The sequence below is a fragment of the Pleuronectes platessa genome, chromosome 15 (genome assembly GCF_947347685.1).
Source record: "Pleuronectes platessa chromosome 15, fPlePla1.1, whole genome shotgun sequence".
Classification (NCBI taxonomy): Eukaryota; Metazoa; Chordata; class Actinopteri; order Pleuronectiformes; family Pleuronectidae; genus Pleuronectes; species Pleuronectes platessa.
Genome location: NC_070640.1, coordinates 21,080,655 through 21,152,743, shown reverse-complemented (window position 1 = coordinate 21,152,743; position 72,089 = coordinate 21,080,655). Strand labels below are relative to the sequence as shown.

The 72,089-nt window shown below is 40.1% G+C and overlaps 4 protein-coding genes and 1 pseudogene across 5 annotated transcripts in view; 4 read left to right on the top strand and 1 right to left on the bottom strand.

The window, feature by feature from the left end:
• gdpd5a (glycerophosphodiester phosphodiesterase domain containing 5a) overlaps nt 1-12,710 on the bottom strand; it is a 24,054-nt gene extending 11,344 nt beyond the window's left edge. For both annotated transcript variants that reach the window (XM_053442285.1, XM_053442286.1), the window contains exons 1-2: nt 12,369-12,710; nt 4,447-4,621 (exon numbers count right to left, since the gene is read on the bottom strand). In XM_053442285.1, the coding sequence (XP_053298260.1) occupies nt 4,447-4,563 (117 nt within the window). In that variant the 5' untranslated portion in view covers nt 4,564-4,621; nt 12,369-12,710. The remainder of the gene's footprint in view (nt 1-4,446; nt 4,622-12,368) is intronic.
• Nucleotides 12,711-21,998: 9,288 nt separating this feature from the next.
• serpinh1a (serpin peptidase inhibitor, clade H (heat shock protein 47), member 1a) lies at nt 21,999-28,803 on the top strand. Its single transcript, XM_053442151.1, has 5 exons — nt 21,999-22,191; nt 23,599-24,205; nt 24,285-24,383; nt 27,228-27,460; nt 27,557-28,803. Exons 1-5 carry the CDS (start codon nt 22,174-22,176, stop codon nt 27,857-27,859), a joined length of 1,260 nt encoding a protein of 419 aa, XP_053298126.1. The 5' UTR covers nt 21,999-22,173; the 3' UTR covers nt 27,860-28,803.
• Nucleotides 28,804-31,069: 2,266 nt separating this feature from the next.
• acer3 (alkaline ceramidase 3) lies at nt 31,070-43,112 on the top strand. Its single transcript, XM_053441473.1, has 11 exons — nt 31,070-31,246; nt 34,608-34,718; nt 34,872-34,924; nt 35,457-35,509; nt 35,785-35,866; nt 35,953-35,988; nt 38,463-38,521; nt 38,637-38,738; nt 39,320-39,424; nt 40,172-40,217; nt 40,310-43,112. The coding sequence occupies exons 1-11, from the start codon at nt 31,144-31,146 to the stop codon at nt 40,361-40,363; spliced, it is 804 nt and encodes a 267-aa protein (XP_053297448.1). The 5' UTR covers nt 31,070-31,143; the 3' UTR covers nt 40,364-43,112.
• Nucleotides 43,113-57,916: 14,804 nt separating this feature from the next.
• Nucleotides 57,917-60,873, top strand: LOC128456887 (collagenase 3). The gene is made up of 10 exons (XM_053441294.1): nt 57,917-58,077; nt 58,188-58,435; nt 58,525-58,673; nt 58,961-59,089; nt 59,191-59,352; nt 59,447-59,576; nt 59,674-59,807; nt 59,928-60,087; nt 60,176-60,279; nt 60,402-60,873. The coding sequence occupies exons 1-10, from the start codon at nt 57,979-57,981 to the stop codon at nt 60,509-60,511; spliced, it is 1,425 nt and encodes a 474-aa protein (XP_053297269.1). The 5' UTR covers nt 57,917-57,978; the 3' UTR covers nt 60,512-60,873.
• Nucleotides 60,874-68,056: 7,183 nt separating this feature from the next.
• Nucleotides 68,057-70,612, top strand: LOC128456886 (collagenase 3-like; annotated as a pseudogene).
• The last annotated feature ends 1,477 nt before the right edge of the window (nt 70,613-72,089 follow it).

The following is a 72,089-nucleotide window of genomic DNA, read 5'->3' as shown; positions in this document are numbered from 1 at the left end:
TTATTTAGAGTCTAATAAGAATATCGGGGCTTGTGGACACTTGGATGACTGAACAGGAGCAGCATGGAGGCATGCAATGTTTGTTTTCTGTTTTTCTACGTCTGAAGAGAAGCCCCTTATATCTTCAGTTGTATTGGATTTGGCTGCTACCCGGCTGCTACACTGTTTACCAATAAAACTCCAGAAGGGTTTTATGGACTCAAACACCTCACCCACCCCTCCATCGGCATAAGGGTGAATAGATAATTAGTGAACTATTCCTTTAAAAAGGAGTCAATTTCCTAACAAAGTCATAACATATTTCAAAAAGATGAATTATTTTATTTAACCCCTTAGTGTAGGGCATTCTGTCTTGAAATATGGGGCAAAGGTATGGAAGAGAACTGTCAAGAACTCTTCCCTTCAGTAGTTAACAGGATTAGCTGCTAGTGCCATGCGAGGGGAGGTGTAGAATGTGATAGGCAAGTCAACAGATCCAATGAACGCTGATCAGCTTTGCACAACACTGTGCCTGGACTAACCTCTAGCACCGGCTTATAGAAGAGGCTGGGGGGGATCATTAGATGGGTGTGCAAGTGAAGAGCAAATGGCCGCACTGACCAAGCTGTGGTCTAAAGCTTGTGATGGATGCAAACGTATCATAGAATACGATTTAATTGAATGAGTGATACAGTCAGTAAAATAAGAGAGGGTATGACAAGTTTCAGAGGCAGTTTTTAATTGGTTTAGCACTTGGCCGTCAGGTGACTGCTACATGACTGTAGGGCACTGTGCCAGAGTCACGTTGTCAATTTAGCTAATGCAAACAAACAGTGGTGTGAATATCGTCAGTACAGTCTTCACAGATGTTACCACGACGGCCTTTCTGTACAAGTCCATGTTATTAAAAATAAATCAAACCAGTTCCCATAGTGCTGTACTTCAAAATATGATTCCTCCCCTGGTCAGTATTTCTATCCTGGTATCTTCTCCTGCTCCGGTGGGGTTGAACTGGAGAAAGAGTATCTTTACCATGTGATGGCGTGAGTATGTATGTGAATTAACAATTTTTTAAAACTCTGTTGTCTGTTCCTCGTGTCTCCATTGGAGTTCTTGTTTGGTAGATAAGGATTCCAGTGTCAGAGGGAGGGCCACCAGCAGGGTCACAGGAAGGCTGTGACTAACAGGTGAAGTAATCCCTAGCTGAGGAAATCTCCTTGGTGAAGAAAATGGTGACGAAAAGAAGCTTTGTCCTCAGTAACTACTGTCAAAGTTCAGTTTAGCATGACAGTAAGTAAGATCAATGCTCAGCTGCTCCTCTGGGAGAGTCCTCCCTGCATCCACCAGCACAGTAACCCTATGAGTGACTATGGAACCAACAGACAGGGAATGTTGGTGTTACTTAAAATGAGGAGACTGGCATAACAACTGATGTGCTCACTCTTTTTTAACTATTGTCATGATGTCATACATTTCATTCATTCATTCATCCGCATCACATTTCCATCCTTTAGCAGGCAACTGTCCCTGTGCTGAATCCTTTATTTTCAGAGGTGATGCGTGATTTCTGACACTTTCTCCTGAGAGTTACAAGGTCCCTCCGTCTTTCCAGCCTGGCCTGTGTTCGACAAAGTCAATGTCAGCAATCACACATTTGTCTGTGTTCAGGATTAAAACACAGACAAATTAACAAATGAACATTAATGCAGAATATATAATGTGGATAGTGGACATACACTGTCATTTTTCTTTTTAATTTGCAGTGGTTGAACAAAGTGTAACGGAAGTCGAGAATTCAACCAATGATTATACTGGTGGTTCACGAAAGTGTACCAATTACCTGAATCTTATGCAGGCATGTTGCATATTATATGTTGAATCATTAAAATCTAATTATTAATGGATTTTTGTAAAAAATATAAAAAAAATAGACTGTTTATTACAATCAGTACAACAAATACCTCATCCATGATTATTTTCCATTAACCATCCCCTGGGAAATCAGTGACAATTTCAAAGACCAATGTTAAAGAAAGTGATCTGGATCCACAGCAAATATTTTGGGTTCTTCCCTGACCCATAACGCATCCTGCAGCCAAATTCCGTAGTAATCCACCCCATAGCTTTTGTGTAATCTTGTTTACAAACAAACAAACATACAGTGCATATCTAATAAAGCCTTTTAAAACCTGCTGTGGACTTTTGACCACATCTGGGCTATTTAACTCTTTATCTGCTAAATGCTACACTATTTACCAGCCAGCCGCCACATTGTGTGTCGGCTGCTCGTCAGCTAGTGTACAGTCATCAGACTTGTTATCCTGAACAATGGCTCACGCCTGCTACAGCACAAGGAAGGCTGCTGGAAGGCAATGAGAGTGAATCACCACATTAAAGTTGCAAGTTCTACAACCATAACAAGGGACCTCATCACATCAAACACATGCATTTTATTCAGTGTTGATATTAAATATTGTTTACTTCAGCTTTAAATAGCCATACACACCAATGTATACCATCAATTCTCCTGAAGTAAAGCAATACTGCTATGGACCATAAAGCCAAAGTGCAGAATTACCACTACACAAAGAAGCAGAGGTTCTGAAATAAAATTTTCTAAAGGAACATTGAGCCTGAAACACAGTTCAGTAGAACCACTGAGGCCTAAATTCAGCCTGGATTAAAACAATGACTGTCTGTGATCAAAATCATTCACACATCACAGCACAGTGCTGCTGCAGCAGTGTCAACTGACAGGAATGGTGAATGGCCTTCCCCCTTTAAGTATCTGTCTCCTATTAAATACTGAGCTCATGACACTATGTAAATAGATTGGATAGAGAGATTTGATAGCCGGACAGACAGACATACAGATAGACGGACAGATGGATAGACGGACAGACGGACAGACGGATAGATTAATGTGCGTTTGTATTTTTTCCTCTTGGTCAGCACATTCACAGTGCTCGATTCACACATTTTGTAAATGGGGTCATTTATGGCCGAGCCACTGGCTCTTAATGATAAATGGTCCAGCAGCAGGAGCTGCGTCTGTCTACTCAGTGTGTATCCAACACAGCTGGGTGTCTGGATCTGCTTTACACATCCAAACACTGCTCTGATTCTGCTGCTCGCTTTATTGTAAGGATCGCTTTGCAAAGTTACTAGGGCCTGGTCAAGAAGCCCCTTGAGAATGTAAGAGAGAAAAAATTTGGATGATATAAAACATCTTTAATAGATTTGTTGCATATTACAACTAGATTATATTTGAATGCTTAAACCAAACAATACACGTCAATCCTGCACAACATTGTCCCGAACTCTTGAGTACAGACTTTTCAATGAACAGTCTTTAATTTTCAATAAGTTCTTAAAGGGTAAGTGGCGTTACAGTGGCCTATGAGCACTACGACATGTACCATGTAGACAGTGAAATCGCTTCTTTGAAGTCTTCATGACATTCATTAAATTCCTCAGAAATATGTAAAAACACAGCAACATCAAAATAACGTGGTCAAAGGAATGGCACTCAATGCAATGCATATAGCTAACAGCCCAACAGTCTCCTTATGAAACCACATTTAGAATCACTAAATCAGATTTTTATTTAGATCTGCACCAAATTCCAGACACTCAGAATATCAGTCCCCTAAACATGTCTAATTTGTATGATCAAGATTCAGGAATTATTCTCTGCGAAAAATCAATAAAAATGGTTGAAGAATGCAAATCTCTAGAGTTAAACAAAGTGTCAAGAGATGTCTGGATCTGAACAAAGATTGAATTGATATTTCCTGATCCATCCATCCATCCACCAAACTGTGTGGTAATCTGTTAAGTAGTTTTTGTGTAATCTTGTTAACAAAAAAAAAAAATAAAACAGCAGACCTGTGTGAAAACATTAAGTCCTCGAATGAGGTATCCATGAAGATCTTTTTTTTGATTTATGGGACCAAGAGAATGATCTCAAAGGAAAATGCAATATGCAAAATAGGAGCCTGTAATGCCCCAATCAAAACGAGTGTAAGCACAGTGAGCTGCACGTGTGTTTGCTGCAGTGTAGTTTTCTGTTGCCTTTCACAAAGCATGACGTATTCTTTTGGCCCTCAGAACCACAAAATGGAAAACAGTTCATTTATCCCTGAGGTGTGGTCAGGTTTCAGTGCAGCCTCCGCAGGACTGTGCAGTCTCATTATCACGCTCTACACAATATACAGAACAGTGAGCCAATGGACACACACACACTTTACTCAATCAAGTCTTTCTTTATGTAAACGCTTGTCTATAGCATCTATAGATATTCCGACATTATCATATTCAACATATACATTTTAAAAAAGTATTGTTTCGGTACTAAAAGGTATGCAACATGTACAAATAACACTAAAAGTACAGTATAGTAATATTTAGTTCAGTTTATTAATGAAACAGATTTTTTCGGATTGTTTTCACGAGGCGTTATCTTACCCTGGAGCTGTCGTCTTGGGAACGCTGGTAGCGTTTCCAGCGGCAACCATAGATCCCAGTGACAAAGGACACAAAGACCTGCTTCTCATAGACCTGTAAGGGTTGGTGTTTCACCATGCTCCTTCAGCCTCAACGCACCCCCAGTCCGTTAACATCCCACACAGGACCGGGAATCCTGCAGAAAGAATGAAGAGGTGTTACTGTGCTGTACGGAAAACAAGCTCAGGGTCTGTACATACAATTACATTTTTCATCAACATGTTGCAGCACGTCATTTTGCTGAGATATACTTCAACACTATAGCCCTGATCCTTGCATAGACTGACAACACCTGTGAAAGCAAGTCAACAACGTATTAGTGAGTAATGTCTGGGACACATAATATTATGGTGTATTCTTCACAGACACTAGTCAGCCCATTGCCTTCGGAGGATTTATACCTATGGAAAAGTGGCAAATAGGCAGGGTGGGTAGCAACACGTTATATCTACTCTGTTACATGTACTTCAGTAGTTATTTCAATAAATTGAAACAGGCAGCGTGTCAGCTCCTTGTCTGCAATGTGAGGTTTCTGGTATGATCGCTGTATATCCTTTATACAAATGCGGCTATCTACGCAATAAATGCCAGGAAACTATACACTATCTTCCAATAACACTCAAAATCTTGTTAGAACAGCTGAAACGCTGTAGTACTTTTACTTTGAAAGGGGTACAGGAAGTGTTGCACATATTTTGGTTTGTGAAACATTTAACAGATAAACATTATAACTTTGGAGAAAGATCATTCTCATCTTTTCTGCTGTGTACGCGGAGAAATTAGGCGAAACCTCGATTCAAAGATGGAAGATGGATGTTTTTAAAACAGGTGGAAGAAGCAGGGTGAAGTGTTTATTACTGATTGGCTGGTGAATATTTCCTGCCTTAAGTTATGTTACACATTTTCAATTGTAAAGATTGACTTTATTCAGTGGAGTTTGATGTTTTTTAATGACTGCATCTAAGCCATTCCAGCACAGATTGATAGTTTATATGTAAATTGTCTTTTATCCCGTTCTTTATATGGCACTGTAACAACACCATGTGTGTTTATTCGTGCCCTTCAACTGTTTATCTTTTGAAGTTTGGAAGATGTATATCATATGGCATAGAATTCCTTTGCTTAATTTATTGGAATATTACTGTAATTTTTGAACGTCGTTGTTAGGACGACCACACTTACGGCTGGACCGTACAGCAAAAGAAGACCAAGGCAGGATAGTTTGCGTGTCACAGACGGGTTTATTGTGGTCTCTCAGGCAACATGGCACACGTCCTCCAACTCATGCAGCACCCACACGGAAAACAACTCTCCCACTGATAACAAAATGGCCACTTATATAGGGTGCCTAGTTAAGGAGGGAGAAACTATTCCCCATGCTGACATGCTCTCCTTTTGACAACACTTTTATTTTATCATTATACCCACCATTCTCCTATATACACAACCCCACACACATTAATTTACAAACACCCCCTCATCCCCAATTCCAGCACATTACAATAATCACATACACTAATCTTCCCACACCCACACTAATCACCACTTGGATGCCCCCGGAACTATAAATATGGTGCTTGTTTCCTGGGGAGGCCTTTTGCCCGAACACCCTGGAGACAAAAGAGACTGGTGAGTACCATTACACACAGAACACACTTTACCCTTCCCACTATACTATCACACACTATTGCACAACATATGATATTAGTCACATCTCATCTTAGCGTTCAGTTACCACAAAAGCACATTAACTCTCATGTCCCTCTTTTGCAGGTGGAACCATGTGGCCATCACAGAACCTACCAGCACAGATTTAAAAAGGACAATACATGTATCACCCATCAATAAAGATGAACTGTCTTTAAGTGTGCATATATGCCATGTGCAAACTCTGCAAATCCAATAAAGTGCAACTGCTTACAAACGCCTGTGCAATTATTAAAGTGCATGTACCTGGTAAAAGTGCATGGTGCAATATTCCCCCAACCCCATCTCAAGCTCCAGGGAACGAAGTCCTCTTCGTTACAGTCGTTTCCTCTGAGGATCCAGTGAAGGTTCTTTCTTGATGTCTGAAAGCAGACAGTGTATTTTGGCCTTTGCCTAGTTTTGAACATGTCACTTTGACTACATTGTTATTACCTCTTATCCTGTTTGAAAGCAATACATTCTAATGACGTTATTCAGTACTTGCTTAGTTACTATACACACCACTGCAAATAGGCATTGGTAGTCAGGTATATGTTATGACTGAAGATTGTCAATAAAAATACTCAGATCAGATGGATACTTCATGTTACTCGTGCCTCAGAGAAAAGCTTGTTGCCGTGGTGGCAGGTAAAAATTATCTTTTTACTGGTTCCTATATTATTCAAAATAGATATTTTTCACTTTTCATTTAACTTTTCTAAATCTGTGTATTATGTAGACATAATTCTGAAATCATTTTAGTTAACGTAAGCTACAGAAATGTGTTTGTTGTTTATACGTCTAAAGAGAAATTCAGAGCATTGCTCGTTTGATGGTGTTACTTTATGAATGTGAGTCTATTAGGGGGTTGGTTCTTTCATCCAGACTGAAAAATCCCAACAATCCCTAAAAGGATTTTGTCATGAAATCATGCACAGACACCTGTGATCCACAGAGGATGAATGTATTATTTTCCTGAGTCTGACTTTTCAGATTGATGCCTAACTTTTTTTTCAAAATAAAAATAAGTGAATTATTTACATTATCAAAACGTAAAGAAATGACCCATTCAAACTAGAATAGCATTTAGAGGAGCACAAACCTGCAACAGTCCCCTTAAATTCAATCAATCTGCACCAAATTGTATCCACTCATAGACAGTCTAGATTTTAATCATCTAGATCCATGAATTATTCTCTGGGATATTGATAAATGTTGGTTTAAAACGCATTATCTCGCAGTATTAAAGAGAGTGAAAAAAAAAGAAGAAAAAAGATTCTGCCCCGGGATCTGCACCAAAATTCCATTGGTTCTTTTTTTTGTTTGTTTGTGCTTATCTGTCCAGTAAATTCTGTGTAATCTGGCTAACTATCAGCAAAAGAAAAATTATAACATAACCTCCTTGGTGGAGAGGAACTATAGAATGGCACTCAGTGCATACCACCACAAAGTCTCAACAGGCTCCTTAAATTCTATCAAGCCACACCCGATTGCTCACACTGATAAATCTCAGTCCTGCTTGATTTTGTCATCAAGATCCGTGAATTATTACCTTGGAAATAGGTGAAAATGTAAAACAAACGCCAAAATCTCACAATGTTAAGGTTAGTGATAACAATTTCTGGATTTGTCACTTTGCCCTGATCTGCTCCAAAATCAAATAGCTCTTTCTTGGCCCATGTCGCATTCTTCCCCCAACCAACCGATTCTGTGTGCTTGCAGAGTAAATATGCTCCTTTGGGGTATGGTTTCACATATTGGTGCAATATCTTTTGCCATATCCATCCCTTCACAAGCTTTGGTGGATGAATAATCCTTTTGACAAATAAATCAATAGACAAATGTGAAAATATAACCTTCTTGTGGAAGGAAATAAAGTTGAATGTTTCACGTTTCAGGCTCAATACTGACTTGGAGTAAACAGGCAGACTAATGGACAGCAGATCACCTCTCATATTAGCCGAACCAAAGTCCAAATTGGACCTGGAAAGGGAGCATGAGGTCACTCTGGTTGATATTAATGCTGGCATAGTCTTGGAAAGGCCTCTGAGGGGAAGCTACAAGTGTCACCTCTCGCACTCAACTGTCCCCCTGCAGGCAGCAATTTATACCACATGACAATAAAAGGTGGATAAAGCTACATCTTTGATGCAGCAGCCATAGCGACTATCACTGCCACTGTGTCCAAAAAACAAGGTCTCCTACAAATCAAGGAGAGCACTATGTTAGTAGAGAAGAGGTGCAATTTTAAAAGCTCACCCTGATCATTTCTATCCAATATGGTCTGGTGGGGTTCTTGTCATAGAACCCCACCAAGATATTTCAAGATACTTTAGATCTGATATAATCAATCCAATAAAGGTTATTTGCTGAAGAAAAGATGGATCAAATAATTAAAAATTATCAGTTCAGGTGCACAAGGGCGTTCTGAGCCACATTAAAGGGCCTATATCCTCCGACCGGATGCGATTTCATAATGAACTTAACTATCAACACAAAAGGGCACATGGAGAGAGGGCATACCTTTTCGCTGAGGCTTCAACAAATATCGCTATGTTAAGGAAGTAAAAATAAAACTTTGGTCCGCCCCTAAATCAAGTCCACTCCAAAAGTTAGTAAACATCCAACAGACGGCTAGCCTGACAATATGTGCTCCAACCAATATTCTCCTCTAAGGATGGTAAGCATTGACATCTTGTTAGGAAAACTTGCTTTGGGCTCAACCTGGCCAGGAAGTGAACTTTTCTCCAGCAAATCTTCAAAAGAAAATCAATCATATAGTTTTGTTTCATTGTTGATTTAAAAAAGAACTAGAAGATGTAGAAAGAGAACCCGTTTGCAACCTTATTGGTTCAAGAGTGTCAGATGTTACAGGACTTATATTATGTATTGTAATATCCATCATGTGTCCTGTTCGGGGGTTTCTCAAGGGATAAGTCAGTGTTTGTTTAGGATTCAAACCTAATCTATACAACAGTGTTCAAAAGGAGGAAGCTCGCAGGTCTTCATCCTTTCACTGTTGACTGGTTATTACATGGAAACTCCCAGGCCTGAGGGAGCCCTCTGCTGCATTCAGAGGAGTTGGCGGATTCCCAGTATTCACATCCTGACCCTATCCTCAAACAAGGGCCAACTGGAGCTGAAATCACAGGGGCCTGATTCCAGCCAGGTTGGTCTATTGTCTCTGTGGCTTTTTCTAACATGGTGTTATTGTCACAGGGCCAGTGATAACTCCACATTAAAAGCGTATATACTCAAAGGATAGAAATATGAAAAAGCCCACTTTCCATATTTGGTTTGTCTTGTCCAGCAACCATGAACTGGACTAGAAAGAATTAATAGAGGTTGCTAATTTATGTGGATAAAAGTAATCCAGGTGCAGAAAGTTGTTGAATAATGTACAAATATTAACATGTTTTTTTTAATTAAGCAAAGCTCTATGGCTATTGAGGGCAATACCGTCAAGAACGGTAGTCGCTTGTGTCCAGGCGAACATGGAAACAGTACTGGAAGGAACAAGTTTTCCTGGAACGCTATTCAAGACGAATCTGTCATCATCAGGTACCATCCCTCTGAAGGAGTGTCATCAACACACAATATTGACAGTATAACCACTGTGAGCAAAAGCACGCACACAATTCTGAGGCTATTGCGCATAAAAGCTGTTAACGTCAATAAATGCCAGTGTTGATGAAACTACATTTACCTGATATTTACACATCTTTTGTTTTGCTGCAGTATATGTGTTGTGAGATGTGAAGTGTTGGCTGATTTGTCAATGTGCCCACTGCCACGCCAACTGTGGCTTGGTCTCTAAAAACCTAAATAGAAGCACTACTGTCTGTATTCATCTTTGATGTAAATTCCATTGGTTTGTTTACAAACTGTGTACATGGTAAATTGTCTGTATTATAGAGCTTTCACAATACAGATTTATTTGCCATTTACTCATTCACGCAAAGTCCAGCACTTTCTTAATCAAAAAACAATCACACACACTGGTATCAAACCGCTCTCACTCCTGAGCCCCAGCCCTCCCAGTATCTCTTCACTGCTCATTTTACATCTGTTCCTGGTGCGTTTACAACGTTTACAAGCCCCTCATAACATGGTGAAGAATGGAGCTCTCAAACGGTCACTTGAATTCACCTGTGCTCTGCCTACACATATGACACAGCTCTCTGTTGTGGGTTTCCATTGACCTCTCCCTGGGCTGGCTTCAGGCCAGTTTCCTCTCATGAACCTGTTGCTGTTTACCTCAGAGGACTTTACTACTCTCCAACTTCCCTGCCAACTTCCAGCAGTAACCTGGTTAGGAACTGTCACGGAGCCGATTAGGCTCCAGACGCCTCGCCGTGTCAAAGTTGTCAGTGGAGTTAGAATCCTGCGCTCATTGAATAATAATACAATAATCCATTAAGTCTCACCCAACCAACTGCCACAGAGCCTCTGCCATATGCGGCTATTATTAGCCTTTTATCTCGGTCACTGTCGCCTCTTTCCAGGCTCCCATCCTTCAATCCTTCATGAAATTTACATTTGCATGCATTAATAATATCCTTAATCTTTCAATGGATTAAGCCAAAAATAGAGTTTCCATTAGTGCCACGGGCTCATTATCCACCCTGAGTGAGGAGGTATGAGGGGGCACAGACTGGAAACAAAGCCGCCGACGCAGCCAATGAGCTTTGGTCATCAGCCATGTGTCCACGGGGCGGCCAGAAGACATGATTCTCCTGTTAGTGAAAGTGAGAGCTGTTCTTAGGTCCTGCACATCATCAGCCAAGCAACAGCAGTCAGCAGAGAGGCCGTCTCTGACTCATTAAAGAGGACTGATGTCAGACAGATAACGCTGCAGGACGACCCTGGTACAAGGAGAGATGACAGGCGACTGGTGGTCAGACACTGCATGTCTGCTACTAATCACATTTGTTGAGGACAAAAGGAGAGAGCTATGTAATTAAAGCTTGATTCATTTGCCTTGCAAAGATGATGATGTCACCACCTATGTTGCTCAAATATATTTACCTTTTTCAAAGTTAAAAACAGGTAAATTAATCAGCTTTTAGATACTTCCATCATGTATAAAGTCTGTATAAGTTGGATTTTTTTTATATTTGAATATAACATTTAGTGAAGGGTCGACTAAATCCATCCATCCATCCCACATCTAGCCCTTATCCTTCTGAGGGTTTTGACAGGAGCTGGAGCCGATGACAACTGAATTACATGTAGTACACAAGGGCAACTAAAAAGTGTATTAACCGCGTGATTTACTCCCTCACTTCAGTTTACCATGGTCACCATCAGCGAAATGTTGAATACATGATGGGAAATGGAGTCATAACAATCATGTTGAACGTGGATTTACGATCATAGTTGTGGTGCTGCTCCCTTCATCTCCGTCAGACATTTCCTTCATACAATTGAAATCAATCGCGACCTCTTCTTCCATCGGCATAGTGGTCATTAGATGATTTGTGAATTTAAATTTGTTGTTGAACTATCCCTTTAAATTAAAAATAATGAAAATAACTTTAAATAATTTATTAACCAACTAAATATTGAATAAGCTGGTGAATATTAACTGCAGTCTTTTCCCTGAAAACACCTACTAAACCTATTTTCTAATGCACATGAAGGCCTCTTCCTGCTTCTATAACTTGTTACACTATATACAGACATGTGTATTCCTGCTTTGTATGTTTCTATTCTATAAGTACACATAACAGGATAACACAATGATTCTGCTCAGTGAAGTATATAATTTTGGGGTTATTCTCGTGCACAGCTCATCATTGGCCTGACGTCTATAGAGCAAATCACACAACAATCCGCTCTGCAGCAAGTGTCACTGAGGCTGCTCAGGAGACAAGTGTAGTTTCTCTTCCTTCATGCGACACATGCAGTTTGTTGGGGGGGGGGGGGGGGGGGGGGGGACTCATGTCCAATTCTCTTCTGGATTGTCTCTATGAACTAAACACCCATCTGCCATGAGACAGACACAGTGCTGCTGACCGCTCGGTGGTGCAATGAACCTTGATGAATATGTGTGTCTGAGTTAAAACAGCCAGTGAGCAGACAGCAACTCCAAACTTCACCGGAGTGATGGCCCCGCACCGCCGGCAGCCGAGTGACAGCTCCGTGGATTAGAGTTTCGATGGAGATAATCCTGTAAAGTGCGCACAGACACTCACCTCCACCACAGACTGCTGCTCTCTCTCTCTCCTGTCTCACAGCGCCGAGCTCGCAGGTTATTCTCTTATTTCCACGGTCGTTGACATCACGTCGCTTCTTCAATGCAGGACCGACACTGATGACAAGTCTGTAAAGTTCGGTCCAGCGGCGCGTCGGGACGCATCGGCCGAGGGAGCCGCTACTCGGACCAGAGAGGGCAAGTTGTTTTAAAAGTGGAGTGGTGTTAGGACAGAGGAGTGGACGGTGTCTCTCAGAGGAAGCCGGACCTTCAGAGCTGCGGGAGACGAGTAAAAAGTGTAATCCGTCACACAGGGGGTGGGAGGAGCTGAGGGACACGCTGCAAAAAGTCCGCAGTTTGGAACCGAACCCTCTGCAGCGAGCGTGTGTTTCACACCGGTGTTTCTTACAGTGTGCACACTGACTGTCAGGTAAATCAACCTGAGCAGCACGAAGTCAAATGATACCAACTCTTAACAAGTGCCAGTTCACTGGGACTGATGCTCCTTACATTTTAGTTGGGTTTTTCAATGTGAAATGTCCCAATAAACAAATTTGAAGGTTCACTTTTACAACTTTAGAAGTTCAACCTTAAAGGTTCAATGTTTAAGGTTTAGGTGAAATTGATATAGTGGCAGAAATTTAATGTTAAAAGGTTCAATGTGTAGAATTTAGAAACATCTAGTGGTGAAGTTGCATATTGCAACTGAATTGCAACCCCTCACATCATACTCCCCTTTCAACATGGATGAGAACCTATATGGTAGCCTTCAATAGTCATAAAAACTCAAAAGGTGTTTAGTTTGTCCATATTTGAAGAAAAAAAGTTGTCCACCATATGGGAGGACCCGCCCCCTATATAAATTCAAAATATTTTGATATAAATGGCCCATTCTAGGGTAAATAAAAACAACAATTTGTACAATTTAGATGAAACACACTAGTGAACACATCAGAAGGATTATTTTATATTCAATTTCTGCCTATATGTCCCTTTCACCTAAACCTTACACACTGAACCATTAAGGACATTTGGAGCGGGTCCTCTCTACACAGGCCGCCATGTTTTTTTGACAGTATAGTCCAGACTGGACAAACTAAGCACCTTTTCAGTTTTATTATTACTGAAGGTTTCCACAGGTTCTCTCTCATGTTTGTAAGGGGAGGGTGAGGTCAGGGGCATTCAGCTCAAACATGCAACTTCACCACTAGATGTCACCACCTTCTACACACTGAACCTTTAAACACGTTGTTTGATTCTGTGTCATCCACTTTTATTTTTCCGTATGCAATGGGTTTTTTGTTCGCGATTCTTTCACCTAAATTGCCTCCTAAATGTACCATTTACCACACAACTTAAATCTGTATTCATGTCACTTAATGTATTATTATTAGGAAAAAAAGAGTATTAAGCTGGTGAATATCTTCAACACTCTTTAAAACCCCTTAAAACCGTTACCTGTAGGCCCCTGCTTCTATAGGTGATGGTTATTTCTATTCTCACTATGCTTTAAATCTGCTCTTATACCCAATGTCTTTGAATATATGTTTTGTTGGTTTGCTTTTTTGCTTTAAAAAAAAAAAGTTTTACTACAACTACTGGAGGAGAAATGTTGTGGGTGAGAGCTGTGGTTATTAATGTGAGTGTGCCATGTCAGCATTGGTATTACACACACAAAACAGATGATATGATATGATATTATTTATTGACAATAAATAAAGAGACAAAATGTAAATAGTATGTTATTATATAGAATAATATATTATATATTTATAATATTTATGATATCATATTATATGATATCATATTATATTATGTTCCATTATCGTCTGGACACTATAATTCAGTTTTTTTTCTTCTTTTTTGGTCTCTGACTGTGAAGTGTTTTTCCTTTTTTCTTAGCATGTTTCAGGAACATATTTGAAATAAGATATCAGTTACTGACAGGTCTGTAAGATATCTTGTAAAATGATTAAAGCAGGCTATGGTAAAATTACCCAAACATAACTGTCATGATGTACATTTGGCAGCATGGATATACTTTTTTCAGGAGGATAAAACATCTGAACCAGATGTGATAGGTGTAGTGAGGGTGTGGAGAAAGAAGTTATCTGCAGTCATCTGTAGCTCTTCCTGTTTGCTGTCTCCAGACCTGCTAGTTACAGCCTTAAATTAACTGATAGATGTGTGTCGACAGAGTGTGGGCTTTAGCAGAGTAGATTAGACACTGAGGACAAACTTTAGAGAAATGTCTTCATGCTCAGTGTGTTATAAGACGTTCTGAGAAGGTTAAGTTGAGCATGCTGCAGGCTCCAAGTGTGGGTGGAGATGTCAGGAAGGAGAGCTCAAAGGGGGATAAAAGAAAATACAGTAATTTAATTAAACCTCCCAGTGGGGTGGGTGGGTGAGAGGCCCGAAGTTGCCAAGGAGGACGGGTTGGTATTAGCTCTATCTCATAGGAAATTGTGTTTTTTTCAGGAATTTACAGAGCAGGTGCACAGGGTGGGTGTTAAGGTCTGGAAAGGGAGGCTGTAGTATCACACTGTGAGGGAGGGTTTCCACAGGGCAGACATGAGCTTGAGCAGCGACAGGAAAAGAATGCATCACAAATATTATGTTATCTTAACGCATATTTGTGATTTTACAGAAGTGTGAACTCAACAAATAATAACATCTCAACCATGTGCAAAGCCAGCTCTCTGAAAAGATCAATTATTCCCAGTCTCTTTGTTCACTCATACAAAGTTGAATTTCATTATGCCAGGGTAAGAAAATCTTCCATTTAATAAGATAAAGATTAAACAATTTTACATTGTCCTTGTTGCCATTACATTAATATAAATTGCTCTCAGCAGAGAGAAGCATGGGGTTGTCTCCACATGCTCTATATTCTCTCCACGTTAAAGCTGCTAGACTAGAAAAGCTCATTGTAGTAACGATTAAAACTCAGTTCTATATCACAGCAGGCCATGTATTGCCATCAACTGGTAAAGAGGCAGAGCAGAGTAGCGTTTGCTAAGAGAGCTATTCCAGGCCCAGCAGCCAGAGATTAACCCTTGGCATAGGATAATTACGTCAGATCCCTTTAATCCTAAACAATTGAGCCGTGCAGTGACGGTCCTACAACGACAAGTTCCCTTACAGATAGAATCTGTTGGACCTGTGATGCTGTCTTTGACTAAAAGTGAGGACCTGTTTGAGTGAAATGTGGATACTGAATCAGAAAAGTACTTTGGTAAAACCTAATATTTGGCAGTGGAATTCCAAATAAGACTTTCTATAGTAAGACATTATAGTTCAACTTATCAGAGTCGAATTAACTTAATTTATTCCATTGATTTAGTCAAAAGTATGAGTTACACATTCCCCAAAAAATAAAAAATAAAAGTGAATGCAAAACGCTTCCGTATTCTTCTGTTGATTCCTTTTTTTTAATCTTGCCATTGAAATAGGCCATCACTTCTCAAAATAACTAATGCTGTATCTAGACCCACATACATAAATCGATTTTGTCCTGTATTGTTAAATATTAGAATATCAAATTTAATCAAAAGGCTGTCATGTGGGGTGGAACTTCTAGCTCTAGGTCCAACCATCCTCCTTTGATGTGCGCCGCAGGATGATGTGCGCGGCGGGATGATGTGTGCCGCACTATGATGTGCGGTACTGATGTGCTGTCATTTGCTGGCACCTCGGCACACAAAACACTCCTCACTGTCTGTCTGAAGGAGTTTCTACTATGTCTGCTCTATGGTATTTCTCAGTGGTGGAGGAGCATTTTATATAAGTACAAGTACAAATAAAGATACCAAAACTAATGTAAATGTAAAACTATTTTTATTTTTTTCAAGGAGTAAACCTTTTTTGAGTAAAAGTACGTACTTGCAAGTAATTTCTTTCATTTTAATATATTTTAAGTATTACTTGACTATATGCTACATCTGTATGGCTGAGTCTCAGGTGCACTTTGCTTTGGTTGAAGGATACAGATTCTTATGTTATCTGCCCAAGCTGACTAGATCAGTTGAACAGATCCTCTCTCTTCATGATAATCACTGCTCTATACAGTGGATCCCCCCCTAGTCCGTTCCATTTGGGAGACCCAGAGGTGAACTGTCCCCCGCGCCCCCTCCCCTTCCCCTTTCTCACACAGCATCAAGCAGGGGCGCTGCAGTTGCAGGGGCGCCAATTTGCCAATTCCACACACATTGATATGATAGATAATAGAAAACCGCTTCGCGGGCCAGATGATTTTTTTTTTTTTTTTTAAGTGCTCGTGCCGCCACCCACGTGACATGAGAAGTTGCCGCCCCGGGCGGCTGCCCGGTTCGCCCGTGCCCAAAACCGCCACTGGTCAAGTATGTTAACGACGATTGTTGTGGCAATAAGAGAAACACCCTCAGAAGTGAAGGACAATGTTTCTCCAGCTAACACTTTGACGGCCACTAGTGGTCATGATCATTACTACAGAGTTCCTATTTATTCCACCAGAGGGCTTCTGTACCCACTGTGCTGTTGGCATCCTTGCTCTTGCAATCCAAACATAGAGTTCTTTAAAGATGTAATCTGATCTGAATCGGTGTCTGAATAACAGAGGGCAACACACACCTGTCATGTTGTTTCTCTGTATAGCTGAGTCTCAGGTGCACTTTGCTTTGGTTGAAGGATACAGATTCTTATGTTATCTGCCCAAGCTGACTAGATCAGTGGAACAGATCCTCTCTCTTTATTAAAAACTGATTGAAAGGCGAAACAAAACAATTTCCCATACGAGCAGTGTGTTTTTTTTTTCAGTTGAATGAAATGCAATAGTCCAACTACTCAGTGAAACATTTATAAAAGCCTGGATTCAAATCAACAAGTGCAACCTGGGATAAATTAGAAATTCTGATAACCCCTGTTTTAGAGTGAAATTATTATGAATTTGGAAATGAAAAAAAAACAGACTCTCACTAACAAGTGAACTTCGCTTATGTTCGCTTTTGCTTATTAGGTGAGTTTACACATTTTTTTATTAATCTGTCACATGTCTGACACATTCAGGTGCCTCATCCATAAATATGACCTAAATGGCAGATTTACTCTTCAAGTCTTTAAACCAGTGACCCCTCTTCACATCCTGGTTACTACTTTATTTTATATAATCAGCTTATCCATGATGGAATGGTGTTATAGGAACATCCTTTCTGCCTTGAATTAGAAAGCTCAAAGTATGTGTAGAAACAACAACATGCTACAGTACAGCTTCAATGAAGGCAGTTCTTTGAATTATGATAAAATACTCTACATACAAGTATGGATGTTTACTTTTTTGTGCACACCCCGGCAGCTGCACAGAAATAATAACAAGCCATAGACAACAGGAGGAGCTTTACAACGGATGTGCATCCGCTTCTCCTGTAACTTCCCTCTGTCTGATCCACTCACAGACACAGAGCGACTCGAGGCAGGGGGAGGATCCACACAAAACCAGGAAGAAGAAAAGGAAGCATTCATGGGAAAAATGAAACCAGAGCATTCAGTTCCCACACTCCCCACACATATCAAATTCATACTGGCCTGAACTGCTGCTGTTGAATTGTTGCCACCATACACATTTCAGTGGCTACTTTTAACCCACTTAGTCGTTTTGATGCTCTTTGAAATAAAAAATAAAAAAGTGTAAGCCAGTTTGTCTTTGCTGCTCACTGTTGTTGTAGAAAGCTGCAGTCTCAGATTGGCAGCAGATGATACAATTGTTGTTAACCAGGAGGGGTCAGATAGGCCCTATCTGATCTTGTTTGCCTCACATGCCTCTCTACATAGTTCATGGTGGCACTGGTTTCAGACCTAATGCGATGTAACCGTATAAACGACCTGTGTGTCCTCATATTCAAGTTGCTGCCGAGTTCCCTGTATTTGTGTCAGGACACGACATGTAGTCAAACCCCTTTCCCGAGAGAATGGCTCCTGCCGCTTATGTAACACAGAGGTATCAGACATGTAGCCGGAGGTCACGTCTCTGTCTTGTTGTTACACAGAGTGACGGGTGTGATGGGACGTCCAGGTGTACATTCCACTGGTGGTAGAGCTCTGCAGCAACACAATGTGGATGAATTCCCTACAGAGGTCTCCTGTTTAAAGGATCAGTCAGCTGATTTAAATGTAAAGGTCCTTTAACCCATCATGGAGAGTATGGCTGAGTTATACAGTGTGTTCTTTTTTTAAAACTTTTAATATATTTCAATAAGACAAAACACACATAGGGATGTGTACATAATCATACCTGTTTCAGTTGATATTTCATTCATATCAGTCTCAGCTCAGTAATGAACCAATAACGAGGAAAAGGGATATTCTTTAAAGAGATAGCTTAAGTAATCAACCGAGGGAAAAGGAAGGATGCTGATGGAGTGTTTCTGTTGGTGTGTGTGTGTGAAGCACAGGAAAATAACCCTGATGATGTCATCCTGGTTATTTTTTAGTTAGACTTGAGACTTCAGTTACATGTCGAAAAAACAAACCTCATGGTGAATATATTGTTTCTCTTTATTATTAGGACAAGGTGACATCGACAACGTAAATTGTATTTAAATAGATTTTTTTCGGCCTTGATGACCACTCAAAGCTCTTTACAGTGCAGTTTTCCCATTCAGCTATTCACACACACATTCATAGAGTGCCATGTGCAGCACTTTTCTCTATCGTCCATCACTCATTCACTGGTAGCACAGCCGTCAGGGGCTATTTAGGGTTCAGTATCCGTCGACCTTCTGTTCTACCTCATGAGCCACAGCCACTGTGTTATAAAATTGTTTTTGAATGAGAATATGTATCTGTGGCAAGTGGCAACTGACCATGCCACCAGGGTCTCACCACAGCAGCCAGAGACGAAAACTGTTGCTTTTCAGCATACTTTATTCAGACCATACACTTGTGAGCGAACATAAATTCTATGAACTTAAAGGGTCTAGCTTTGCAGCTCAGTCCTTCCCATTGTGCCAGTGTCTCTCCTTCCGTGTGTGTCTCTGCGTCCTTCGACCTCTGCATGTCTCTGCCTGGAGTGTCTGTCCTCGGCCACCTCTGTGCCCACAGTATCTCTGTTGGCTCAGGATGTGGAATAACTGTAAAGATTAACTGTCAAGCACATAATCAGGAAGAGAAGAGAAATCACATAATCAAATGTTATCATCAAAGCATAGAAAAAAATCAATGTCACATCACTGAGCTCTTTGACTACTGTCAGGATTTCAATATTTTAGCTATATTCTCTGTCTGACTCAACTCTAAATGAATAAAGATAGAAGCAGTTTGAGCCAGATAAATGGCCTTCACACAAATGATTAATAATAAACTTTTCCTTCCTACTGTTTAATCTTGAAATTAGAATGTGTGAGCGCCAGAATGTGTTTCGTTGTTTTGGTTTAACTGTTTTGAATGTCTGTACAAACAGAACATTGTTTTGATATAGATAGATAGATAGATAGAAAGATTACTTTATTCATCCCCAAAGGGAAATTAAGTCGTCATAGCAGCCGGTACATTTGAATACAATAAAATACAATACAATAGAATAAAATAAAAAAATATTGAGGTAGAAAGAATAAAAAACAGAAACACAAGATAAATAGGTAGATAAGGTGCAGTGGCAGATGATGGTAATAGTACTGATGATATGATGGTAATGTTATTGTTAGACAGTATATAAAAAAAAATAGTACAGTATATATAGTATATAATATAACATAATATATATTTATATATGACAGTAATTATACCAATATAATAGCAGTATATAGTAATAATGCCAGCAACAGTATATATAATAATAAAAGTAAATATAATAATAATAATATGTACACATGTATAAATATGTGTATATAGACTTATATATACAAAGAATATACAAAGAGTATGATATAATATATGATATATAGTACGGTATAAATATAAGTATTTGACGATACAATAGATAATATAATATACTATGAGTGTAAGAATATGTAGACAGAGTGTGCAAAAGACAGTACTATTGTATAAAATGATATATAGTATCAATAAGCAAGAACACAATAATCTTTTCTCCAATTGTCAACACCATTGGCCCACATGCCATCAGCTGTGTCAAGGCCTTGGGAGTGGCTCCTTGTCACTTCCTTATTCCAATACCAAGAGGATGGCCTACGCCTGCGCACTTTCGAGGAGGAAGAACCAAGATCTACTGTTATAAAATAGACAGGCGCCGGCTGTTTGATGCGTTCTGATGGGTCTCGTGTTCTGATGCGACTTGTTGGATGCCCGTTGCTTTCCTGATTGTTACCTTTCATTGCTTTCTAAATAAATACTTGATTGAACAAACCGAGTTCGGCTCATCTTCTCATATTTAAGATAAACCAACACGCCTGACACTACTGAGTGGGGAATGAGGCTACAGCAGTAACTTACACAGCTCCAATGACCTTTACAGCATCCAAGATGTTGCTAACATGAATAAAATCAAATAAAATAGAGGTGAGGTTCTTTAACTTTAACTTTAAGATGAACCCCTCATCTACGTCTTGAGCAGCAGAGGTGTAATTACAGGGTGGGGGAGGGGAGAACAAAGGCAGTTAAAGCACTTTTAGACGACAAAATAAATCAGTAATCACACACCTGTTAAGCGTGTTCGTTTATCCTAAATATGAGAAGATGAGCCAAACTCGGTTTGTTCAATCAAGTATTTATTTAGAAAGCAATGAAAGGTAACAACCAGCAAAGCAATGGGCATCCAACAAGTCGCATCAGAACACGAGACCCATCAGAACGCATCAAACAGCCGGCGCCTGTCTATTTTATAACAGTAGATCTTGGTTCTTCCTCCTCGAAAGTGCGCAGGCGTAGCCCCTCCTTCTTGGCTTTGGAATAAGGAAGTGACAAGTTTCAAAATGTTCATCTCTTGACCAGCTTTGACACAGCTGATGGCATGTGGGCCAACGGTGTTGACAATTGGAGAGAAGATTATTGTGTTTTTGCTATATCAAAACAATGTTCTGTTTGTACAGACATTCAAAACAATTTAACCAAAACAACGAAACAGCATTGTGACGCAGACACATTCTAATTTTCAAGATTAAACACTTGGAAGGAAAGGGTTATTATTAATCATTTGCGTGAAGGCCTTATCTGGCTCAAACTACTTCTATCTTTATTCATTTAGAGTTGAGTTAGACACAGACTATAGCTAAAATATTGAAATCCTAACACACCCGAGGTTATCCATTTACCATTTACCATTTATCTAAAATACCAAAATGTTTAGCAACTATATCATAGCATAACCCCTTTGCACTTTGCTTTGCATAACCGTTCAATGCAGCAATTAAAGCCACAAAAGCCAGACTTTAATGGCATGTTTTCTAGATCAGTACACAACAATACGATAGATACAATATATGTAAATACAAAATACCAATCCTACCACTACATATTCACCTTCAAGTTGACTTTTATTGGAGAAAACACTAAACAGAAAGCTTTCATGTATCAGCATGTAAGGAGGGGGTGCGTTTATAATGGGTCACTGGTTTTAAGTGTCTGGGCTCCAACTGAGCAACAGATTCCGGCTTTAGGACCTGGAGGGGAGAATTCCTCTCCCACGGCCCCGGGATACTATGGGCGGGACTGGAAATAAGATTCCAGGGCAGAGATTTTCATGCACTGAATAACCAGGCATAACAATCCCTGCACAAAATTCTGTTCTCTGCCATCAGATACATCAAACTTCACATAGAGCGAATCAGTGCTGGTGGATCTGTTGGTGAGCAGCTTGGAGGAGAACTGCTGAACTAATGACAGAACCTAATAAGGTAAGATAAAAAGATTTAGGAGTTGGGGGCAGGGAGAGAGAATCCTGAGTTCATCTGGTGGGAAATGCCCAGGCATGTGCAAAGAGGCCACAGTCAGATCTGTGATGTGGAGCTAAAGATTCCATATTGGGCTGAAGCAGTGTGGGTCAGTAAGGTGGTTGGAGAAGTTAGAAAAGGAAGAAAAAAGTAGAAGAAAGTGTAAAAGAATGTAACAGAAAATCCGAGACATATTCGATGAGACTTTAATTCAATTGAATCCAAAGCCCTTCATTTTTCTCTCAAGTGTCTGTTGAAGTCATGTGAGTTTGCAGAGTTAGCTGCAACTTTACCCAAATAAATGAACATTATTATTGATAGATATACACGTACAAACTCATGTAATAGGAAATGTATGGAAGCAGGAGATGAACCATTGATGTGTTATTGCATCAGTTGAATGGTCCTAACCCGAGGAGAATGATCAATGGAAGCTCCTGTAGAGCAGGAATGAAAACTGAGAAAAGCTAATTTAACAATTTTAGTCAATGGGTCATGAGTGTAGTCTCCAAATGTCAATTTTAGTGTTACTTTACAGTTTTCATCACTGTTCTAACCCTGCTGGCAACAACAAAGAAAAGACCACAGTAAAAAATATTGTAAAAGAAACTATATAATGAGGTATAACTAAAAGAATTCTGCTGCATGAAGTCCTGTATCACTCCATCTCTCTGTGTTGTCTTTGTGGCTTAGAGAGCCTGTAAAAACACGTCTGGGAAGCTGCTGGAAGGTCTGATGTATGGAAAAATTCTATGTTAGGTGGACTGTTGTTTCCCTATTGTATCTCAATAAGAGACTGTTTCTTAGCCAGTCAGTGTTTTATAGAGCAAAAATATCTACTAATATCTACAATTGTAAGTATAACTTGCCATGAGCTCCTCTTCTTGAAGCCTCATACGTGGCCTGTGTGTGTGGGTCAGCATGCAGTCGGTTCCTCCTCACCGCAAGGACGTGATCAGAATCAACCACACACACACTTCTTTAGGGGAATGTGTCAAGTCTTAAATATTTACATATAAACTTTAAAAGCTCGGATCTATCTGGCCAGTGTTTTGGCTACATGTAAGCTGCCGACGTGGGCGTTATGTAAGTCTTGCCTTGAGGTTTTCTGGGAGAAACCCTCTGTAGTTTGAATTGTGTGGTCAACCTAGATCACTCCTCCTGCTTAAAACTGCAGGGTAAATACTGAATTTAACATAACATGTGTTTATTTGGGTTAAATAAAGACGCTAAGGTTTCAAGTATATGTCAATAAGCCAACTGAAACAACAAATATCAACAAAGAAGATGTCATCTCCGTTCTTGGATGAGTAACAGTGTGTGAGTGGCAGCATATCACTTCATGGCTTCTCCTGTGTTTTCTCTCATCAGTGTTACATCATGTGGCTGATAAATATGGCAACCCTGCTCTGCCTGGCCTCTTCAGCTGCAGCTGCCACCGCCCCAAAGGCAAACAAGGTCCTCAGCAACCATGCCACCATCCTGGCTGACAACAGCGCCACCCTGGCCTTCAGTCTCTACCAAAACATGGCCAAGGAGAAAAACATGGAAAACATCCTGATCTCCCCCGTAGTGGTAGCCTCCTCTCTGGGCCTGGTTGCTCTCGGTGGAAAGGCCGCCACCGCCTCGCAGGTAAAAACTGTTCTGAATGCAGCTAAAGTTAAAGATGAACAGCTGCACACCGGCCTGGCAGAGCTGCTGACCGAGGTCAGTGACCCCAAGACCCGAAATGTCACCTGGAAGATCAGCAACCGTCTGTACGGACCCAACTCTGTCAAATTTGTGGATGAGTTTGTCAAGAGCAGCAAGAAACACTACAACTGTGACCACTCCAAGATAAACTTCAAAGATAAGAAGAGTGCTGTGAACTCCATCAACGAGTGGGCAGCCAAGTCTACCGACGGCAAACTGCCTGAGGTCACCAAGGATTTGGAGAAGACTGATGGAGCGATGATCATCAATGCCATGGTTTTCAAACGTGAGTCTGCATTCAATCTGTATATTTTGAGTGAAATATTCCTTTAAATGAGCTCAAATTAATTTTCTTATTCCCACAGCTCACTGGGACCAGCAGTTCCATCATAAGATGGTGGACAACCGTGGATTCATGGTGTCCCGCAGCCTCACGGTTTCAGTACAGATGATGCACCGCACAGGTGGGTGGAGACAATCCGGAATATATTCACAGACTCATTAAAGACACATAAATGCACAAAGGGAGAGTTCAGCATGTGAAGAAACGCAGTTGTGTGCTTTCTGCTTGGGAGGAAATAGACTGAAACCCCTCTCAACAGTCAGTAGCTGACTCAGCATCTTGACTGGGATCAGGTTTAAACAGGAAACCTGGCTCAAAGGTAATTAAATCAGCGTACTAGTACATTAAAGGCTTCTGATAACAAGTCATATCTTCTTCATTTAATTAATAGAAAAGCTCAAAAGAAAAAAAAACAGCTCTTATCTTTACAGTGGTTAGTGTACCAAACTATTCTTGGCTCTGAGCGGTAACTTCTGGCATGTGTCCATCATCACTCCCTGTTACTATATAGTAAACTACATTCACTCTTTACTGAGGTTTTATTTTTAATGTGCATCAAATTAATGTGCAAGCCATTGTAAAAATGGAACTTCGGCATTCTGTTCTGAAAACCACATTTTCAATAATTACAAAAACAGACCCACACCACTCCGTAGTGTGTTGTGAGATTCACGTGTCTAGATCATTAGCTTTAAGGAATTTTTAATGATCACCATTACACATCAACGCAGGGAGCAATACAAGCATTCTAAAAATATTCCTGTAAGAACAATGAAAAAAGGTCTTGGCCTGCAGGCTGCTTCCTGTTACATTCTTGCAGTGCTGTGCAGTTCAGGTTTGTCATCAGCGATGACATAAAATGATCATGAGTAAGTGTGTCTGAATTTAATGCTCACAACAGAGAGACTTATTATTTACTATTATTCACTAAGTTTCTATTATTTATCCATTAGTGTGTGACTAACCAACACAACCACATTTTTATGGAGCCAGAACAGTCTCAAAAGGATTAAATGCACACAGAAATGAATACGTGCGCAAAAAAGATCCACAAATACATTTTCAATGCACACACAAATATGTTTCATTCCATATATAAGTAAAAAAAATTCACATGTAAAATATAAGATTCATAAACATATTTCCGATGCACACACAAATAGAAAAAAAATTCACAAATATATGCATGTAAAAGTATTTGCAATCTTCATCAAATACATATTTGGAGCTTGTTACATTCATATATAAACTGTTGGACCTGCATTTACAAAGTGCTTTTAATTTGTAAACCTCGCTGCATTTGTGTGTGAGACTTTTGAGACTTTTGAGACTCCCCTGACGCGACTCTGTTTCACGAATGCATTTTTTCTAAGAGGGGATCGTCTGTAGCCAATCAGATGTCTCACTCCTGTACAGCCAATCACGTGAGTGCCATTACACGACGTCATTAAAACGCCCGCAGGCAGCCTGGAGGTTTTTAGCCCGCCAGCCAATAGACATAGAATTAGTAGACGCTGATCCCCGGCTCCTCACACACAGTGAACGATGACAACAGAAAAGGGCTGTTGATGACGCGACAGTTTTGCTGAAATAAAGTGACACCCAGCGAGTCATAATGTTTATGTTATCATGTCTTAACGCAGCGGTTCCCCGGTATTGTTTCCAAACTGCGTTGCCAATTCAACAGCTGCAACAGCTTGAAGCTACACGGAGGCAGCTAGCTTCCCCCCCCCAGCTTCCACACACAATCAGCCGGACAACGCCGCTGGCTCAACACACTTGTCACACTAATCAGCGGCGTTGTCCGGCTGATTGTGGCTGGTTAGAGCACTTCATGTGTGTACGGTCACATACGGTTATAACGAACTTTGATAACGGGGATAGCGGGCTAGCCACCATGCTAACTGCGGTGGGAACAGCGCAAAAACCCGCTGACTTAATCCCAAGGCTCTCATGACACTGTTTCTCAAACACCGTCAGGTTAGAAGCAAACACTTGGTAGTAGTTAGTATCGGGTGTCCGTGCTGACTGTGTGTGGAAGCTGGGGGGGAAGCTAGCTGCCTCCGTGTAGCTTCAAGCTGTTGCAGCTGTTGAATTAGCAACGCAGTTTGGAAACAATACCGGGGAACCGCTGCGTTAAGACATGATAACATAAACATTTTGACCCGCTGGGTGTCACTTTATTTCAGCAAAACTGTCGCGTCATCAACAGCCCTTTTCTGTTGGCATCGTTCACTGTGAGTGAGGAGCCGGGGATCAGCGTCTACTAATTCTATGTCTATTGGCTGGCGGGCTAAAAACCTCCAGGCTGCCTGCGGGCGTTTTAATGACGTCGTGTAATGGCACTCACGTGATTGGCTGTACAGGAGTGAGACATCTGATTGGCTACAGACGATCCCCTCTTAGAAAAAATGCATTCGTGAAACAGAGTCGCGTCAGGGGAGTCTCAAAAGTCTCAAAAGTCTCACACACAAATGCAGCGAGGTTTACAAATTAAAAGCACTTTGTAAATGCAGGTCCAACAGTTTATATATGAATGTAACAAGCTCCAAATATGTATTTGATGAAGATTGCAAATACTTTTACATGCATATATTTGTGAATTTTTTTTCTATTTGTGTGTGCTTCGGAAATATGTTTATGAATCTTATATTTTACATGTGACTTTTTTTTACTTATATATGGAATGAAACATATTTGTGTGTGCATTGAAAATGTATTTGTGGATCTTTTTTGCGCACGTATTCATTTCTGTGTGCATTTAATCCTTTTGAGACTGTTCTGGCTCCATACTTGTTTCTGTTTACAACACATTCAGACTTACTGACAAACTCATAAATCTGGTTGATTTTCCAAGTTGACATATTATTCAGTGTGTCTTCTACCTGTGATCGCAAATAAAACAGAGAAGAGTGCACAAGATCAAGATGCTAATTTTTGTAATATATTTGAATGGTTTCCTCAGGTCTCTATGGCTTCTATGATGACAGCACTAACAAGCTTTCCATCCTGAGCATGCCTCTGGCTCATAAGAAGTCCAGTGTGGTGTTCATCATGCCCTACAATGTGCAGCCTCTGGAGAAGCTGGAGAAGATCCTGACCAAGAAGCAGCTGGAGACGTGGATGGGCAAACTGGAGGAGACAGCAGTAGCTGTGTCTCTGCCCAAAGTCAGCATGGAAGTCAGTCACAACCTGCAGGTAACAGATAAAAGACACCACAAGCTTCTAAGTGGATTGAAATGCCCAGACCTTAGTCTTTGCTTTTCACACATTACCTGCTGTGCCTCTCTGTAGAAACACCTCGGGAAACTGGGCCTGACAGAGGCTGTGGACAAATCCAAAGCAGACTTCTCCAACATTTCTGGGAAAAAGGACCTCTACCTGTCAAGCCTGTTCCATGCCTCTGCCATGGAGTGGGACACTGAGGGGAATGAAATTGACACCAGCGTCTTCGGCACGGACAAGCTGAAAAGCCCCAAACTCTTCTACGCCGACCACCCCTTCATCTTCCTGGTGAAGGACCAGAAGACAAACTCCATCCTGTTCATTGGCAGGATGGTCAGGCCAAAGGGTGATAAGATGAGAGATGAGTTGTGACCATGTGTAGACTGTCGTGTTTACAGATTTAACATGTGACTGTGTGCGCGGGTGTAGGTTATCTACTGCAATATGCTTAGAGAAGTGGGAAATGAATTATAGGTTGGATATTTGCATAAATGCATTCCTTTGTCCCAACGGCATTCCACAAAAAGTGAAAAGTCTTCAGTTTTAACTTGGAGAATATTTCTTACTATTTGTACTTTTGTTATGTATTGGCACATCACATTATGGACTGAAGACTTACGTTAAGTATGATTTCCTCAATTTATGCCTAAAATGTAAATGCACAGTTTCATAAAAGTTTATCATCTGCGTATGTGCAGGCACAAAAATTATCGTTTTCATGATCAAGTCTTATCAGTTGTTGACAACAATCCTTTAAATGTTTCAAATATGTTTATTGGGAAAACAATCACATAACAGAGAAATTAACAGTCGACAGTTATATTTCCTTTGTTTTTTTACAGAAGGTGAAAAAGTAATCCCTGACAAAAAAGACTAATGACAAAAAAGAATAGCAAGTAAACAAGCAATGCATTAACAAAACAGATGAAACAAAAAGGACAGGACAAAAAAGAAAAGAAAAAAGACAACAGTGCGTACCCTCCCATCACCCCCCCCCCCACCCCCCTAAGGAGTGCATCCAACTAGGGACTCAATCAGATTCTCTTTCGAGATGAGAGACCAAACTTTGTCAAGTTTTGCTGTCCATGTCCATTAGACCAATGGATCAGAAATCATTTTCCAATTCTTTCACTTTCTCGCACAAGCATGTTTTTTCTTGAACCAAGAGGCCTCCGTGCAGTTTATCTGGGTAGTGATCTGTGCTGAATGCAATGATCTACACTGGCAAACAGGTGGTAGATGTAAGCACTGTCTCAGCAGCATGTGCACACATGGTTTTTGACTGTTACAAATCAAATAAAAAAATATGAAAAGTGTCTCGTCTTGATTCTAGATGTTTGGTTATGGCGTTTTTTTTTCTGTCATTTCCAATAACGCTGACTGAATGCAGTCGACTTGTCTCTGGGCATGTCTATTTGAATGACTGCAAAACCAGTTTACCTTTGGCAAGTCAGTTAAAGTCAGGCCTCCCGGGTATTTCTCGCTGAATAACATCATAACCAGTGGGGAGTGATGATGGGAACGCTTGGGCAGCTCTTCTTCAGCATGCGATATACTTGGAGGGGTAAACACTACATGGTTAACACATGCCTCGGAATGATAAATCTAAATATTTAGGTATCAACAAAATATTTGGGCTTATCCAGATGTGTGCTGCTGCTGCTCTGATTAGCAAAGCTACACATCACTGACCTCCTTTGCATTAGGTTCACGAAGAAACTACAAAAAATGTCAAGTACTCTAGCAGAATAGAATAACATGATTGGGCATGAATAAACATGTTAGGGGCAGTGTGTGGCCATTGTTTCTGAGTGAAGGACCCCATCTAGAGGACATCTGGACTTGTGGCTCAGGGAAAAAAATAAGTTTAAATTTGTTTTAATCCAGCTAAATATTTCTTGAAAATGATAACTTCTGTAAGTATATGGAATATATTTATTACTCACACTGTAGGATTATTGTGATATAAGTAAATTCTAGTATTCGACCTAGAGCTTTAAATCAATTTAGACATGTGTTCAATTGTACATTAAGTGTTTGGGTTCCTGCATGTGATGCAATAGGTTTTTTATTTTTTTTATTATCTTTAATAAAGTAAAATTATTCACTATATATTACAGCATCAAAGTCTGATTACTACAGTGCATTTACTAAAATTGTCTGCTCTAACTAATTAAACAAAGATTCATACAGTATAGGTATTTAGTTCAGGATATTAGTTTAGCATAGCAGTGTTAGAAAGTAGTTATGCTTAATCATTAACCTGATACAGATAACACAGTACCAACAGTAATGTAGTCAGTGTGTTCATCAGAAGAAAGTCTGTAATGAAACAATAATCTACTGTATCTGTCCAGATCCTGTCCTGACCTCCTTGATACATCTCACACACACCAACATCCTCTCTCTAAAGATATTTTGTAAAATATTATAGGACACAACAGAAATGGTAAAGGCAACAATTGTATTAGCTTTACACAGTGGTTTTCAAATTTTTAAGTTTTATAATGGAGGACCAAATAGGATTCAAATAAATATCGGATCATGATCAGGACAGCCATGAGGGAACGTCTCCGGCTCCTTGGCACAGATATGACAGAGATGTGGAGGCGTCAAAGACACAGAGGAACAGCAGCGTGGGATGGGAGTAATTACATTTTTGTATCACAACCTGAATGTGATTAAAACCAGGTTAGACATAAACAGACAGGTGTGCATGTGTTGTATCAGATAATGGTGGTGACTTGGCATGCCACAGAACAGAAGCTGTGGCAGCCAGGTTAAAAGTTCAGAATTCATACAGTATATTCTGCATTTATACCACCCTAAACACACACACACACACACACACACACACACACACACACACACACACACACACACACACACACACTCACACTCACACTCACACTCACACACACACACACACACACACACACACACACACACATGTACACGCAAACACGTTTTTACTTCTTAGTGAGGACACTTATTGGCATAATTATTACATTATTATTACATTTCATTTAATGCATACCCTTACTCTAACCGTAACCATCACAATTAAATGCCTGAACCTAACCTAAAGCTAATTCGACCCCTTTTCAAAGTGAGTCAGAAAGTGAGGAAACCAAAATGTCCTCACTTTCCAAAAAAGGTATCTCACCCCCCACCCCCCCCATCCCCACACACATATATATATTATACATACAATTTCACATATGCACACCATACGTAATGATAAATAAAAAACATATAATACATGATATATTTAGTCAACTTAATTGTCAATTCTGCTCCATGAACAGGTCAGGGTTGAAATGCTGTTTCTTCCTAATCCTCGGTGTAAACATATAAGTAGACAGAACATATAAGTACGCAACATATTAAGTACTCCAACAACAAAAAAAGCACAACATAGTATGCAGCCAAAGGGGACACATATTTTATCAATATATATAAATATATATATGAATGTGTGCGTGTGTGTGTGTGTGTGTGTGTGTGTGTATTTACTGTATGTGTATAGGCAAATGATATGCATTTGAGGGGGAGGAGGTGTTGGGCTCGTGCTCGTGCTCGTGCTCGTGCAGTGATGGGACCTCAGTCCGTTAGCAGACACCACAGCCTCCTCCTCCTCCTCCTCCGCTTCCATCATGGCTCCCTCGGTAGACAGGCAGGGATACTGGGGCCGGCCGACCTCAACGCTGGACTGGTGCGAGGAAAACTATGTCGCGTCTTTCTACATGGCGGAATTCTGTGAGTACAACCCGAGGGCACGAGCGACGCTGCGGGCTGTTTACTGCTGCTGTACAGGAAGCGATCGCGCTGCGGCGCACAGACAACGTGAGGTGTGAGCTGGTAATAACGCAGTGTGTCGGTGTCATGGTGCGAGTCTCTCATGGTGAAGTGGATCTGACTTCCAGCTCAGTGTTCGCTCTCACGACATGTTCGGAGCGGACCGGCCGGCCGCAGAGCAGAGATGTGAGGGGCACGGAGAGGCTGCTCCTGCCGGGAAAACGCTGCTGCCTGCCGGGGAGCGTTGTGCGCAACTCGCCCGCCTGGTCCGAGCTGCTCCCATAGCTCTGTGTGCTGTATGTCTCTCTGAGCAGCCTCATCACTCAGACATCACAGATCTACATCTCAACACATGACCACACTCTGTATGGGTTAGGTCATGCGTATCACCCTCAGTCATTCTCACACGTAGCTTGATAAAACATTTCCTTCCTTCTACCCGGGTGCCTCAGAGGCTGTCACCGAGAACTGGTTCATCAGGAACCAGTATCTTTTTAGATTTAAACTCTGTTAGAAGCACCACAGTTCCAACAGCTGTCTGTACACACAGCTCATGTGGCTGACATGCACTGGCTCAGTGCAGGAGCCTTGAGCCCAGCTCCACTGGACAAACAATACTTTGATCCACTTCAGTCCTCTTAACATGGGGAATGCAGAAGAAAGACTAAACTGCTTTCAACTGCAAACCCTGTGGTATGATCTCATGTGTATTATTCATATTCCCTGCATATGAATTATAGATTCAGTGCAGACGTTGAATGGCACTCAGTAGAGCACCTCTCTTGTTGAAATTTGCAAATAAAATCTGATAACGTTTAAGAAATTGAAACAAATTTGTGGACCCGTACCCTGGGTCTGCACCAAAAACGAGTTGCAGTCCATCCCTCTTTTACTCTCTGCCTACTTACGAATTACTGTAATAATTAATAAATAACTAGAATTTCAGTAGAACACATACCTCCGCCATGTTCCACACAACGGCACGATATGAGTCCCTTAAATGTTTCTGATTATTTCATCAAGATCCTTGGAAATTGGTGAAAATGTTGACAAACACCCAATCTCGTCAATGTTAAAGAAAGTAAATAAATGTTCGCCCCCTGTTCGGGATCCACTCCAAAATTTAATGGATTATTCGCTGACCCACTCCGCACCCTGCCACCAAGTTTCGTGGAAATCTGTTTGGTTGTTTTTGTGTCATCTTGTTCAAAGTGCAGAGTGATATTTCACTGTGTGTTGAGGAGTCCACCTTCCATTTGAAGTTGTCTTGTTGTCGAAGTGACGCAACAGTGAAAGGTGAACCCAAGCCAAGTGGGGGAGAGTTTAATTAGAATAGTGCATTTCATCTTCTCTATGCTTGTCCATGTTAAGAGGACCTGTGTCACAGGTTTCCTTTCCTAACCCCTAACCCTAACCCCGTAGAGTACAAACTGAGCCTCCACCCATGGAGCGCACATTGTACTGTAGTACCACTTGGAATGCAGCATACATGTATCTAAGATACTGATAGTTGAAGCGTTAGTTACCACACATTACACACGCTGGCCGGGCCGGATAATTGTTTTAGAAGAATTGTTCGGCATTCAAATGGCGATTCAGGTTACAATGGTTGGAATGTGGCATTGTGACCGAGGAAAAGAGGAACAGCCAAGACTTTAATCCTCATCTGATGTGAGCTTTTGTGCAATATCTCTCTTTGCAAAACAGCAGCACACGCTGAGGGTCCATCCCACAGACACAGGGGGATGTTTTAGCGAGTCTCTGACACTGGAGAAAAGCGTCTCATCCCCATGAAGACACAACATTTCCATGCTGTAGTATGCTTGGTGTGCGTGCATTTGTTTTCAGTAACCAAAGTCCACACATGTCACTCCAAGGACTCAGATCAGATACCTGCAGATAAAGAGTGGAGGCGGTTGTGAAATTACTCGTCAGCAGGATTAGTGTTAAAACTAATCGAGGTCCGGGTGAGCTTGCGTGTTGTCCATGCCTGAGTTTACACATCTCCACACCCAGGACGAGCAATGTCATGAACAGTGTCAAGCTGTTTTATCAGGTGAGCCTGATGGTGTATCAAAGGTAAATACAGTGACATCACTCCAACCACAGGCTGCCCATACTTATACAAACAGAACAAAGTGCAATACAACATAGCGCAACACATGGTTCCACAGTTATGACTGGAACGCACACACATTATCATTAGTGCTTAATCTATTGACTATTTGTCTCATTAACATTGGTTGCTTAGTCTTTAAGACGTTAGAAGTTTCACAATAAAGCCCAGAGTGAGTTTATGATGTGTTTTTGTCCAACCAGCTGTGGGACACCTAAAGATATCCCTTCTGCTAAAATACAATACTAAGATAAGGAGATCATTTACATAATTTAGAATCTGGAACCAACATATTTTTTGGTTGAAAAATTTGTTGTACAAGAATAGAACAATGGTTGCAGCTCAGCATTCATTTACGCACTGCACACTTACATATAAATTCAAATAACCTTATATTAATGTTTTTTTCCCTATCTTAATTCAAGAGGATGGTCTTTCAATTCATGACCATTTTCTTCTGCACATGGATTTTTTTTTTGGGTGCAACAAATCTATCAAAATTCCCCAACCAATAGAATCCCAGGTCTGGTGTTGACAAATGACAATTGTCGTGCCCTTGTTGCGGATGCCTAAGGTTTATTTGTTGTACGGGTGGTTCCTTTAACTGGGTTCTTGCACTTATATACTGTGACTGTGCAAATCAGCCCAAGGAAAGCTATTTGAGTGTGAGGGCTGGATTTTGAGTGCAAGCTTTGTAAAATCTGAACGCGATGTCCTACTCTCTAACTGAAAGACCACACTCTGGTCTAAAGAGAGGGGAAAAAAACCATATAGATTAAAGGTTCCGTTTGTAAGATTTAGGTGAAATGGATTTATTGGCAGAAATTGAACATAAAATAATCCTAGTGATGTTTTCACTACTGCGTTTTATCTAAATTGTATGAATTGTTGTTTTCTTTAAACTAGAAGAGACCCTTCATGTTTAAATACTTTAGATTTACATCAGGAGTGGGTCCTCTCTATGAAGGCCGCCATGTTTTTTACAGTAGCCCAAACTGGACCAACTGAACAGGTTATCTTTCATGTTTGGAAAGAGAGGGTGATATGAGGGGTTTTCGGCTGCATAATCTCATTGTCATAATCTCACATGGATCCCAGGCTGCCTCACCAAACTCTCGCTGCCACCATGTCAGCCAATCACTTTGACACTCTTATTTCTTCTGATATCTTCTGGCTCTAATTCATATCTGGTGTCTTTGTGTACAGGGAATACTGTCAGCAACCTGATTATGATCCTTCCTCCCATCTGCGGGGCCATCCAGACATATCGTGACGGCCTCGAGTTCCGCTACACCTGCTCTTTCCTCGGGCTCGCAGGTAAGAAAGCTGAAAAACAACTATGGCTCGATACACTAGTGACAATGCTGAAGCCAAGTCCGCTCTAACAATGCCCTCACATCATAATGCATACATGTGAGAATGTCTTCACATTTCATTGGTCCTAATGTTTTTGGGGTTGTGTCTCATCAGCTGTTGGTGTTGGGTCCTGGTGCTTCCACATGACGCTGCTGTATGAGATGCAGGTGAGCCACAGTGTTACAGTCAAATCTAAATGATATGTATCTACATCACCCGTCTATTTATCTTTTACTGATACCTCAATTTCTTGCTGTATTTTGGAAATATGACGTCAGATATCTATGACAGCGAAGTCTATATGAATGCAGTCTATATGTTCTTTTTTATATGTTTATTTTGAGGGTAGATATCAGCTGTCTGTGTGCTATTCAAAAGGCTTTCCTAGTTTCTCCAGAAACAATTAAATTGTTTCCAAAATTTGGATCCATAAGAAGTGGAACTCCGGCGAGTTCTCAATGCGGCTAATGATTTCAAAACAAATATATATATTTTTTTATCCTCATTATATTATGACTTTTTTCCCTGTGATATAACAACTTTACTCTTGTAATATTACAACATTATTCCTCGAAATCGCAGCAATTTTCTTTTCTTCATTCGGGCCCTTATACTCTGCTTCTTAGTAATGCTAAATTATGCTATAATAACATCCTGTGGTGATGTTTTCATATGTTCTCTCTGTTTTCTCATTTGCAGCTACTGGACGAGTTGCCAATGATTTACAGCACATGTGTCTTCGTCTACTGTCTGTAAGTGGCTCCACTCTCATGTCGGATGGAGAATAGATTTAGTGTTATCGTGAATGCAAACTGAACCAGTTACTCCCTCGCTGATCATGTGTCACATTTCTAAGAAAGTACAGTGTGTCGTCCTCTGGTGTACTGCATGTAAAGGATCTATTGATTCTAAACTGGACGTGTTCCTCTTCCCACTTCAGCTCAACTTGTTATTTCCTCACATTCTTTATGGTCATTCAATCTGAACATGTAAATTAAACATGTTTCACCTGTTTCTTTTTTTTCAGATATGAGTGCTTCAAAGAAAAAAACAGAATTAGTTTATTACCTATTGCACTTTTAATAATCTTCAGCGTCACAGTGACTGTGGTGAGTCCTCCCTTTCATCCAATTAATAAATGAACCATAACATTCATCATGTCCTCCTGACTAGTGACTGTGTTTCTGTCTGGCAGGTTTACTTACAGTGGAAGGAGCCAGTGTTCCACCAGGTGAGGGAAAGCTCTGTGTTATCACCTGGCTCGGATTGCTCATTGTTAACTGTCAGGGCTCAGTGTGCCTTAGGTCATTTCTACCTTGTGCAAACATTGGGCTTACCAACATAGCATGCCACATTGTTTGCCGGTTTAATAATGGTTACACATACAGGGTTTTTTAACATTAATGTAGCAGCCAACAACTATGTAAATATACATTGGAGTAATGGCATCCTGAGCAGAGAGTAAAGTCACGCTCCTTCCATGTGTATCTCAGTCTGCGCTTCTCTGTTCTTTGCTTTGGTTTCGGGTGCACGTCCATGTCTATCTCCCATTGAACCAATCGGTCCCCACCTCTTTTGTAAAGAGAGACGGCTCCGCCTCTTATCGTCAGTTATTGCAGTGATGATAGCGATAGGCATACACTGCCCAGTGGACGCATGGTGCTGGTATACCAAAATCTGTGCAGCTTATTTTTTCACACAGTCTATGGGCGACACACAGGGTGGAATGATGCCAGCCATGCTAACTGGCTGGTAGCTGCCATGCAGGCCCACAGAGAGAGCTTCAGGCGGCAAGAGAAAGTGGGGACCAAAATGAACCCAGTAAAAATAATTTACTGGGTCTCACACCGAGGCTCTGGCCTGGTCAGGAGCACCAACCCGCCGATGAGATGGGATTTTACCAGTGTGCATGGCAGCTAGCTGGAGTGTTGTTTGTTGACTCTCCTTCACACAAGGTCACTTTGTTCAGTTGTACTTCCGGTTGTGTTCAGGAGCCACTTTCACCGGACTATTCAACATCTACAGACTGCATACAAAACACACGGCTGAGAACAGTGGGCACCAGGCATGACGGATGAAGCATTTGCTTTAGTCCAAGCGACTAGTGCATCTACGGATAGTGAATGTAAAATCAACAACATATACGTATGTGACCCTTATCAAGTCAGTTATGCAAAATGAAATGATGACATTTTATTACCTCTGTCTTTGAGGTTATGTTTTCATCTGTTTGTTAGTCAGCAGGATTATGTCGAAACTACTGGACCGATTAGTATGAAACTTGGTGACAGGATACATTATGCGTCAGGAAAGAACCTTTCAAATTTCGGTGCGGATCCGGATCAAGGAGATGATAAAGGAACAATTTGAGAATAGCTTTTCCTTCCTCAGTGAAGAATGTGTGGATCTTGATGAAACATATCTGCCATGTGTAGGGAACTGATATTTATGAGTTTGTGCAATTTCGTTACAAATAAAAATCCAGATATAGATCATTTAAATGTGCTTTCATGAGGGGACTGTTGGGCCTTGGTGGAGGTTTAACTCTGAGTGGCATTCTAGGTTTATCGTGTGTTATAGATCAGCTAAGTATTTGTGAAGTTTAAGAAAAGTCATGCTCTCTTGTTTCTGTTTTGGTTAACTGTTGTTGTCTTGGTTACGTAGAGTTTGAACCCCTATGGTTTGTACCTGCAGAGTCTCACATTGTGTGTGTGTGTGTTGCATACCAACAGTGATGACTATGTGAAAAAGCTGCTTATGTTTACTCTCTGGAGGTGACTTTGTTTACTAATGACAGAGCTCCATGGTGGTTCATAACAAGACTGATAGTGTTCCTGACGGAGCACAGTGCGACAACAAACAGACTGGATTCAAATGGTAACTTGTGAATGATGAGAAACAATGGAGTGAACATGAATTGAAAGTTCAAGCTATATCAAATGATGCAAGTTTCAGGTTTCATTCATAGAACATTTTGAGCTGTGAGTCCCGAAATACAAGGGCCTCATAATATACAAAAAAAGGAAACACTTAATCAAAGCATTTTTTTTTTTTATCCTAAGACAGAGAAGGGATGAAGAAAAAACTAAAAACAATCAACTTGTTTATAAAACAGTTTAGAGGGTTAGGAATAGGATAGTTCATGTCTTTTGTTTCTGCTTGTGGTCACTATGTGCTCCCTGTGGCGCTGAAGCAAAGAGCGGGAAGGGGAAGCTGCAGACAGGAACCTGTGTAAAGGAGGTGCACTGACCTTGATAATGATAGAGAAGCAACGCAGGGTGGCCTCGTCACAACTTCCACTTACTGAGGGAAGAGAGGATGACGATAATCCTTCAGCAGCATCTTTGCACTCTCTCCAGCTCCTCAGAGATGCATGTTATCAGCCCCCTCCCCAGAGTGGGCCGGCACACTTAAGGAATGAGAGAATGAATGCCAGGTAGATTTATGTTAAAGCATCACACAGGAGAACAGCTCTTTTTTTTAAACTGAAGTAGTGGATTCTTGGCAGTGTTTCACAGGAAAAAACAAAAAATGGAAGAATAGTTATGCAAATGAAAGCATCATTTTCTGTGTACTTTATTATGATCTGGTGACTTCTCAGATTCACATAGGTCATCACGTTGAGCTCCGGTGACCCGATGAAAATGACTAAATAGTCCAATATTCTATCTGTAATCCAACAGTCCTCATTGTCCTTTCTTTCAGGTCATGTATGGAGCTCTAGTAGCTTGTCTAGTGATGCGCTCCATCTACATTGTTACGTGGTGAGTTTTCCAAGAGGGGCATTAAAGTCTCAAGTATCTCAATATCGAAGGAAGTGTTTTTCATTATTATTCACGTGCTGAAGGATGTTGTTTGTTGTTTCTGTTTGAATCGTAGGGTGTACCCCTGGCTCAGACCGCTGTGTTATACCTCCTTGGGGATCTTCCTGTTAGGATTTCTACTGTGGAACATTGACAATATCTTCTGTGACTCATTGAGGTGAGGATTTACAAGTTTATTATCCTCCTCATAAGAGCTGTGGTTTGGAAAATTTTCAAATCAAGGATCAGCAATATTTACCTTTAAGAGGCATCACAACATTATTTGGATGCATTTTTCGCTCATGAGTAGTGCATGCACTACTCATTTACATAAGCTTCTTTGACTTAATTAATTTGATCTATGATGTGTGCTGAATGTACTAAGTATTAGTAAGTAAGTAAGTATGTTAAGTGTATGGATCTTGTCTTCCTGGGGCCCTGAATAGGAAAGAGTATTAGGGCCACTTAAAGGAAAAATTTAAAAATCTTAGATTTCTAAAAATAAAGTGATAATTTTAAAAGACTTGAGTTATACTTTTTGGTTGTGTGTCATGTAAGATGGGGAATACCAGAAGATCAGCTTGTTGCCTTTCTTTATTCACATAGTTTTACTTTTTTCTCACAGTCACAGATTTTTAAAATTCATTACGGCCCCAATACTCTGCCTCACACTGTTCTCACACTACACTAGTCAAACTACTATTCAAAGTATTGGTTTTGACCTTTATTCAATTTGTCAACGTTATCTCTGTATCACAGAGCCAGCAGGAAAACACTGCCCCCTGGTGTTGGAGTAGTAACACAGTTCCATGCCTGGTGGCACATCTTCACAGGCCTGGGATCCTACCTGCACATACTTCTCAGGTAAGCTTCTCTTTCAGTAGTAGGTCACAGCAGCAGCGGTGCGTTTTGTGGTGGTTGTGATGGAGATGAAGATGAAGAGCTCAACGCATCAAGGATACCAGAACAATATCAACGTTTACAGAGTACAGTGAGCAGCTGTCACCCTTTAGTCCCAAGATGTCTCACACAGCATCACAACTTATCTCCTTTCCTCCCCACCTTGCATCACCCATTCCAACAAGAAATAGAGTTGTTTTCACTCTCTATGTTAGAAGTGAACATCATTTTAGATCCTTTAATATAAACCACACAAATCTAAATCACGTCCTTTCTTTCTGTCCCTAAGAGTTGGAGACTCTCTGTCTGGCACATTTGAGTTAGATATGAAAGTCCCTGAGCGTAGACGTGACAGTTTACAGCTAGTTTGCTCTTTATCTATAACCTGGCCATGGGTATTGCTAGGAGGGAAGGGAGAATGTGTTGATAGGCTCTGTTCTCCTAATGTTAAACAAATAGCAGATGCGCTCCGTGAGGATCCTCAAAAAATCCCCAGTGTTGGGGTGGCTGTGGTTGAGGGGTGGAGCGGGTGTCCTCCAACCAGAAGATCGGCGGTTTGAAACCCCAGTCTTCCCCAGCTGCATGCTGAAGTGTCTTTGGGCAAGATGCTGAACTCCAATTGGCCCTTTAAAGATGTTGAATGCACTAATTGGAAGCCGCTTCGTATAAAGGCGTCAGCTAAATGACATGTAAGTGTTTGCTCTTTTTCAGCCTGCAGTTCAGGTTAACCTACCTCCAGCACAGACCAAAAGTAACGGTATGTGTAGCGCTCAGCCTTTGCACATATTCCAACATGTTTTCATTCCTTCTCGACTTCACCTATACTTGTCCTGTGCTGTTGTTGTTCAGTTCCTGTGTGGAGTTTGGCCCACGTTGAACATCGAACCACAGAAGATGAGCTGAGTTGAAGGGATGGGCAGCGGCTTGAGGATGGTGACTGCCATAATCCACACACCATCGGCACAGGGACCTGCCAGTGCTCGCTGCTGGGAGCTCAGCCACCAGGCAGGGGGCAGGTGGACCCTCAGACACCACCCCAGGGAGCCTTCTGTTCTGCACTATGGGGATTTACTAAGTACAGAATAGCACTGATTCCAGTTTTAAAAAGTGGAAGAATTTTCCTCATCAATCCCGACTTATTAGACTAGATTTTCTGTATCTTTGTTGTAATTTCATTTAATTTTCAGTGCAAAAATGATGTGTAGTCCACTGCACTGGTAACTGTTGAATATGTTACAGTTGTTAGCTTGATTAGAGTTTGGGGAACGTGTGCACATTAGCTTATTAATCGTGGTATGTTCGATTCTGTGAATGTTTGAATCCCCATTAGCCCAATGGTATCAAATAGATCCCTAAGCTAAAGTTTTAAATAAGACTATTGCTTATGTGTAGTTTCAAAAGGAGCTAAAGGAGCTGGATCAACAACTCAGTGTTTTCATATCCCTTTTCCAGGAGTCTCATATTGTGTTTGTTTGTGCTCACTACATGTGAGGGGACACTAACTACCAGCTAAAAAGTCTAGTCTAACGTAGGGCTGAGTCACAAAATTAAATATCTGCAATGAGTTTATTACATTACATTACATTTAGCTGACGCGTTTATCCAAAGCAACTTACAATAAGTGCATTCAACCATGAGGGTACGAACCGAGAACAACAAGAATCAAGAAAGTACAATTGTCTTCAAGAAAGCCAGACTACAAAGTGCTATAAGTAAGTGCCATTTAAGTGCTACAATTTTTTTTTGTTTAAACTAAAGTTTAAATAATATTTAGTATATAGCCCTACTTCTATCCGAGGAGTGCAGTAGTGATACCAGAAACCTTGTGTAGCAGCTCCTCAGCAGTCCGTGTTTGTAAACGTGCACCATGCGGCCGAGGTGTTGTTCAATCATTCAGGCTTCATTTTCATATAAATACTGGAAATCTTCTTTTTTTATTTTGCTGTTGTTGCCAAAGTCGCTCTGGGATTTAAAACGTTCATGTAATTATACCTCTTTAAAAACAAATTAGAAATGCAGCGCTTACAAAAAAGTTTTGCTACTAAACGTCATTGCACTGACTTTTCGCTTTTGTTCAGGACCGGGTTAAACTTTGTTCAGCTATATGTTGCAGAACAAAGTTTAACAAGTTATGTTAAATCTGTATTACATCTACATCCTTTATGTAGTTGTTTAAGTTCACACAAGTTCGTGGTCTCTGAAGGACCAAGGCCCGAGGGCCACTTTTCAAACAGACAGGGTTAGGGTTAGGGTTAGGGTTAGGGTTAGAAACCACTTTGTTGGGATCTGACCAGTGACTATTGAGTGTGATCAAACATCAGTGGAAAGGCACCATGTATTGTAACTGGAACCATTATCCCTGGTCAGATTATTACAGCTGATGAGTTCGGCTCACATGGACGGCAGGATGAGTGTGATAGTTGAAACCCAGTGACCTAAACCACCACACAAAGATAAACTCTTTACGAAGCTTTTTTTTAAAATTATTATAATAGTTGATAATCAAGGGACCAAGTGCAAGTATGGAACATATCTGAATGATGCATCTTATTAAGCTGCAGGGAATGAAGCCCTAGACACAGCCAGTTCCGGGAAGCCTACACTCCCCTGCTTCCTTTATTTTCACAACACTGAACAGTATTGTCTCCCGAGCTAAGGATTACTTGATTTAAATCAAAAGCTTTGAAGTCATTTTACCTATTGATACAAAACTCCAACATCTCCCCAAAATATTGCTAGATTTTATTTATTTCTTCTTTCATTTATCGACAATGTGGCATCAAGATGAAAAGTAGAACGGCAAATGATCACCTTGCAGAGGAGTTGAACAGTCTCTGATACAGCCACTAGGTGGCAGAATTATCCAGTTTATTTCAGACATTGCCAAGCAGATAACCCTACTTATAGCGACTCAGAAAGACACTAATGATCTGAGGCCTGAGTTTTCATGTGCTGGATCTGTGGTGGAAAATGAAGGGCTTTTTATTTACAATTTTTGTTCGGTACTGTGAAATCGTGGACATGTCGTGGTAACAATAGAACTTGAGGTAACTGGTGAACTGGAAGATGCACAACATGATCGCTGTATGAAGACACGGCAGGTATTATCTCCTGCATTGATTTTCATTATTCATTCATACACACCTTGTCACTAACCTGTATATGCCTGAGTGTAACAGCTGCTTAGAGCCAGTGTTACTAGCATTGAAAAGCACAGAAGTACAATGTATGGAAGAGAAGTATTAACGTCTCTGTGTGTGTTATCACAGCTCATCAGCTGTCAAAGAGGGTGCCTTATTGTTATCCTTGCAGTGTAATCCAAGTTGCCTTGACGTTCGTGATAAACCACTGAAGTCGTCCTCTGTGTTTTGCAATGTGTCCTTCCCCCCTGGTTATTAGCAGTCAAAGCATCAGGAGGTCGAACAACAACAGCTTCGAATGCAAAGTGTGTGCCCGAGTCTTTGGCCTTCCATTCATTTCATGTGTCCAACAGCTGAGTTACAGGTCGTTCTACTGATTTTAACTGTAGTTGAAACACTTCCTATACTTTCGTGTTGAGGCAAGAAGAGCTGTTTTATTTTAGCTGAACTTTGTTTCAGTCTTTGATGATGCCCTGTATTGTCAAAATAAAAGGAAATGTTTCAGACTAAAACTGTATCTCGCTTCATGTTTGTGACATTTTATTTTCTGCTCACAGCAGCCACTAATAACAAATGTATGACACAGAAGGACGCAGTGTCAGAAATTATTGCAATACTAACATATGACTCACAAATTCTTTATCTGCAGTTTTGTGCATGTTATTATAGACAATGCTATCTTTTATGGGGATTAAATTGACTCATTCAACGTGAGGGTGTGGCACTCGTTTATTGGTATTGGCCCAAACACTCCAGGCACTGGCATCTGTCAGAGTGAGAGGAGTGTCAATGTTGCCGTAAGCTCCTCTGACTCTCATGTATGTTGGTAGTTTTCCTGTATTTGAACTAGGAAATATTGGGGCAGGGAGGGATAAACACTGGCTTATTTATAACAGTGTCAGTTTATAGAGAAATGAGCTGAGGTAAGGTAAACCATATCCAACCTCTGGAGTCATGTCTCAGCATTTATTGACCGCTAATATTTTCATCCAAGAAAGACACCTTTAAAAATAAAGATTCCATATGTTACTGTATTGTAGATACAAAGCTTGGATTTACTTCACCTAATATATCAGTTTATCTAGTTTAATATTTTGCCTTCAAGCTTTACTTCGAAGCCACTTGCTAAAACATTTGGTTTTGTCATGGCAGCTTGGTGTTTGGATAGTTGGAACAGGTCAATAAATATGTACGGACCAGGGGTCTCACACACACACACACACACACACACACACACACACACACACACACACACACACACACACACACACACACACACACACACACACACACACACATTTCCATCCATCCATCCACTAATCCTTTGAGGGTCACAGGGAGCAGGAGCCAATCTCAGCTGACATTCGGCTAGAGACAGGCTATACTCTGGACAGGAACACCAAGGCCAATGTACAGAGACAAACAATCATTCACTCTTAAATGTTGTGAGTTGGGAGGAGGCCGGAGTACCTCGAGAAAACCCACACAAACATGGGAAGAACCTGCAAACTCCACACAGAAATGCCCAAGCCGAACTGGGATTCTTTGAACAGTGCTGACCACCACACAACCATGCTGCAGCTATGCTTATTAGGACTTTGCATTGACTTCTATTCTTTATTGACAGCCCAACCAAAACCCCATCCCTAACCATAACCATAATAAGTTCATGCCTAACCCCAACGTCTCACATCTTTTCCTGAGTACAGTACACAGTACTCATTGCAAATTTCTCCATTGCAGGGATTATAAAGGTTTTTCTTAAGGTTATTAAAACAGAACCTCAAAATTATGTTTTGCCGTATTAAGACCAGGCTTAGGTTCCTTTGGGGACAACTGGACCGGATAAGGTCACTGTTTGTCTGTTTACAGGATTAAGCAAAAATTACTGAGCAAAGTTTCTTGACACTCAGAAGAAGGGTGGGGGAATGACTGAAGGAAGAATCCATTAAATTTGGAAGTGAAATAAAACATGCATAAACAGCATATTTTTTTTTTCATTAACATGGCGAGATTGGGCCTAAGCCTTCTGAAGGCCCTTCTAGTTCTTTAATAAAATTCGTAAACTGGATATTGTGGATGAGACCTCTTTAAATGTCCTCTCATTGTTATATCTCAATTCTGTTGGTGTTACAACTCACCTCAATCGGTAGGCTGTCACAATGCAACTCTTTGTATTTCACAATCTGTGCTTGTGTAGTTAGCGTCCAAGAGGGTTTTATTGGTTGTAGACTAATATACGTATCAAAGTTTGACACGAATGGCACTAAAACCATTAAACTACTAATGCTCAAACTAAAAGAGTCACTACCATCCCTGGTCTCGTCTACTACATGCAGTTCAGAGCTTCCTGTGGCCAGTGTGACCAAACATCACTGTTTTACAACAACATTACTTCACAACTTACTCAGCAAACCATGCAACCCACTGCATATGCAGAGATTGAGGAAACTGTCACCAATTTGAGGAAGTGCTGACTTCATTTTCTGTCTAATAAAGGCCACAAAAATTGAGAAAACAAACAAACTAGGCTTGTTCCTGAGTAAAACAACATGTCTGTGTTGGAGTCAGCTCAAAATATACCCCACCAGGAATTTTCATTCAAACTGTTAGTCACTGGTTTTCTTGTAAAGTCATTGAGTCCCTCCGTCAAATGAGTCATAAGGAATTGCTCACAGGTTCCATGAATACGGAGTGATATATCGTTTGTTATGTTGTGTGTGCAGTAGAGCACGACGGGACACAACCCTAAGATAAAGCCTAATGACAGTACACAGGAGATAAGCAATATACATCACAATATAATGGTACATGTTTTCAAGTTTTATATTGTGATACATAATATAACATGGAAATAAGCTGGACAGGGCAGTGAGTGAACATACGTGGGTTATTTCCTTATCACCTTTCCAGCTGAAACCTACTGAATATATATACTTCTCACATATCAACTGGCTACTGACATAAGAGGGGAACAACGTGACAAGAACAACCTGAGCATAAAGTCACAACAAAGAGATTATGTGATGCATCATTTCCAACAGTATAAGGAGTCAAGCAGGTAAACTGACATGCGCTGACATGTACAGCTGTACATTGTTAGACTGCAATCTTCCTCACTCAGGGTCTCCGTGCATCTTTCAGTGTAGTGTGAGAAGAGCAAGTTTTGACAAAGAATAATTACAATATCAAAAGGCCACCCTGCATTCCTCTCAGCCTATCGTACATAAACACTGTTTCGAAAAGGCACTCAATGCTGAGTGTTACATAAGGGCTATAGTGTTCAGAACACACACATCTCTCAGTGTCAAATAATGTTCCAGCAGCATTTTGATGTATGGTATGCTGTGAAAACAGAACTGTCATACCACAGTTCCAGAAAATGACATCTTTCTGTGCAGACATCATTCACACTTTGCCTTACAGCTTATAAAGACAATAAACTCATTGTTTAAAGCACACAACTATGAATTTTACGTGTCAGAGTTTCTGTAAAAAACACTGACACACACATTTTGACACAACCTCAATCGTGGGTTGAGAGGAGGAGGAGGAATTGGAGGAGTAGGAGTAGAGCGGAAATTAGGTGACCAATCTGTGAAAATCCCTAGACTGTGGTACCACATATAAACATATTCCTTAAAAGGAAACGATGTTTATACGCGGGAGTTTTTATTTTGAGTTGCATTTCCTGTTTATAAGTATCTGCAATTGATGACAAAAAGGGGGAAATGACAAATGGTTCACACTATGCATTAATGCAACACATTTAGAGCAGAGTCATGTGAAGTCAAGTGTATTCATGCTGAAAAAAACCCCCATCAGACATCATCTGGGAGATCACTTCAAATCAAAACCTAGTTCTTGCTAAACAACTGCACCTCGTTCATATAATGTTACAGGGATGCAGGTTTGGCCTGCAGGGACAACCGCAGCAGTTTGTGAGTCAGTGTCAACATGTGTGTAATAGAATCTTATGAGTGTCCTTAGCAGGTTTTCCCCAGTGCTCCCACTTCCTTTGACTCAAGCTCTGCTGTACCTGCTTGAACTGGTGATTAGATTGCGATCAGTCACTGAGGCTATGACCTAGCTTCAGGTGTAAAACCGCCTCAATCCCAGTGAGTCCTCGACAGCGCTGAGGTGACTCATGCTGGGAATACCTGATGGCACTAACTGAAACCGTTCTGGTTCTTACGTCACTGTTGAAGTTTTGGCACACCTTTGAGTAGTTGATATACTTTTTTTCAGAAATAGAATTTAGGCCATATTAAGAAAAACTAATCCATGGATTTAGAGTATAATGTCTTAATATTCTGAGCGTTAGGAAAACCAATATATTTTTGTTTATCAAGCTCATTGTAACCGAGAAACACTGAAATCCCTTCTACTGCGCTGATTGCAGTCGAAAACCAATACCAACTTCCCCCAAGTCCATCTGGTTCTATCTTTGGAAAAAACTCCTGCTACTTGATAATGTGGTGCTGATGTGCTAAAAGTACTTTGTTATTTGTGAATCCTTTACTAAAGTATAACCAAAAATTCTTCACATTCCTCATTTTGACACAGACGTCAGGCCGATATTCTGATACTCCTCTAAAAGCACACGTAGTCTTACATGACTTTACACTCATAATACTACAACTTTGATCTCATAAAATTACGACTTCTTGTATTATTACTACTTTATACCTTAAATACTCTCTTGTAGAATGGTTCTACATTGATGCTGAGTGTATTTCACTTTAAGGTGTCGGTTTATTTATATTTTCTTTTGCCAGGTTCCAGCTTTAATTGCTGGTTGTTTTATAGAGTAATCATAGAATGTAGGTTTGATTTAGTTCACATGCAAATATTCTTATTAGTATAGGTTACTTTAATGGTTGACATTTGTCTATAAGGAGAACTTGCCAAAGGAGCTGCAGCTGAAAAGAAGTGAAAGACGTTATATAAAGCCTTTTGTAGCTCCAGAGGAAGCAACAGAAAATGAGATGGACGAGCAATGGACTCGTGCTACAAAAAGGCTTTATATAAAGTGTGTGTACCAAATTTTATGTAAATGAATCAAACATTTCCATAAGTAAGGGGATCGCCAAGACGCCATCTTCTCGCGATCACAGCCATTTAGTGTCAATCCAATCCATTCGATGATGATCTATTTTACAGGGTAAGGGGTAAATTACCTGCTGGTTGTGTTAATGGAGAAGTCTGAGAATGACCCAGATCAGTAGAGTTCATTGTCCAGGGACCACGAATATCTTAATTTAAACACAATCCATCAAACAGTTATGGTCTCACTGTAGTTTCGAGCAAAATGGTGGAACAACTGCTTGACATTGCCAAACAAACAATACATAAATTGAAATGAAGTAAAAGCGTGTTTTTTTTATTCACATTATTGTGGATTCATGGATCTAATGCTTTCCGCGGATGTAATGCTAGAGTCACAGGTGTGTTCCACCTTGTAGGCTGTCTACATGTCTCGGATCAGTTTTGAGACCACATAAAGCCGAGTACTGCGTCACACTCACAGTATTGCATGACCCTGTCTGTTGTGTGCATCCTTGAAGTTCACTTATGGATGCACGCTTGCAACATTGTAGACCTTAGTGAAACAACACTTGTTTTGCTTCTGATATAAATGTGTCCCTGTGCCAGGATTAATAAATGCAAAAGACATGAAGGATGCAGTGCAATAATTCAGAATCTTTCCTACCTTGCAGAAAGTAAAACCATAAAGATAAACACTATAATTTATTTATGTCTGTAGGGTGTGAGCCAGAGTCCCTCTCTGAGTTTTTAACCCGGCAATTTTCTGCTGCCATAGAATAACACTGTCATAGTTCAGAGCACCTTGTTTATGCAAATCCACTGCACACACCTGTACAGTAACTACATGTTATTACAAAACATACATCGGTACACACACACACACACACACACACACACAAACACACACACACACACACACACTGTATCACAACAATGTGAAACAAGTGTGCATTAGTGAAAGAAGTGCAATATCAGCTCTCAAGTGACTGAGAATGTGGTGCCACTATTTTCACTGGTCGACACGTGAGTCCTCCTTCAGGTGGACACGTGCATGTGTAGAGAAGAACGGCTCAGGAGGAAAAGAGGGTTGTCCAGTAGACAAAAGATGTTGGTTCGATCCTAGTGTAATTCTGAAGTGTCCCTGGGCATTGAAGCCAACTGTCTAAATACGGATAGAAGAGTCGGATGTATGTGTGTATGGCTTGTACTTGTTCTTCTGCTTTGAATGGTTGCAGTGAAAAGCACTCTATGAAATCTTTCCACGAGGGAATCTACAAATCCAAATTATGGTTCGGGTCCTCAAATGAGGGAATATTTTTTATCAGAATTGTGTTAGACTTTTCGAATCAACGCTAAGATGCCTTCAAGCTGTTCTGGTCGCCCAACACCTCACTAGGACACCTTATGCTGGTTTCTCTTTTAATTTGTCTGTCTGGCCCGTTAACAAGATTATACTTGGAAAAACACTAATCCAAATTTCATTTATGTAGCATTCTTGTTTTTATTTCAGTCCTTCCCATGTACATATACCCTCTTTGTCATCTTAGTCAGCTGTAGGCTGTGGCAGCTCTGCAGTTCCCATACACCTTGTAGGGGATCTAAAAGGAGTGTTTCCTTTACAAGGTAAGTATTCTGATCAAATTTGAACATATTTAGAGCAGAAATGCTGCTAAAAAGACCAGTCAAGAATCTACTCTGAGATCCTTTATAGACACTGTTCTGAGATACATTTTGAAGAGACATTAAAGGAGACCCTGTTATGTGCGAAGCCACCTTGCAGTTCTTGTTGGAACAGGAGCATTTAATTAACAGGTGGTCCCCACTGCAGCTCTGCACTCAGCCCTGTGTACCAGCAGCAGCACAAGTCAGACTAACTCGCTGGGACAAACCTGAAGATGCTCTGGCTGAGACTCCTGACTCTCCTGATGCCCGGCCTGGCCCCTGGGACGGGCCTGCCTGTCCGAGCCCCACATCTTCCTGCACTACCCCACGCTGGACCATCTAAGGCTGACCAGGAGTTTGCAGAGGTATTTGTGTCTTTATACATGTCCTACAATACCTGTTTAAAATAAAATAAAGGCAGATTTAGATTTACAGGTCTATGTGTGGTGTTTTATTTCTGCAAAACTCACTCTGGACAGCTTTACCACCCCATTACCTCAGCCTGGGAGGTATAATAGTTGGTTTTTACTCTAGTTAAGTTTCCCTAAAAGCTTCTGTAATTGACCCAGGATGCACTACCAGGACAATACTGTATAATGCAAATGTTCCACCGGCTTGTAGAACTGTTTATGTGATAGAAGATAATACATGTAATGTTCTTACTCAGAAAAACATTTCTCTGCACAGCCAGCCTTCTCTGGTGATAACAGATAAATAACAGCAGCTTTGCAATGACATTGATTAATGTTTTCCATTTTTAACTTAATCGATTTATCATAAATAATGATAATAATGGCTTTGTTAACTGAGATCACAGATTTGGATTTTTTTTTTTTTTTTTAACTTTAAATGATATTCTAATATTCTGCAGATTTTGTTTGGTTCAACACTCCCAGGAGTAAAACTGTGGTCACTTTATAGGCCTGGATATTGAAAGTCAATAAATTCTGAAAACTGACGGCAGCATGTCTGTCACATCAAGTTGTTTAAACTGTGAAGAATCGAAAAATGGTATTTAATAGTAATTCTTATATGTTGTGTGATCAAATAGTCCCTTATTTGAATTAAAAACTTCTCCAACTTAACAGTACATTTTATTACAGTAGAGTTTCATTAATTTCATATTTTGTACACCAATATCAGCCCCTGCTGCTAGTTTTTGAATAGTTTATTTATTGGTCCTAAAGAAGTAAGATCATATTTAATATCGGTTTTATTTGCATATATTTTGTGTGCATAACATTTAACAGGATGATTTCTAGATATGTAGATAAGAACATGTGATGTGTACTGAGATAGACTCTTATCAATAAAACTTCCAATACAGAAGTTATTATTATTATTAACTTGTTTACCCACTCGTTGCTTTTCTGTGTTCATAGACCATATTACACATTCCTATCTCCAATTATCAGCACTGGTATTACAGGGCTGTGAGCAAAGACAATAAACAACATCTGGCCATTAAGAATACTGTACAAATATATATACAGAGCTGCAGGCTACACAGTCTTTATGTGTTGTGTTGCTGCCGCAACACCCATACTCACGCGAGTACATCACAGCGTACCGCTATTAAAGGTGGGAGAAATGTTTGGAATGTTTAGAGTAAATACAGTTTTTTGCTGACTGACTGACTGATCATTTTCAGGAGTATCTAAGGCACTTTTACGACCACTGGCCTAAACCAGAGAGACAGAGGAGGAATGGAGACACAGGTGGAGATGCCGAATGGAGGAGTGGACTCTGTGATAAGCTGCAGAGCATGCAACGCTTCTTTGGGTTACCTCCGAGCGGAGAGCTGACCAAAGAGACTCTGGCAGCTATGAAGAGGCCGCGCTGTGGTCTGTCGGATGTGGAACCATTTGGAGAGACATTCCGATGGAGAAGGAGCACCCTCAGCTACAGGTTAGAAGTGATCGACTACAGCAGTGCAGTCAAAAGCTGTGGATGGGATTTGTAGGTCCCATTAGGTGAAGTCACAGACTGCAGCAGTGCAGAGCTATAGCATCACACAGCTTTTTGATAATATTAGCATGCCAACATGTTAACAATGATAAAAGGTGATCGACTCTTTTCCAATTGCCAGTAAGGGTTTTCTTTTCAGATTTTTACCACCATTGAGTATGTTCGAAGTAGTGAATGCATTAAAATTTGAGGCACTCTCTCACCTGTCTTCACGTTTCCATCAATACCCATCACCAGAAAAAAAATGATGATGACTGCATGAGTCATTTGACCTTGGAGCGATTGCTGATTGAATCCATTTCCATTGCAGAGTAAAAAGACAGATGTTGGCAGGTGTTAGTGGTTTTTTTGACTATTGGAAAGGGGGCTTGATAAACACAACCAATCATTTTAATCAGAGCAAATTAAGTGATTGGCAGGCATACCTGTCTGTCACTAACTGACCTGTCTGCCTGTGCAAACCCGGCCTATGCTCTCATAACACATGACCAGAGTCTTCAGTCTAACAGTTTTCAGGCATAGCACGTTCATATAGGCCTGGCTTTGAAGTGAAGGCCAATGGCTATGGTTTTCAGGTACTTGGTTGCAAACTAAGTGCTGGATAAACTGAAAGAAGAAGATGAAATATATCAGGTAATAAAATTCTGCACATTTGCCTCAGGATTGCCGACTCCAACCTTCCAATCTCAGCCTCCAGGTTTCGCAAAATCATAAAGGCAGCATGGAAAGTCTGGTCCAGTGTTGCACCGATGAAATTTCGCAAACGGAGCAGGAAAGAGGCCGACATTGTCATCTCCTTCTACAATGGTGGTAAGCTCTGAAGAGATCTCCCAACACAAACCCATTTGCACAGCAATCCTGACACTGGCATATGACATTTTACACAAATTCAATGCTTGGGATGCACTGTTTGTTGCAGACCATGAGGATGGCTCACGTTTTGATGGCAAAGGAGGAATCCTGGCTCATGCCTTTCTACCTGGGTCTGGAATTGGTGGGGATGTCCACTTTGATGCTGAAGAAGACTGGAGCTTAAATTCGACCGGTACAAGTGTGAAGAATCTCAAAAGAGACCTATCTCTCTCTTAAAGTGGTCTTTTGTTAACTTTGGAATTCAATTTCAATAAATATGTTTTTTTTTGCTGAGAGTAAAGCACAGAGCCTGGAAATATGGCCTTGATGACTCTAAAGCTCACTATGAAACACAGGCCACAGTACCAGGCACATGTTTTAAAAGGTTTGTACTTTGTACTTGTGCAATAGACCCATCAGAATGCCATCTACCACACCTGCAGCTTGGCAGATTGCTATTATAGTGGTGGACCTGCCTCCACTTCTCTGCTTGTAAAAGTGCACAATCGGACCACCTGCGAGTGTAATCCAAACATTTGTGTATTTCTTTCTTGACCATGCCCCCTTAAGATAAAATTATAAATGCACATTAGCGTGCATCTTTCTCATGAAAGCAATGCGTCAACAATGCACCTGAGCACACCTTATTTCCAGACCATGGGCACCAGGATCAGTGCTAGTTCTTTAACGGTCTGAACAACATGGGTCTGGCGCTCTGATACTACATCGCTGCCTTGCATAAGGTTGTGCCAGATATATAATATGGTCCTCCATCCTTTTTGTTTTACCCATTAACCCACCAAACAAGTGTACCTACTCTTTATGCCAAGGTGGCTATGGATTTATGTTAATAGAACTTAGTGGCATCCATCATCTCTACACTACATTAATGCTTACATATGTCTGCTGCTTTGTGCATCCTAACAGCCTTTCCACCAATCCCTAACTTGGCTTCCCTTCCAGCTCAAGGCTTCAACCTATTTGCTGTGGCAGTCCATGAATTTGGCCATGCTATTGGCCTGTTCCACTCATCTGATCCTGGAGCCATTATGTACCCAGCATACAACTTTGCCTCCAAACATGAGCTGCAGCTCTCCTTACGCGATGTTAAAGACATCCAACACCTTTATGGTAACTTCAGCTGGTTTCACCGTATTCATGAGCACCATTTCACTGCTTGGATTGATTTGAATGCAGAAATATATTTGGGTTTAATATTTACATATTACAAATATTGCCAGTTTAGATATGTGATACTTAACACATTTGTGTAGATAAGGATAATGTGTGTTTGTTCACATCGCAGTGGTGTGGGAAAAAGCTAGAACCCACAACATCCTCTATCTGTTTCATCATTATACTGCTGAAATTTGCTCAATGGCAGTGACATAATTTGGCCTGTGTCAACAATTTATTTTTAAATCTAAATTCTACGTTAAGTATTTCCTAAAGCTCTCTGTGAAAATGTAAGCTGCTTTTCTGAATGCCTGTTTTTTAGTCCTTTCAGCAATGACTGGATGGAAAGCATTACAACACAAACATGTTTAATGGATATATTATACTGCTTGCAGACACTTGAGGTTTGACTTTAAAGTGTTTCTTGCATTTGCCTGCAGCTTTTATTTGAATTTATCAAAAAATGGAATGTGTCTGGTAAAATCTAAGTATAAGGTGTTGTTGTCTCTGTCAATTAGGCCAATTTCTTTCTTGACTCGCCTGCAGGTATCAGTCCCAAATTTGCTTCATTATTCTCAAAAAATCCGCCTCCGAGAACACCTGATAAATGTGATCCAGATTTGTCCTTTGATGCTGTAACAGAGTTACAACAGGAGCTCATGTTTTTCAAAGACAGGTATGTAAATTCCAGTGTGTTCTAGATAATGAAGGAGCCAGACTCACATCTGGTGTTTTGTTGGTCTAAGGATAATGAAAAAAGAACTTCCTGACCCTTCAGATTTATGTGGCGCAAACATCCTCAGTTTGAAGAGACAGGGATGACTCTGATTACCAGTCTGTGGACAGACATTATACCTCCCTTCTTGGATGCTGTCTATGAGAATTTGGAGAGGAATGTAAATGTGTTTTTCAAAGGTAACAATCAACTTTTCTCCCCCCAAAAATGGCATACTTTATACCTGTGTATATGTAACAGTAGTGCTTCTGTTTCAGGTCATCAGTACTGGATGATGAAGCAGCTGAAACTGGAAGAAGGTTTTCCTAGAAACATTTCAGACTTGGGATTTCCCTCCAGAATAAAGTCTATAGATGCTGCTGTTCATTTCATAAATGACCACTACACTGTCTTCTTCACTGGCCTGGAGTGTTGGAAGTACGTACGATGCTACAGTCCCCTACAATTCTTTCCTTATTTCCCGACTCCCCTCATCTAACTCTAGACAGGGAAACTATTTTCCCAAATTTAACACAAACTTTACTACTTTATGTCATTATTTATGTCATGTGTTATGGGTAATAATTTATAATCAGTATTTTCATAATTTAAGGATAGCTGTGGGGCATTGCTATCATATACAGCAATTCTAAATTATTTTTAATAATTTCTTTCTGAACTACAGTTGTTGGTAATGATTGGCCTATACAGCAGTGGACACAACCCTATTATTATGTAATGAAATGCAGTGTAATTTGGTAAAGAGAATAAGGTTCAGAGTTAAGCAAAGGCATGATTGTCAATAATCTAAGGACGATATTTAACCTAATTTATTACACTAATTTACCTCAAATGTAGCAATTGTAGTATTACAAATTTGAATATGTTTACATTTATACATGCTTGAAAGTAAAACATTTCACTTAAAAGCCTTCAGGCCAAGTTTAAGATTATAGAGTTTTAAGATCAAAGATTTGAGATTTAAGTTAATTACAGAAATGTCTGAAGAATGTTAAGGCAATAGACAGAGCTTTTGTTGGAGAAGAACCAAATGTATACAATATTATATAATCGGCATATAAACAGATATGTAGTTCTCTGTTGGATTAGTACTATTGATTATTTAGATAGGACATATTACTGGACAGAACCCTGTAGTACTCCTCTATAGTTGTTACATGGTGGGATGATCTGACACTATCACTGCAGTTTGCCTAATAACGTAAGATTAATATAACTACTTTAAGACAGTGTACTTTGTCAAGTCCAGCAGAGAAGTCAGCTGTACTCAGAGTCTTACCCTTCATGTATAATCATCTCTGCATTGGATGGTTTGTGTTACTGTAGGTCAATAATAAATCTATTATTAATGATATCCTTAATGCCACAGTTTTTAAGGCAGTTGTTGAAAGAAGTTCACTTTGTTACGCATTAGCACTATGATGCTGTATATTGAGTAAACCATACCAGACATTACCAGACTACTTCCTCATAATGGTTTGAGGTAATAACAACTTACATTTCCTGTGTGAGTAAAAACAAATGTCATGCTATCACCGGCTCAGCTATTTCTCATACAACACGGGTACAATGATACAATGATATTGGTGTCATAAGACACAGCAGGAAAACTGTAATCATACTTACCCAAAATGTTCACCTATCCTATCTGAGGGGTGTAATGTAACTGATGAGCAGGAAAGGTTCTACCCTGTTTCTTTCATGTACTGTACCCAGGTATAATGAGCAGCAAAAGATGATGGAGGGGTCACCTGTTCTCATAGAGCAGCTATGGCCGGGGATTCCAGCTCCAATAGATGCAGCTGTCTTCTATGATGGTAGTTTCATTACCTTCCTTCTCTGGATTCAACAAGTACCATGCATAGGATTCAGCAACATACTTAGTTTAATTAAATGCAACAGAAGAGATCTACTGTGCAGAAAATATTGAGATATAATATGTTGTGATCCTGTCCAATAAAGCACAACCATTACTTTGAAGAAGGATCTGATGTCTACAAATGCTACACATTATATAATTTACAAAAATTATTGTCTTGATCACATTAGTCTTGATGATGAATTTTGATTCTCACACAGGGTTTTTGCACATCTTCAAGGGAAACGTTCATTATACATATGACTCTAACACCAAAAGAGTTGTCTCCACCAACCTTGTCAACGACGTGCTGGAATGCAACAGGGACAAGGAAAACAATGAAATACTGACGGAGAGGACATGATTGAAGGGAAGTGCTCTATGAAGATGATGATGATGATGCTGTGTATCTGCTGTGAGTGTGCACAAGAAGAGTTACAAATCTGTATTTACCAATAACCACAATGTTCCTAATAACAAACTGGTGTTGAATAAAAGGGAAGTGGTTGTGTGTCAATGTGTCATAAAATGTTGTAACAACGGTGTATGTACCTTTTCAGTTTTTTATGTTGTGGTCGTTTTTTATAGTTAAACTAAAATGTGTTTTAAATGTTTTCCTCAAATTTCACAGGATTCTTCTACTCTATAAAGTTGCATCCATGGATTTATGTTTGCATCACTATGACACTGCAATTAATTGGTCACTGATTATGGGGGGGAAATGTTGCTTCATTTACCTGAGACAATCAATTTCACAATAAAATCATTTCTGTTCTTGACAGTTTCCAATATTAGCTAACAGTGACCACACTGTAGCTTTCCACAGTTATGTAGAAAGTGTAGATGGAGTTTTACAGACACATCACACAGCTCTTCCATCACGAACAAAACTAATCAAAATGTATATGCAGGACAGCATCCATAAAGGCGGTGGAAATACATATTTCCATCAAATCGATAATACAAGATTTGATTATCTGCATAGAAAGATTAATATAGTGCTGTATTGCAATAATTCATTTGTTTATATAGATTGGAAATAATAAAGCACCAATAGGAAAACCCTGTGGTACTCTCTGTATTTATCACTTGTAAGGACGATCTGAGTCCATCAGTGCAGGTGTTCAACAGACATTTATCTGTATTATCTATAAACAGAGTGGCAATAGATTAAAATTCCTATGCAATACAATAGCCATATCTGTGAAAGAAAGAACCTATTACATTTTTTCATCAAAGCACGCAGAAATGATTATCGATATTTCCCTCAAAGTGACATTAATAGATGTATTCATAAAGACTACTTGACTTTGTGATATGGTTACTGAATACAGGTTGATGGTTGACAAGGTTGTCCTTGCCTGTCAGAACTTTTATTTTGAAATGTAGTGAAACAGGGATTTTATGATGACTGACGAATCGTGTCCGTGCTTGTTTACGAGGCAACCTGATGTCACAGGCTCGGCAGCGGCAACAACAGCACCAGGGCAGGTGAAGAGGGTTTGTGATTCAAAGGTCCGACTATTGAAGAAAAGAGTAAAGCACATAATCCACAAAAGCACCAAAAAAGCATTATTTGTTTATCTATCAAATCTCTTATTTCAATCACTGGAGAACAACTTTTGTAGATCCAGACGTTTGTTACTGAAAAGAAAATTATTTAATTGTGCCTCTGGGGTTTTTGATTGTATTTTGCAAAATAAAAAAAAAAAGATAAGGGAGGGAATTATGGTACCTTGCCAGATAGAATAAATCTTTGAAACATATTCACATGAATATTTGCAGTTTCTACGATGCTGTTTTGGTGCTTTTTTTTGTAAAACATTTTGTTTTCATTGATATACAATACAACCTCTGTTATACATCGTAAACCTGACGTTTCATCATAATTACAGAGTCTGATTTGGAAAAGTTTTGGTTGGATGAGCAATCACATAGTCGCACTTCCTCTTCAGTCCATAAAAGGAATATTTCCTGAGTCACTTACTCCAGGAGTTTGTTGCTCAACCTGGCCAGTCCCCAGCCTATAAAGCAGCAGCCTCCAGCACAGTGAAGTTCAGTGAATTCAACGAGGAACATGACGACTTTCAACCTGAGCATTCTACTAAGCCTGGCAGCTGCAGTTTACTGTATGCCAATATCACAGGTTACAAATCAAGATGAGAGTTTTGCAGAGGTATGTATGCTTGCTTTTCTGCTTAATGCATGTATACTATTTTACAATATTAGATCAGCACAACTGATGCACATCAGTATGAAGAATCGAACACTTGTATTTTCTTGCAGAACTACCTGAAGACATTTTTCAACCTGACAGAGGAGAGCGGCCCAGCTGTCAGACGAGGGATCAGTCCGGTGACCGAGAAGCTGGCTGAGATGCAAAGATTCTTTGGCCTCCTGGTCACTGGGAACCTGGACACTGATACCATAGCCATGATGAAGAAGCCCCGCTGTGGCGTTCCAGATGTCAACATTGCCAGTTTCTCCATTACTGGAAAAGACTACAAGTGGGAGAAAAACAGCCTAACCTACAGGTGCAGGATCTGAAGAATGTGTTAGAGAGAACTGTGGACACAACTTGTGATGAAACTAAGTATATTCATTTTTTTTCATTGTCCTACAGGATTGAGAACTACACACCTGATATGACCATAGCAGAGGTGGACGACTCCATGGAGAAAGCGCTGCAGGTTTGGGCTAAATTCACTCCCCTGAGATTTACGAGAATCTACAGTGGCACCGCGGACATCATGATCTCCTTCGGCCGTCAATGTGAGTGCAAAAGAAACAGGAGCAGACTCTCTCTCTCTCTCTCTCTCTCTCTCTCTCTCTCTCTCTCTCTGTCAGTTTACTGATAGGTCCTAGAAAGCATCTCAGTTTTTATTAGGTGTTTGCTGAGTCTTGAATCTCATTGGACAGCTGATCTATGATAGCAGGATGCAGAGTATGCTTTTTTTTTTAAACTGTTGTCATTTGTTAGTTTTTACAGGAAACCAGTTGGGGCTTTGTATCTGTATTTGGTTTAGACAATCTGACCTGAATTTGCTCTTACTCAACAGCTCACGGAGATTATTACCCCTTTGACGGCCCTGATGGCACTCTCGCTCACGCCTTCGCCCCGTCTCCTGGCATCGGAGGGGATGCTCATTTTGATGAAGATGAGACTTTCACCTTCCGTTCCAATGCAGGTGAGTTTGCTATGCTTACAGAGAATAGTCTTGCTAACTACTCTATCAGTGTGTTTGACTTGAAGCTGTAACTCACCTGTAAATCTGGGGTTTTGTTGTAGGCTACGTCCTCTTCATGGTAGCTGCCCATGAGTTTGGCCATTCCCTGGGCTTGGCTCACTCTAACGATGCTGGTGCACTCATGTACCCTGTCTACACATACAGAAACCCTGAAACCTTTGTTCTACCCCATGATGATGTCAACGGCATCCAGTCTCTCTATGGTTAGTATTAGCTGGATCACAAATACTTCACTGATGCACACAAAAGTCGCTGAGTTCACATGCAATATAACACTGGTTTTTATTTTACCTCCAGGTCAAAACCCTGATCCTAAGGGTCCTAACCCAGAACCCACATCCCCCACCACCCCTGATGCCTGTGATTCAACCATGGTCTTGGATGCTGTTGTCACCGTGAGAGGAGAGATGTTATTCTTCAAGGACAGGTAGCTGAATGCTCAAATATCTGAATGCAACAATATTTTCCCCCCCACTGAGAATCTTGCCTGGGAGCTGATTTGTGATTTGAATGTGCATTCTTAGCTTCATGTGGCGTAGCCACCCCCAGAGCACCACACCTCGGCAGTTTCTCATCGCAAACTTTTGGCCTGATGCCCCAGACAGTATCGATGCTGCGTATGAGAGTCATCACTTAGACAGGGTGTTTGTCTTTAAAGGTATGTGTTCCTTGTGTCCACCTAGAGCTCCTATTATCTTGCACTGTTTTCAAGTCAAGATCATTTATCTTTATTCATGTTCCCTGAAAAATATTTTCTTTTGATTTTTCACTACCGCAGGTCGCAAAGTTTGGGCGTTCAGGGGCTATGACCTTGTACAAGGCTATCCAAAGTCAATCTCTAGTTTCGGTTTGCCCAAAACCCTGGAGAAAGTTGACGCTGCTCTTTACGATGTGCACTCTGGCAAGACTCTGTTCTTTGTCGGCAGAACTTACTACAGGTGTGTTCAGTTATTTCGGTGCCTTAGATAGGATGTTCATGCTAATCTTTAAATAGTGAATCATTCTAATACCCGTCTGTTCCTTCAGTTATGATGAAGCCGAGAAGACTATGGACCAGGGACTCCCTAAACATGTTGATCAGACTTTCTTTGGACTGACCAGCAAGGTCACTGCAGCTTTCCAGTACCAAGGTGAGTCGCAATTCAAGCTCATTCATACTTTTCCAAGACAAGATGAAAATGTTGAGAGTTCCTGAGTCTTTCCACACTTTGCCTGAAACAGGAACTAACAATCCACTATCTTTGCTCTGCAGGTTTTAGTTACATCTACAGTGGACCCTTCATGTTCGAGTACAGCATGAGAAGCGGAAAACTGTTCCGCACTCTCGGTAACAGCTACTTCTTACAATGCACTAACTACTAGACCCCTTTACCTATGCTGTTAATGTAGCTCCTCTGCAAGAAAATGAAGGCACCAAAGATGAAGCAAAACATCCACGATTTGTAATTTAAATATTTTATAATATGTAATTATATTGTTACACCTTAATGGGTATACTGGCTTCATGTATTTTCCCAGAAAAGCACCTTGTTTTTTTAAAAGCTTTTTTAAATTATCATTTTGTGATTTCAGTTACAATTTTTTTCATATTTTTTATTATATTCATTGTTTTAGTATTGCTGTTGAGTTCAATGAAGTTTAACCAAATTTATGTATTCAGGAAGTTTACAAAACTGTGACACGGTCAAAATGTATTGGTGCGTGAATAAAAAATCGTATATATATTTGGATTGTGTTTGTTGTTATTAAGAATGTACATCAATATTTGCCATGAGCTTCCTTTATATATATACATTGTTATACTTTACACTTAGTCAGTCAAATACACTATTATGGCTGGGTACAATTTATTAGAGATATAAAATATTTAGTGTTATATTTTGAGTTTGTTCTTCATGAGACCCTCCAGCACCAGGATCAGCTCCAGGACAAGGTCATAGTCCAGTAGAGACACAGGCTGATGCTCATCAAGAGCTGCCTCCCATTTTGATCTTCAAACATAAGAACAAATGAGGGGATTAGGAACAGAAACTCCAGTGATAATTCAAATCAAATCAAATATTATTCGTATAGCCCATATTCACAAATCACAATTTGTCTCATAGGGCTTTAACAAGGTGTGACATCATCTGACATTAACCCTTAACAAGAGTAAGGAAAAACTATCCCCAAAACAGTGTAAACAGACCAGGAAACCTCAGAGAGAGCCACATGAGAGGGATCCCTCTCCCACGATGGACACAAGTGCAATAGATGCCACGTGTATTGAAAACATCAGCAAAATAAGATTATTTACAACATTGATTAGAAGAAGCAGTGTGTAGCATAATGGAAATTAAATGAATTGAGGAGTTATTGTCAGAAATGGTGGAGTATCTTTAGCAGACATATTGTATATCAAGCAGTCTGGTTGAAAATAATAGTCCAAGATCAGCTGCTGTTACAATCAGGATCCACCACTACAATCAGATATCACCATAGTCCACAATCCATCAACATGATCCAGTGCCGCCATCAGGACCCACCATCAGCTGCCAATTCGATCAGCGTCCGACACCACTATCCACGATCAGTTGGCAACTCCGCCAATACGATCTCGATCTCTGAGAAGAAAGAAGTTATGCCAGTAATATGGATGATAAGACATAAATGTCTATAATGTGATAATGAGGGAGAATAGGAAAGAGAAGCTCCATTTGTCATGTGTCCCCCGACATTCTGGACCTATAGCAACGTAACTAAGAGCAGGTCCAAGACAAGCCTGAACCAGCTTTAACTATGAGCTTTATCATATATAAAGGTTTTAAGCCTACTCTTAAACGTACAGATGGTGTCTGCCTCCCAATCTCAAAGTGGGAGATGATTCCACAGGAGAGTAGCTTGAAAGCTGAAAGCTCTGGCTCCTACTCTACTTTTAGAGACTTTGGAGACAACAAATAAGCCTGAATTCTGGTAGTGCAGTCATCTAGTGGAGTGATATGGTACTATGAGCTCTTTAAGGTATGATGAGGCCATATTATTAAGAGCCTTGTAGGCGAGGAACATAATTTTAAATTCTATTCTAAATGTTATACACAAAAATATACAGCAGAGTCAATATCGGTCACTACCGCTTCAATCACTCAATCAATAAATAAAACTTTATTTGTATAGCCAATATTCAGTCCTCCGAAAAACTACCAAAAAACCTCAGAGACAGCCACATGTGAGTGATCCTGATCCAGCATGGGCACTGCATAAAGCGTCTAAGGGCTTGTGAACATAAGAACTGTACCATTTAGCAATGGAAGAAGGTGGACGGGTCTGATAAAGCACTTCACTTAACATTTATGCAGACCTTCAGCCTTTCATGGCATTAGGCAGGTGGTTTTAATGTTGTTGCTGGTCAGTGGTATGAATTCAGTCTGTCAGCTTAGGCTGACTATCAGTCTGAGTTAGAAAAATCTAGTTGTGAAAATCATATCAAGTGAGCCATCAATAATTTTCATCAAACAGACAATAAGTGGAATTAGTTGGAAGTTTTGATGGATCCAACTGGCCAACAAATTTAGATTTCTGTTTGTATGACAGACAGATCTACATGCTGAGGTTGCTGCAGTAATGTGGCATATCATAGATCACATAAGCAAAGGAGGACTGGTCACCAAAAACAAATGCAGTCACTGCTAGCTGGTAGAAGGCTCTGTATTAGCACTTATTATTAAATATCTAAGGAGTAATTTTATTTTATGTTAATGAAATGATGGTCCCCCTTTTGCTTTGTTCTGTCAGGTGTGTGTATTTATGTTAATGAAGAGCTATTTAAAAGGTATGTCGTTGTCCCTTTAAAGTCCCAACATTGTTTGTTGTTTCCTAAAATGTCTTATTTTTTTCCAAAAGAGAGATGTCTGCATAAACCACAACACAGACAGGGTCCTGTGTATAGAGTTCTGTAGCTCGTATCTACAGACTAAAATGAGCTGAATTTTTTTCTGATTTTTGCAGTGTGTTGACCTGACTCCCATTGCTCTAGGTCCTCGGGAAAGGGTTTCGAGAATAAGCCTGTCTATACCATATAGACCCGTATGTGTGTGTGTCTGTACATAAAAACCCAACAATTCATGGAGAAATTTTCACCAAAGCGACACACTATATGAAATAGCTTTATTACAATATTAAGTCTTGCCTGAAGATGGTTGCCTCTGTTTGGTGCGTTGTCTCTGCTGCAATGTGTCCTTTTGTGATGACTGTACTGATACGACTGTGAAAACCAAATATCTCTAAAAGTCTAACTAAAGTCTAGAATATTTTTTAGGGGAGCTATAGGTAAACATTGTCTGTAGGTTTGTCATTTGATTGTTCCTATAACAAACTGATTAGAGCAGCTTTGAAAAAATTTAAATACCTCACAGAACTACAGACAGATTCTAGCTGAGGTGTGTGTATAGATCTGATAAATCCTTGTTGTATTGGACAAAATAAATTGTATTCTTCTGTTTGTGTCTGGGGATGAGACTCTGGGTGTTACTGGGCTTGAAATGTACAGGTGTGTGAAGAACATTCGGAGGTCTCTTCAGTTTTGTTTCTTTGATGGGACATGAAACATCTTTAAGAAACACAAGCAAAACCAGTTGCCCTTGAACACGTGTACAGCTCCTGGAGTTATTATTGGAAACCTCAGCAGCAGTGTTGGGACTCTATGGACAAAATTCAGATGAAGTTTGGGTCAACAAGAAGATTCCCTGATCGGTTGTTTTCAAAAAAATGTATCAAACAGGCTCAGAGTTAAGCAAAGGCATGATTGTCAATAATTTAAGGACAATAACTAACCAAATGTATTACATTCATTTACCTAAAATGTTACAATTGCAGTATTAAAAATTTGAAAATGTGTACATTTATACATTCTTGAAAATGAAACATTTCAATTTAGAAGCCTTCAGGGCAAGTTTAAGATGACAGAGATTTAAGATTAAAGATTTGAGATTTAGGTTTAAGATTACAGAAATGTCTGAAGAATGTTAAGACAATAGACAGAGCTTCTGTTGGAGAAGAACCAAATGTATACAATATTATATAATCGGCATATAAACAGATATGTAGTTCTGTGTTGGATTAGTACTAATGATTATTTAGATAGGAAATCTTAAAGTACAGAAATCGGTGGTACTCCCCTTTAGTTGTTACATGGTGGGATGATCTGACACTATCACTGCAGTTTGTCTAATAACAATAGACTAATATAACTACTTTAAGACAGTGTACTTTGTCAAGTCCAGCAGAGAAGTCAGCTGTACTCCGAGTCTTACCCTTCCTTGATAATCGTCTCTGCATTGGATGGTTTGTGTTACTGTAGGTCAATAATAAATCTATAAAGGTCCATGTACTTATTAATTATATCCTTAATGCCAACGTTTATAGGGCAGTTGTTGAAAGAAGTTCACTTTGTTACGCATTGGCACTATGATGCTGTATATTGAGTAAACCATGCATGACGTTACCAGACTACTTCCTAATAATTGTTTTGAGGTAATAACAACTTACATTTCCTGTGTGAGTAAAAACAAATGTAATGTTGTCACTGACTAAGCTATTTATCATACAACAAGGGTACAATGATATTGGTGTCATAAGACACAGCAGGAAAACTGTAACCATACTTACCCAAAATGTTCACCTATCCTATCTGAGGAGTGTATTGTAACTGATGAGCAGGAAAAGTTCTACCCTGTTTCTTTCATGTACTGTACCCAGGTATAATGAGCAGGAAAAGATGATGGAGGGGTCACCTGTTCTCATAGAGCAGCTGTGGCCGGGGATTCCAGCTCCAATAGATGCAGCTGTCTTCTATGATGGTAGTTTCATTACCTTCCTTCTCTGGATTCAACAAGTACCATGCATAGGATTTCAACAACATACTTAGTTTAATTAAATGCAACAGAAGAGATCTACTGTGCAGTTCTGACTGACTCTGTGGTAATAGATTGATATTCAGCTCAAATATAATATGTTGCATTCCTGGCCAATAAAGCACAAGCATTACTTTGAAAAAGGATCTGATGTCTAAAAATGCTACACATTATATAATTTACAACATTATACTCTTGATTCACATTATTCTTGATGATGAATCTTGATTCTTCCACACGGTTTTTGCACATCTTCAAGGGAAACGTTCATTATACATATGACTCTAACACCAAAAGAGTTGTCTCCACCAACCTTGTCAACGACGTGCTGGAATGCAACAGGGACAAGGAAAACAATGAAATACTGACGGAGAGGACATGATTGAAGGGAGGTGCTCTATGAAGATGATGGTGATGATGCTGTGTATCTGCTTTGAGTGTACACAAGAAGAGTTACAAATCTGTATTTACCAATAACCACAATGTGTTAAGGCCAAGCTTCGGACACAAAGGCAGAGACAGAGGCTGAGGCAGAAGTAAGGTAAAATATAATTTATTGGAAGTCCAATAATAAGGGCAGGCAGGCAGGCAGGGGGGCAGGCAGGCAAGCAGGCAGGCAGGGGCTGGAGTCGGGGCAATAGTCCAGCTGCTGGTCCTGGGCAGGGAGACAGAGGAAGTCAGACAGGGAATGAACAGGACCTTTACGGAAATCTTAATATTTGGCTGCGACAACTGACTGTAACTTAGTCTATAGTCCGGCGCCAACTGAGAGCAGGAGTGGAGCTTATATAGGCAGCTGGATAATTAAGACCCCAGCTCCAGCACACCAGGACCTCATCTGCAATTAGCGACGCCCCCTGCACACACAAGCAAGAGAGAGAGAGAGAGAAAGAGAGAAACTAGAAGGCAGGTGAGGCAGGGGCCATGACACAATGTTCCTAATGACAAACTGGTGTTGAATAAAAGGGAAGTGGTTGTGTGTTAACGTGTCATAAAATGTTGTAATAAGGGCGTATGTACCTATATTTTTTTATGTTGTGGTCGTTTCTAAGAGTTAAAACTAAAATATATTCTAAATGTTTTCCTAGAATTTCACAATGAGATAGAGTCTTTCTTAATAATACTCAGGATCCGTCTACTCCATTAAGTTGCATCCATGTATTTAATGGATTTATGTTTGCATCACTATGACACTGTAATTAATTAGTCACTGATTATGGGAGGGAAATGGAAATATATATATATTTTCTATCATTTAAAAAATGAATTGTTGGATATTTTATTAACACATGCTAATTCCTTCTGAGTGTCTGTGTTTGCAGCTGTTGCTTCTTTTTCCTGAGAAAATACATTTCAAAATAAAATAATTTCTGTTCTTGACAGTTTCCAATATTAGCTAACAGTGACCACACTGTAGCTTTCCACAGTTATGTAGAAAGTGTAGATGGAGTTTTACAGACACATCACACATAAAAAAAACATACAAAACTAATCAAAATGTATATGCAGGACAGCATCCATAAAGGAGGCGGAAATACATTTTTCCATCAAATCGATAATACAAGATTATTCTTCTGCATAGAAAAATGAATATAGTGATGTATTTTAATAATTAATTTGCTTATATAGATTGGAAATAATAAAGAACCAAGAGGAAAACCCTGTGGTACTCTCTTTATTTATCACTTGGAAGGATAATCTGAGTCCATCAGTGCAGGTTGCCTTTGTTCCATCACACAAAAATAACAACTTAAAGACAGTGTATTTTACTAAATCAAACAAAATGGTCAGCAGTCATGTCTGATCAAAATGAAAACAATTTAGTTATTTCATGTCTGTGAGCCTTAAATTACACGCACAAGTCGGGATCTGTGGAGTGGCAGGTTGTATAGGTGTGTTCAACAGACATTTATCTTTATTATCTATAAACAGAGTGGCAATACATCATCATTCGTATTCAATACAATAGCCATATGTGTGAAAGAAAGAACCTATTTAATTATTTTATCAAAGCACAGCAGAAATGATTATCGATATTTCCCCATAAGTGCCACACATTAATAGATGTATTCATAAAGGCTGCTTAACAAGGTTTCCCTTGCCTGTCAGAACTTATATTTTAAATATTTTATGTAGTGAAAAAGGGATTTTATGATGACTGACAAATCGTGTCTGTGCTCGTTTACAAGGCAACGTGATGTCACAGGCTCGGCAGCGGCAACAACAGCATCAGGGCAGGTGAAGAGGGTTTGTGATTCAAAGGTCCGACTATTGAAGAAAAGAGTAAAGCATATAATCCACAAAAGCACCAAAAATGCACTAAAATGAATTCATATATTCAATGGGGAAGGTTCTACTGTAATGATACACAACAAATGAGAAAAAGCTGTTGTTACCTGAAAACTCATTCGTTTTATATTGTTATCTAGATCCATAGACAACATTCAGTGTAGTGCACAATAAATGCTTGTTCAGTTGCTGCCTCTGTCAAGGATGTTATATTTCAGATATTGATCATTTGTTTATCTATCATTTCTCTTATTTCAATCACTAGAGAACAATTTTTTAATTACTTTTGTAGATCCAGTCTTTTGCTAAAAAAATACTTAATTATGTAATTGGTCCACTTGGGTTTTTGATTATATTTTGCAATATTTAATTTTTGCAATAAGTTAAGGGAGGAATTATGGTACTTTCCCAGTGAGGATACATTTTAGACACATATAAACGATGAAAACATCTACCCTCCCTCAGTCGTTCCATTTTTATTTACTTTTGAATGCACATACTGTTTGTACTTTTGTCTTTATATGCTTCTTTTTTTTGTACAACATTTTGTTTACATTGATATACAATACAATCTCTGTTATACATCGTAAACCTGATGTTTCATCATATTTAAAGAGTCTGTTTTGTAAAATTTTGGGTTGGATGAGCAGTGATACAATCACACTTCTTCTTCTGTAGATTAAAAGGAATATTGCCTGAGTCACTTACTCCAGAATTTAGCTGCTCAACCTGGCCAGTCCCCAGCCTATAAAGCAGCAGCCTCCAGCACAGTGAAGTTCAGTGAATTCAACGAGGAACATGACGACTTTCAAACTGAGCATTCTACTAAGCCTGGCAGCTGCAGTTTACTGTATGCCAATATCACAGGTTACAAATCAAGATGAGAGTTTTGCAGAGGTATGTATGCTTGCTTTTCTGCTTAATGCATGTATACTATTTTACAATATTAGATCAGCACAACTGATGCACATCAGTATGAAGAATCGAACACTTGTATTTTCTTGCAGAACTACCTGAGGACATTTTTCAACCTGACAGAGGAGAGCGGCCCAGCTGTCAGACGAGGGATTAGTCCGGTGACCGAGAAGCTAGCTGAGATGCAAAGATTCTTTGGCCTCCAGGTCACTGGGAACCTGGACACTGATACCATAGCGATGATGAAGAAGCCCCGCTGTGGCGTTCCAGATGTCAACATCGCCAGTTACTCCATTACTGGAAAAGACAACAAGTGGGAGAAAAACAGCCTAACCTACAGGTGCAAGAGCTGAAGAATGTGTTCGAGCGAACTGAGAGCACAACTTGTGATGATCTCATTATATTCAGTTTTTTCATTGTCCTACAGGATTTAGAACTACACACCTGATATGACCATAGCAGAGGTGGACGACTCCATGGAGAAAGCGCTGCAGGTTTGGGCTAAATTCACTCCCCTGAGATTTACGAGAATCTACAGTGGCACCGCGGACATCATGATCTCCTTCGAACGTCAATGTCAGTGCAAGAGAAAGCAGACTCTCTCTCTCTCTCTTTCTCTCTCTCTCTGTTTAATGATAGGTCCTAGAAAGCATCTCAGTTTTTATTAGGTGTTTGATGAGTCTTGAATCTCATTGGTCAGCTGATCTATGATAGCAGGATGCAGAGGATGCTTTTTTTTGTTAGTTTTGACAGGAAACCAGTTGGTGCTTTGTATCTGTATTTGGTTTAGAAAATCTGACCAGAATTTTCTCCCAATTGCCAGCTCATGGAGATAATAGCCCCTTTAGCCCCTATCGCTCACGCCTTCCCCCCGTCTCCTGGCCTCGGAGGGGATGTTCATTTTGATGATGATGAGACGTTCACCTTCCGTTCCAACGCAGGTGAGTTTGCTATTCATACAGAGAATAGTCTTACTAACTGCTCTCTCAGTGTGTTTGACTTGAAGCTGTAACTCACCTGTAAATCTGGGGTTTTGTTGTAGGCTACGTCCTCTTCATGATAGCTACCCATGAGTTCGTCCACTCCCTGGGCTTGGCTCACTCTAACGATGCTGGTGCACTCATGTACCCTGTCTACACATACAGAAACCTTGAAACCTTTGTTCTACCCCGTGATGATGTCAACGGCATCCAGTCTCTCTATGGTTAGTTTTAGCTGGATCACAAATACTTCACTGATGCACACAAAAGTCACTGAGTTCACATGCAATATGACATTGGTTTTTATTTTACCTCCAGGTCCAAACCCCGATAAGGATCCTAACCCTGGACCCACATCCCCCACCACCCCTGATGCCTGTGATTCAACCATGGTCTTGGATGCTGTTGTCACCTTGAGAGGAGATATGTTATTCTTCAAGGACAGGTAGCTGAATGCTCAAATATCTGATTGCAACAATATTTTTTCCCCCACTGAAGATCTGGCCTTTGAGCTGATTTATGATTTGGATGTGCATTCTTAGCCTCATGTGGCGTAGCCACCCCCAGAGCACAACGACTCTGCAGTTTCTCATCGCAAACTTGTGGCCTGATGCCCCAGACAGTATCGATGCTGCGTATGAGAGTCATCACTTAGACAGGGTGTATGTCTTTAAAGGTATGTGTTGCTTGTGTCCACCTAGAGCTCCTATTATCTTGCACTGTTCTCAAGTCAAGATCATTTATCTTTATTCATGTTCATTGAAAAATATTTCTTTGGATTTTTCACTTCTGCAGGTCGCCAAGTTTGGGCGTTCAGCGGCTATGACCTTGTACAAGGCTATCCAATGTCAATCTCCAGTTTCGGTTTGCCCAAAACCCTGGAGAAAGTTGACGCTGCTCTCTACGATGTGCACTCTGGCAAGACTCTGTTCTTTGTCGGCAGAACTTACTACAGGTGTGTTCACAGTAATTTCGGAGCCTTAGGTAGGATGTTTATGCTAATCTTTAAATAGTGAATCATTCTAATACCCGTCTGTTCCTTCAGTTATGATGAAGCCGAGAAGACTATGGACCAGGGACTCCCCAAACATGTTGATCAGACTTTCTCTGGACTGATCAACAAGGTCACTGCAGCTTTCCAATACAGAGGTGAGTCGCAATTCAAGCTCATTCATACTTTTCCAAGACAAGATGAAAATGTTGAGAGTTCCTGAGTCTTTCCACACTTTGCCTAAAACAGGAACTAACATCCACTATCTTTGCTCTGCAGGTTTTAGTTACATCTACAGTGGACCCTTCATGTTCGAGTACAGCATGAGAAGCGGAAAATTGTTACGCACGCTCGGTAACAGCTACTTCTTACAATGCACTAACTACTAGACCCCTTTACCTATTATTTATTATATTCACTGTTTAAGTATTGCGTTCAATGAAGTTTAACCGAATTTATGTATTCAGGATGTTTACAAAACCTTGACACGGTCAAGATGTATTGGTGCGTGAATAAAAAATAAATAAATTCATATATATTTTGATTGAGTTTTGTTGTTATTAAGAAAGTACATCAATATTTGCCATGAGCTTCCTATATATATATATATATTGTTGTAATTTACAATTAGTAAGTCAAATACACTGTTATGGATGGGCACAATTTATTAGACATATCTTTCATCAAAAGAAGTTTTTAAAATAGACATTAATATTTGGAGTTTGTTCTTCATGAGACCCTCCAGCACCAGGATCAGCTCCAGGCCCCAGGTCATAGTCCAGTAGAGACACAGGTGCTGATGCTCATCAAGACCTGCTTCCCATTCTGATCCTCAAACATTAAAACAAATAAGGGGATGAGGAACATAAACTCCAGTGATAATTCAAATCAAATCAACATTATTTGTATAGCCCAAATTCACAAATCACAATTGGTCTCATAGGGCTTTAACAAGGTGTGACATCATCTGACCTTAACCCTTAACAAGAGTAAGGAAAAACTATTAAAAAAAACATTTTAACAGGGTAAAAAGACGAGGATACCTCAGAGAGAGCCACATGTATTTACAACATTGATTAGAAGAAACAGTTTGTAGCATAATGGAAACTAGGGCTACGTTGTAGCACTAACGGGCCAGAGCACAGGCAATTTCAAGCCTGTTGCGGTTGGTGAAGAGAGAGGCCTGTGGCTAGCTTCCTGTGTGGTCTAGCATATCTGTCCAAGAGACTTATTTCTTTGTCATGAAAAGACACATGTCTCTTTCAATTTTTGTAAATGTCGGCCTATCGTAGTGGCGGGGGTGCCTTTTAGGGGGCGCTAGAGAGTGATTTTGCCACGCCCATTCCTTAAAACCATCTGAATGTCTGCGGGTGGGGCTGTTTCTACACACAAGTAGTTTGAGGGAGATGGACCCATAAACACGGAAGTTACAGTAATTTTGTGTGTTATGGTGAGCTGATGAACTTTGATGCCACGCCATTAATAATCCGCATGATGAAAAGTCACAGTAATCGTATACCTACATTATCAATGTCTTGAGACCCATTTGACACAGTCAGGCATAGTTTGGCAAAGTGGATGAGGAGGAATACTTCAAAGTGTTAGACGTTACAAAAAACATGACATTTCCTGTTGCCACCAGGGGGCGCTGTGATTTTAAGTCACGATTTCTGAATAGATGTCCTCAATCGCGACTCTTGTCTTACTTGGACTCGATTGGAGCAAATATGTCCAAGATACAGAAGCTTGTGTTTTGATGGCGTGTAATCAAAGTTTGACGCCACGCCACGGTCACACGGTATGACGAAAAGTTGAAGTTTTGATAACTTTAGATCTCCATCTTGTTGTGATGACACTCGTCTAAATTTTAAGTTGAT

Bases quoted from the DNA above. Each gene is read 5' to 3' on its own strand.
- serpinh1a (XM_053442151.1), top strand. The intron at 24,206-24,284 runs GTGAGTCTGCAT...TTATTCCCACAG, and splicing joins CAATGCCATGGTTTTCAAAC to CTCACTGGGACCAGCAGTTC. The intron at 24,384-27,227 runs GTGGGTGGAGAC...TGGTTTCCTCAG, and splicing joins ACAGATGATGCACCGCACAG to GTCTCTATGGCTTCTATGAT.
- acer3 (XM_053441473.1), top strand. From the start codon at position 31,144: ATGGCTCCCTCGGTAGACAGGCAGGGATACTGGGGCCGGCCGACCTCA. The intron at 34,925-35,456 runs GTGAGCCACAGT...TCTCATTTGCAG, and splicing joins CGCTGCTGTATGAGATGCAG to CTACTGGACGAGTTGCCAAT. The intron at 40,218-40,309 runs GTATGTGTAGCG...GTTGTTGTTCAG, and splicing joins AGCACAGACCAAAAGTAACG to TTCCTGTGTGGAGTTTGGCC.
- LOC128456887 (XM_053441294.1), top strand. From the start codon at position 57,979: ATGACGACTTTCAACCTGAGCATTCTACTAAGCCTGGCAGCTGCAGTT. The intron at 58,436-58,524 runs GTGCAGGATCTG...ATTGTCCTACAG, and splicing joins AAAAACAGCCTAACCTACAG to GATTGAGAACTACACACCTG. The intron at 58,674-58,960 runs GTGAGTGCAAAA...CTTACTCAACAG, and splicing joins GATCTCCTTCGGCCGTCAAT to CTCACGGAGATTATTACCCC.